Source organism: Prionailurus bengalensis, chromosome C1 (assembly GCF_016509475.1).
Source record: "Prionailurus bengalensis isolate Pbe53 chromosome C1, Fcat_Pben_1.1_paternal_pri, whole genome shotgun sequence".
In the NCBI taxonomy this organism is placed as follows: Eukaryota; Metazoa; Chordata; class Mammalia; order Carnivora; family Felidae; genus Prionailurus; species Prionailurus bengalensis.
In genome coordinates, this window is record NC_057345.1 from 204,313,504 (window position 1) to 204,378,191 (window position 64,688).

Sequence of the window (64,688 nt, forward strand, 5' to 3'; positions counted from 1 at the left end):
AAAAGACCCCAAGCTACCCCAGCCCGCCTTCCCCAAGATATCTACCCTCGTCCTCGCCGGTCCTTTCGCTCTTCTGGGAGCAAAACCGGCGCGCAAGATCCCCGCGCCGCGCGCGGCCACGCCCTCGCCTCACCCAGCAGGGAAGGGCGGAGCTCTCCTCTGCAAGGGCGCTCCTCCCGCCGCCCGGAGACTGCGCGGGACGTGCCCGCCCTGCGCGATGACGTCAGTGCGCCCGCGCGCGCCGGGGGAGGAGTGGGACCCCGCTGGTCGGGAAGGGCTCAGGCTCCGGTAACTCGGGCTGGGCGGGGGAGAGGAAAGGGCGGGGCTGGGAGCCCCCCAGAGTGCGGGGTCGTGGCCTGGACCCGGCGCGGGAGCCCTAGACACGATCAGCGCCGCTTCTTCGGCCAGCCGGCCCCGCCCGGTCCAGCGATGGAGTTTCCGGACCTCGGGGCTCACTGTTCCGAGCCGAGCTGTCAGCGCTTGGGTGAGGGGCGGAGCGCGCGGGGGGCGGGGCCGGGCCCGCGGGGCTTGGAGCTGAAGGTGGGGCGAAGGGTGGGCTCCGGGGCTGGAAGTGTCAGAGGAGGGCGGGGATCGAAGTTGGGGGCGGTGGCTAAGGGGGCGTGGCTAAGGAGATGGAGCCTAGGAACGGGTATAGTTTGCTGCAAACCCGGTGGCCGTTTTTCCTTACCGAGTGGAAGGCTTGAGTGAGTGGGAACGACGTCGAGGTCCCGCTGGGCCTGCAATCCGACCCACTTCTTGCAGATTTTCTGCCGCTGAAGTGCGACGCCTGCTCGGGCATCTTCTGCGCAGACCATGTGGCCTACGCCCAGCATCACTGTGGGTCTGCTTACCAAAAGGTGAGGGGGCGGTCTGAGGGTGAGAGGGGGCGGGTGGAGAAAGCATGCAGCATCTCCGGAATCCCTCTGCCTCTCTTTTCCTCTGCTTTATTGCTTTGAGGCTCAGCGGTGCAAACATTGTTTCCTTGTGCGTTATAGGGGGCATATCCAGGTTCTTTCAGGGAGGCTGTTTCAGGACCAGATATTTGGTTGGACTGGGAGCGGGCCACAGACTGAACCCTGCTCCTTAACTCTAGGATATCCAGGTACCTGTATGCCCACTCTGTAATGTGCCTGTACCTGTGGCCAGAGGGGAGCCCCCTGACCGTGCTGTGGGGGAGCATATTGACCGAGACTGTCGCTCAGATCCAGCACAGCAAAAACGTAAGGTAAGCATTGGAGGGGTTAGCCATGACCTAGCTGGGACCATGGATGCTTGCAAACTGGAACAGCTGTTATGATGGGGTTTGAGAAGTGGGGGTCAGAGTCTCAGCAGAGGCAAACCTTCCCACTCCACCTCAGATCTTCACCAATAAGTGTGAACGCTCTGGCTGCCGGCAGCGAGAAATGATGAAACTGACCTGTGAACGCTGTGGCCGAAACTTCTGCATCAAGCACCGTCACCCACTGGACCATGATTGCTCTGGGGAGGGTCACCCAACCAGCCGGGCAGGGTAATTGCAACCAAGTCCAGTACTTGTGCCTTTAGGATCTCCCCATCCTTTTGGAACTTACTCAGCCTCTTTCATTACAAGTTGGGGAGCTTCAAACCTGTTGCCTTTGGCTAGGGGAGTCTTTTAGCTTCGTTTTCAAGTGCCTATTTTTCTAGACTGTTTGGAGGAACTCCCCTCCTGACTTCCTGGGTAAGGCCTGGGAGGAGCCTGCAAGCTATCCTTGGAAGCATGCCAAGAGTGTCTCTTCTCTACAGACTTGCTGCTATCTCCAGAGCACAAGCTTCTTCTACAAGCACCATCCCCAGCCCGAGTCGGACATTGCCTTCATCTACCTCTCCCAGCAGGTAGGCCTGCCTGTTTCTCCTCTCCCTTTTTCCCCTTTGCATCTCTGACCTCAGCCTCTTGAATGTCTGCCGTAGAGCCACAACCCAGTCTCCATCCCGGACAGCCCCTCCGGTGATTGCTCTGCAGAATGGCTTGGTGAGTTGGGTGGAGGTTGGATGGACAGAAGGAAACCCACACGGAGAATAAAGTCCAAGGCAACTGGTCTCTCTCCTTTTTACAGAGTGAGGATGAGGCTCTGCAACGAGCCCTAGAACTGTCCCTGGCAGAGACCAAACCCCAGGTCCCAAGGTACCTACTCTGGTGAAAGACGATGGGATGCGGGCAAAAGCTCAGATTGGAGGGAGGTACGTGGGACCACTCCAACCCCATGTAGGATGATGGTTAGGCACTTGGGTTCAAAATGAAGCTTATTAACTATATGATCTCTGACAAGTTCTTTTAACCTATAAGGTTATAAGGTTCTTAGTTTCCTCTAAAATGGAACAGTACTAGTACCTACCTACTTATAGGGTTGTGTGGAGATTGAGATAATACTCAGAAGTGCTTAGCACGGCGATGCCTAACAGATAAGACACTCATGTTTCAGATATTATTGTCGTCTAGTTTAAGCTGTTCCTCCCTCTCAGTTCTCAGGAGGAAGAAGACTTAGCTTTAGCACAAGCACTATCAGCAAGTGAGGCAGAATACCAACGGCAGCAGGTATGAGGACTGGGTGGGGGGAGTTGAGGTCCTGCGTTGGGAGTTTGGGGGGCTTTCTTCAAGTGGTAGAGAGTGTGGAATGGTGGTTATCCTTTTGTTTTTGGTGTGACTCTAGCCCACGCTGGGCTCTGAAGTGAGGACTGTCCCTCATTTCCTTGACGCACCCTGTCTTCCTTCCCTTCCTTCCCTTCCTTCCCCCTTCCTTGCTCCAGGCGCAAAGTCGCACCTTGAAGCCGTCCAACTGCAGCCTGTGCTAGGGCCTTGGGCTTGGGGAGGGAGGCTCGGCTGAGGAGGACTGTGGCCCTCACACCTCTAGGGTACAGAGGGAGAGGAGGCTGGGAGCAGCCTGGAAGACTGAGGAGAAGGAGAAGAAACGGAGGCCCCCTCCAGGGAGCGTCAGGAAGAACAGCTGTGGAGCCCAGCCCACAGAAGGCCCCGCTGACCTCTCCAGCTGCATAGGAGAGAGCAGCTAGAACCATCCGGGGGCTGGGCCTCGGGGAATGCTGGCCAGGCCCCGTTCAGCTCCCTGCATCATGTAATCCCCCTTACACTGGGGCTGCCTCATGCCGAAGGGACAAGGAGGGGCCTGCAAAGAATAAAGGATCTTGGCAGTCAATAAGACCTCCAAGTGCTGTGTTTCTTTCTCCTCTACAACCGAAACCAGGGGGGTCCTGTCAAGAATGCTCTCCTGACTTAAGTGTAGAGGCCCACGGCAGTACCCCACATCAAAGTCACAAGGATCCTGGCATAGTCCACACTTTTATTTCCCCAAAAAGTGCTTTTCTGAAAGGTTCTTTGCTCTCACTATAGCTAGCACCATACCCCAACCCCAGCATGAAATATACTGGGAAAAGGGATACATCTTATTCCCTTCTGAGTTTTCCTCTTGGAGGGAAGTGGCCACAACTCTTGTCACTGTGTCTCAGTCTGGGATTTGGTGTCTTCAGAGACTTCTTCCTGTCCCCGCTGCTGCAGCTGCCACATCTCCGCATACACCCCACCTCGGGACAACAGAGCCTCGTGCCTGGGGCAAAGTGGAAAGTGTAGGTCCCAGCTATCAGTTCAACCCCAAGAGTCCTCACCAGCAGCCCACAGAGATGAGTGCGATTGGCAAGGGAGATCCCTTTCAGAAACTCCTGGGATTTCACCTTTTCCTGGGGCCCCCAATTCAGAGGCCCTGCCTTATTCATCCTGCTGTGTTCCTTACCGTCCTCTCTCCACAATGCAGCCATCCTTGAAGACGAGGATCTGGTCGGCATCAACCACAGTTGAGAGCCTGAGAAATCAGAACTGGGTTATGCACCACACAACACGAGTGGGCCCCCCGCCGCCTGCTGCCCCGGTCCTGTACCTGTGTGCTACTACGATGGTGGTGCGGTTGGCACAGACTTTGGCCAGAGAAGCCTGGATGGCCCTCTCATTAGACGTATCCAGCGCCGATGTTGCCTACAGAGAGGATCTGTGTAAACCTGCCCCTGCCACCCCAAATCCCCATGGAAGGAGGATGCCAGCTGCTAGCTGAGGGAGGCCTCGGGAATCAAAAAGAATCTGTCTGCACTTGAGAACCGTAAGGTGTTTTGATGAAGCCAGGATTCGTGATATCTATCCGTGAGGGAAAACTGCCCACCAGGAATGGCCTGGCCACAGGCAAAGGAGGAAGGAGGAGACTGGGCTGCCCAGGGTTCTCACCTCGTCCAGCAGAATGATGTCTGGAGCCTTGAGAATGGTGCGAGCAATGGCCACACGCTGCTTCTCCCCACCACTCAGCTTCAGTCCCCGCTCGCCCACCTGCGTCTCGTATCCTGTGAATATCGCCCACCTCCCTCAAGTCACACATAATAACCTTGGTTTCTGTGACCAGAGAGGCAGGAAGGGATGGAACAGAGGTCGGGGGATGGTGGGGACAGCAGGACTCAATCAGGCAGGGCACGGACTCTGCAGGGAAGCTCACCTTCAGGGAAAGCCAGAATGGTGTCATGGATGCCCGCAGCCTGAGCAGCAGCCACCACCTCCTCGTCCCCGGCTGTGATGCAGCCATAGCGGATATTGTTGGCGACGGTGTCATTGAAGAGGACGGTGTCCTGGGGCACGACTCCAATGTGAGACCGGAGGGAGATCTGGGTCACCTGGGGCCAAGAGACCATATGCCTCAGCCTGTGAGACTGCCCCAGGCCCGGGAGATAGGACGGACTGGAGGGAAGCACATGGGATGAGGTACAGGAACCCTGTCACCAGCCCCCCAAATAATTCTAGCTGTGGGGGCAAATCACTCGACCTTCCCGAGTCTGTTTCCCTGTCTACAAAGAGAAAATACGCTTTTTATGCTCATGACTACTTCACTTGGATAGGCCACGGAATGCCAAGAAGGCTGAGGTCTCTTGCTGCAGCTTTCTGCAGGGGTGACATCTCCTTCTCTCCCTGGAGAGTGGCCAGCACTTCACAGAACACTATTCTTTCACACACAGGCCCCTAAATCACAAACTCCTCCCGAGCAACCTTACCTGGGAAATGTCCTGCCCATCTATTCGGATGCAGCCAGAGCTGAGGTCATAGAAGCGGAACAGCAGGCGTAATACTGTGCTCTTCCCTGCTCCAGATGGGCCCACCTGTTGCATTGGAAACAGAAGGAAAATATTTTCAGGCCCACTGGCTTTTAAGGCTTGCTCTCCAAGAAGCCACCAATATCCGTGGAGGCTGCTACATTCAATCTTGTGGCCCACTGTGACAGGATTCTAACTCCACAGCCTGGGTCACAAATTTCCATGAGCACCGCAATAGGGAAACTCAAGGAGTCTGGGCCAAGGGGCTGGGTCTCCTCTCACCAGGGCCAGTGTCTGTCCAGGCATGACAGTGAAGGACACATCCTGTAGGGTTTCTCGCCTGCAAGGAAGGGTGGGCATGGTCAGCAGGCCTGCTGCACTCCCAGTGCCCCCTTCCATCAGCAGAGCTGCTACCGGGCCCTGCCCCTCCCCTGCTCAGGCTCTCTTTCTAGGCAGTGGTGGGCTGAGAAGCAGGGATGGCGTGGGGGTGGGGATGGGGAGGGTGGGGAATGGGGGCAAGATTGCATATGGACGGTGGGAAAGGGGGCTGTGAGATGGCAAAAGGGGGGCTCACCCACTGGTATAGCTGAAGTGCACATTCTCAAATTCTATCTGGCCCTTCTGGAAACGCAGGGGCCCTGCTCCAGGAAGGTCCTTCACCTGGGAGAGTGGGACCCAGGCATGTTGCCATTACAGGTCTGGTACTCTCCAGACACCAGGAACACCATGTGGGCTCCCACTTCCCCACACACACACCCCAACCCCCTCGCTTCACTCACTTCTGCCTTCTCTTTCAGCAGGTCGAACATGTTCTCCATGTCGATGAAGTTTGTCTGGATCATCCTGCAAAAACAGTGCTGGCTGGGGCTCCTCTGAGGAGTTGGGGAAAGAACTGTGCATCCTCGACAGGTGAGGGTGGGAGATCAGTTACCTGTAGTAGGTGCCAAACCAGTTGAGGGGCATGTACAGCTGGATGATGTAGGTGCCAAACAGCACAAAGTCCCCAACCTTGTGAAGATCCACAGAGAAGTGCAGAGTCACAGAAGGCCTTCAGGCTGTCACCTTCCCGCTTCCCACCCAGGAAGCTGGGGGCCCAGACATAGGCCCTCTGCCCTGTCCCCAGCACAATTCTCTGACCTGTAGCTTCTGCTCACTGACAAAGTACGCGCAAAGCAGGGAGCCAGCAAGGAGCCCAAGTCCAATCACCAGATTCTGGGTCTGATTTAGTAAAACCAGTGAAGCATTTGACTTCCACTCCAAATCCTGGGGCAATAATACGGGGCAGGGGTTAGCGGGGTGGGGGAGGATGTCACATATACACTCTCACCAAATCCAAACCTGGGCCCAGGCATCTTCAACCTCAAATTTTCAGCCAGAACCGTACTCCTCTTGGCCCTGGCAATTCCGCAAGGCTAGGCCATTGCTCTTGGCAGGCCTCAAACTAGCATCCTCACCTGATAGTTGATAATGGCCTCTTGATAGCGGTCCACTTCGTAACCTTCCGCATTATAATACTTCACCTGATGAATTCAAACCACGGTTGTAAGACGTGGCTGCAGCATTTACACCTGGGTTATTTCCTCCAGGTCCCCAATCCCCCCTCCCTCATTTTAAACAGCACCCCCCCCCCCCCAGCTCCCTAGCAGCCCCGCCGGTCCCAGACACGCTGCTCCACCAGCCACTGTGCCTCACGCTACTGCCACCGAGGCCTTCGTTACCGTCTCAAAGTTTAGTAAAGAGTCCACGGCTCGTGCCCGGGTGGCATTTTCCTGTAGGTTCATAGCACGTCGAAACTTTGTTCTCCACTCAGTGACCACAATGGTCAGGACTGCGAGGGACAGGAGGAGGAGGGAGAAGTGATCAAGACATCACCCCAAACCAGAGACCACAAGAGGATGTCTGCTATCTGCCACATACACGTGAACCCTGTACTACAGGCCAGGGACCCAGATTCCCAAAGGGAAAGAGCACTAAGCTCCCTGAGGGAAGGGGCTGTGACAGAGACACCTTTGGAGCCTGTGCAAAGCCTTGCGTGTGAAAATGCTTCATTGGTGGCCAAGTGAAGCCAAGCTGCATCTGGTTACACAAATGAGGTTTCTCCTTGCCCTGTACCCACAGCAGGCCCCTAATGTGACCAGGATGCCCTTCCCTGGCCCTCCATCCAGGCTGAGCTAAGGTTCCCCTGGCAGAGGAGGAGGCCAACCCATCATGTTGGGGAGCAGCAGGAGCTTATTCAAGTCCACTGATCTACAACCTCCCCGTGGTGGGCCACCTGAGTGGGGGCGGGACTCATGCCCAAGGGAGTCCCTGGCATAGTTCCGGGAGACGCCTTCACCAAGCAGCACTCACTGAGGTAAAGACTCATGCACAGGAACACAATGAGGCCAAACCAGGCGTTGAAGAACATGCTGAAGTAGATGATGCCAATGGTGATGTCAGCCAGGGTGGGGAGGACGTTGAACACCAGGTAGCTAGGAGGGCAAATCAAGTGACAAAGAAAGGTTTAGGGGCTTAGAGCCAGCAACTCTGCCTCCAGGAATTTCAGCGTGGTGTTTTCTTTTTCTTTTTTCTTTTAAACGTTTATTTATCTTCAAGACAGAGAGAGAGAGAGAGAGAGTGCACGCGCGCACATTCGTGCATGAGTCGGGACGGGGCAGAGGGAGAGGGAGACAGAGAATTCAAAGCAGGCTTCGCACTATCAGTGCAAAGTCTGACGTGGGGCTCAAACTCACGAACCGAGTTATCATGACCCGACCAAAGTCAGATGCTCAACCAACCGAGCCACCCAGGCACCCTAGTGTTTTGTTTTTCAATAGCAACAGACCAGAATCAAGCTAACTAACCCTCAAGAGGTGGGTGGCTAAGTAAACTGTACCTGCCCCAAGCACAGAATGCCGTGTCAATTAGAATGAATGAGAGGGAGCTTCATGCATAGTAAGAATATATCTCCCTAATGTCTTATTAATAAAGCAACTCTAAGAATGACACCTATGTCATGATACTGCTTGTTTTATGAGAACCCTCCCCAATATCATATTAGTGCTGTGAGTCTCCACATATACGTGCGAACACGTAAAAGCAGAACTCAACATAATAGATGGAGTGGGAACCTTTGGAGAAGTAAAATTTATAAGATATTACATAAGATATTTGCTCCATTTTATTTGTCTTATTATGAGAGCAGGTGCATGCTAATCTTGATGTTAAAAAAAGAAAAAGGATGGAGAGGCAGCTGAAGCTGGGTGCTTTCTCTGGACAGCCCCTTCATTCCTGTGTCTCCAGCCCCACCCTCCCACACTCCATTTCCACTGGCCTGGCACCTGAGCAGCCCTGTGACGCTGGACGTGCCCCGGTCTACAATCCGTAGCACTTCCCCCGTTCGGCGCCCCAGGTGCCAGCGCAGCGAGAGCTCATGCAGGTGGGAGAAGAGGCGCAGCTGCACCTGCCGCGATGTGAACTGCTGCACCCGGATCCACAGGAACGTGCGCAAGTTGCTCACAAAGCCTGGGGGGAGCCAGGGGAGGCCTCAGTAGAGCTTAGGGGCCAAATGACATCGGCCCAGTACCCAGACATGAAAAGTCTGAGAACCCCAAGGGGCCAGGGGAGGGATGCTTGGGGGAGGAAGGCAGGGAGGGACCAATGCCAGCCAGGGGGATAGCAGAATCCCTCATACCTGTGCTGCCAGTGCCACCGCCCTGGAGGAACTTGAGGAAGACATAGGTGATAACAGTCCAGGCCAGGGAACTCCAAGGTGCCTTCTCAGTCAACAAGTTCACTATGGTGGAGAAAATAGGTCAGAGACCACTTATGGCCCCCAGGACACTCTTCAGAAGAAACTGATCCGGGCACCAGCCACAGCCTCTTTCTGATTATCCAGCTCCTAACACTGTCCCACCTTCCTAGGTTTGGGCCCCCACCCCTCACCAGGCCGAATAAAGGACCAGAAAGAGCTGAGCTGGCACTCCTTCCCCCCTCACCTATGTTCCTGTAGAAGATGGGGACCAATACGTTCAGCCCCCGTTCCAATCCCATGAGTCCCAGGCAGATGAGCACAACAAGCTGCAGAGCTGGACTCCCTCGGGGCCACAGGTAGCCACTCAGTAGGCGGAGCTTCCTGCCAAGGTCTCGCCAGGTAGAGCCTGGTGCTTCCTCTGTTGACTGAACCTAGGAATGTAAAACACATAGGGGAGGAGAGCTCAGAAATCAGAGAGAAGTGCCCTAGAGGCACCTGAGTGGCTCAGTCGGTTAAGTGACTAGATTCTTGATTTCGGCTCAGGTCATGATCTCACAGTTCATAAGATCAAACCCCACATTGGGCTCTGTACTCACAGCACAGAGCCTGGAGCCTGCTTAGGATTCTCTCTCTCTCTCTCTCTCTCTCTCTCTCTCTCTCTCTGCTCCTTCCCCATTCGCACACACACTCTCTCAAAATAAATAAGTCAACATTAATAAAAAAAAAAAAAAAAAAAAAAAAAAAAGGAAGTGCCCTAGCCAAACCCCTCTAGGGAAAATGTATGGGACTTCAGCTTCCAGTTATCTTAGACCCCAAATGACTCCTGATGAGGTCAGAAAGCCTCGTGTGGCATAAACTGAGATTTGAGAAAGAAGTATTATGGTGGCAAAAAAGGATGACAGGCAATGAAATTAAGACAGGCCCTAAGGTTCAGAAATTCAGGTGTACCTGGGACCTCTCTACATCTTGATCTTCTTCATTAACCTTCAAGGCGTAGGACTGGGGACGAAGTCCAGGGGCCCAGAGTCCCAGGATAAAAAGCCCTCCAGAGACCACATACCGCAGCACCCATAGGCTAAATTGGACCTAGAATGAAACGCGTAGGGAGAGCATCAAGGAAGGCCAAAATGCCATTGTTACCACTTAGAACAGGGCTAGGGAATGGGGCAGGGCACACACCCAGCTCAGGGGCCCAGCATCAAACAGCCTTTAAAAAAATGTAGAGTGACTCAGCACAGACACACCCCACCAGCTGGCTATCAGCAACCTGCCAAGCAGGCCTCCTCCTTTTTCCCTTAGAGGCATCCCAAAGTGCGGAGCCAGTGTGACTAGACATTCTGTCTTTCTCCCCAGCCCTTGCCACTCATGATTCTCCATTCCCCACAAAGTCCCTTACCTTCTGGCTCAAGTCTGCCCTTGCCCACCACCACTGTGGGCTGTTCCAAGACACAAGGGCCAAGTTCTCAGCTGCAAACGCCACAGTCCAGAGGAGCAGGAGACCCAAGCTGTGCCTGAACTCGATCCAGATGCCCATTGCTAGCCTTTGCCAGGCCTGATTGCGTTCCACCACCAGCAGCCCCAGGCCACAGGCGCTGGCCAGAGTCCCAAATATGGAAGCCAGCAGTAGGTAGCCTGGCAGCGGGGCTCCCCCAGTAGTGCCCACCCGGCCAACGAGGGTAGCTAGGGGCAGCGTCACCTGGAGTGTAGCCAGAAGTAGCTGCAGCCCATAAGGAAGGACAAGGGGGCCGGCGCTCCAAGACAGCTCACGGGAGCCAGCTGGCCACTCCCGACGCTTGCAGGTAAGGGCTAGCACCAAGGCCAGAGCCCCCAGGGCCATCAGTATCGAGGGCACAACCGTGAAGAAGAAGCAGGGACTAAGGCCACCCTTCTCCCAGATCGGACCCACGGGCCCTTCGGCCTCGCAGTAATTGCCCACAGTCACCATGGTAATGCGTGGCCGCCGGCCGAGGCTTTGGGGACTGCGGGAAGGGAGAACGGGACCGGTTGCTCAGGGCGGGACGCGAATGCCAGGGTGTCTCGGGTCATGGAGACAAGGGGCGCCAAGCCGCGGGCCTCTCGGGCAGGGACACACGTGGGTCCGGCCACACTACCCACTCTCTTCGCGCACGCGCCGCCGACACGCACTCACGCAGGGCACGTACGCCGTCTTCGGCAGTCCGTCCGCCCCTCGCTCGCTCGCAGCCCAGGCAGGACCCTCCTGCCAAGTCCGGGCCCAAAGGAATGTTGAGCATCTGACTGGAGCCGCTCTGGCGCAGCAGCCCTGCCCACCGGGGGGCGGCCTCAGCCCCTACCTAGGGTCCCCATTGGCCAAGCTCCCTGAAGGGGCCGGGAGTTAAGGTGCACGCGGGAAAGGCAAAATACAGGGGGCGGAGTCGGGCTGGTCACGTGCGCAGGGCGCGAAATCTGACCACACGTCCAGCGGGAGACCTTGACCTCCGCGGAACCATGGCTAGGAAATGGCACTTTTGCTAGCACGCTGGCTCGGTTTAGCTGAGTGACGACATAGGCCCGCTTTCCTATAGGGCCCCAGCCACCTGGGGGATGAGACGCAACCCACTCGTTCTCAGAATCCTAGCTGCGCGAGAAAACAAGCCAAGACCTGGTCAAAGTCCCTTTTTTTTTTATTAAGGGTTATCAAGCTGTACACAGTTCCTACTCCTTCCGCTGCGAGCTCAGGCAGCGCGGTTCACCACACCCGCAGCGGACCAGACCTGGGCGAGGCGCGGGGCGGAGAGTAGGAGCTGAATCCCAGCATGCAACGCGGCAGCTCAAAGCCTAGGGCGAAGGCCTCCTGTCGCGCCTCCAACCCCCTCTAGGGGTCAGCGGGAGCCAGGCCAGAGCTCTCTTGCTGGGAGGTAGACAGCCAAGGGCACACTCCAGCCCAGTCCGTCCCAAGTGCAGGCGGTAAAGGGGTACAATAAGCAGCAATGGGGGCCAGGATGGCCTCAGTCTCCCAGGGGCCCATCCTAAAAGTGGGAGAGGGCAGCAAATAATTTCTATCCTGCTCCTGCAATTTAGAAACCTTCCTTCTTAGTGTCAAAAGATAGCATGAGGGGAGATGGGAGCTAGGGCCTCCACACCAGTGCAAAGCAAAAGCTGAACAGAACGGGAGCAAGCGAACAGAACGGGAGCAAGCGGCATACACGCCAGTAATGTGCGGGAAGCAGGAGAGAAGTGAGCAGGCTGCAGCACTGAGAGAGAAGTGGGGGTGAGGTAAGGGCCACAGCCTGAGCTGCTCATCTGTTCAGGGTGGAGGGAGGGAGGCTGCAGACGTTGAGGGTCCAGACCCAACCTCCCCACTCCACAGTTGGCACAGGTGCTCCCTGCTTGGCAGCTTCTGTGATGGGCAGTCCTCTGGAGACTTGCAGGGGCAGGTGCGAAGGTGGCAGTACTGGGGCTGGGCTGGGGACCAGTTTCTAGCACCACACTCTGAGCCAAGGGGGGGGGGGTCCTGGGAATGAGGCTAGAGTCCTGTGTGCCTTGGTTCCTAGGCCCCCAATTTCTCTCCTGGGGCTGTGGCAAGCCCAGCGTTGGCACCTCCCTTGGCCGGGCACGGACACACAAACACCACACACGTGGAGCCGGGCGACACTCAGAGAAGCCCTCCGTGGCGGGAGGATGGGATGGCAGGGCAACAGTGGCCTCCATCCTGGGACATAGGGACCTTCCTCAGCCTTGCCTACACCTGTGGAGAGAAAAGGGTTAGTAGTGGATATAGTCTTTAGCTAGCTGCTGACCCAAATAAAGCCTAGAGATAAAGGAAAAGGAAAGCTTGATTCCTTCAGAAATTGATTTCAGAGTAGGTGAGGGAAGAAAACGGGAGTGTATGTTGGAGGGGAGAAGCAGCATCTCTGTACAGGAGGGCTGCCTTCTCTCACATGGGACTTGGACCTCAGCCTGGAAGTTACTACTTCTGGTAGTTGTTCTCGGGTCCTGGAGCCCTTACCTTGTGCACCTGTGGGGGAAGCTCGTCCTCCGAGCCCTCCTCGGGCACAGGCTCTGGGTGCCTTGATGCTGACTGTCCATCTTCAGCCCACCCTCCAAGGGGCAGCCGAGAGAAGTGAGAGGGAGCCCGGGGTACTGTGCCAGGATCTAGAGACAAAAGTAAACACACCCTTAGAATTAACCCAAACAGAAATGTGGAGAAAGGTTCTATGCGGGGTGAAGGTGAGGGTTAGTCTCTTTGGGCCTGATTGCTCTGACCTCTTTCCTCCCCAAGAGGCTTCGGAAAGAGCCACCCTTCCCCCAAGGCTCTGTGTCCTCCTGAACCGCCATTGGATACCTGTGATGCCCCCGTAACGCCTCTGGAAGCCCCCCTGCAGGGCGGTGGTCTCAGGTGCTCCAGGCCGGGGTGTAGCACAGGGATAGCTGGCAGAGCGGGGGATAGGCTGGGGGGCCCGGGAGCCCTCTCCCCCCTCTTCAGGGGCACTCTCCCCACTCTCATCGCTCTCCCGGCGGTGCCACACGTGCCGCTCGGGTTCGGCCTGGGCCTGCTGCTTGTGGAGCTGAAAAGTGGGGGGGCTCATTAGTTGGGGACAGGATGTCTGAAACAGCTGCCCCCCACCATGGTATCCCCCAGTTCCCGTTTTTACCACCTCACCCAGAATCACTAACCCAGAGTAACCTCATGTTAACAGTGTGTTAACACACATATGACATCTTACAGGTTAAATTCTCCGCAGGTCCCTGGAACAAATCTGTGTGTAATGTAAGAGCTGTAATGACCCTCACTTTGTGTAGTCATGTAAGTCAAGAACAGATGGGTTGCGCATCTAAGTGCCAGGCACTTTTTTAGGTGCTGGGACTACAGCGGTGAACAAAATAGACAAAAATCCCAGCCCTGTATGGCTTATATACTGGGGAATGGGGTGGGGTTATAGACAACAAAATAAAGAGGGGGAAAAATACAATATGTCAGATAGAAGCTATGGAGAAAAACAGAGCAGGAAGATTTAGGAGGGTGGCCAAGGGAGGCTTTTAGTCAGGGTGGCCAGAGATGGTCTCACAGAGGAGGTAAGAACAGATACGTGAATAAAGAGGACGGGGGAGCCATATGCACATCTCAGGGAAGTGGATTCTTGGCAAGGGAAACAAACGGGTAAAGGCGCTGGATGAAAGTAAGCTTGGCTAAAAAGGAGAGTAAAAGGGTATATGTGGGAATGGAGATTACAGAGTGGGTAAAAGGCAGAGAAGGGTTCTGAGCCCAGGTCTTGCTTTTCCACACCCCAAACCCTCTCTTTTTCAGCGGCCACCTGGATCCCATGGCTCGGCCCCTTCCTGCCCACTCACCTGGTGCATATAGAGGGCATGCAGGCTCATCTCGGTGGACGCATATTCCGACAGCACCAGGCTCTGCAGCTGTCCTTCCCACACGCTGCTCCCGGAGCTGGCTGTCCTGGCATCCACCCTGTCCCTCCCAGCACAGACAGACAGCAGCCGTCAACATTTCTGACCCACAGAAGTTGCTGGCGTCTATTCCCAAGTCCTCCCATCGCGGCCCACCTCTACTCACCCAGAGCCTGTCATGGTGCTGGGGGCTCGGCCCGTGGGGACCTGACCCGGGTGCAGAGGGGAGAAGGAGCGCAGGGCAGAGGCGACCTCAGCCCTGTGCCTGGAGCCTTGAAGGTCTCTGGGCAGCGGGGGGCCCCGGCAGGAGGAGCCGGCTACCACATTTGCAATAAGGCTCAGTGGCTGTGAAAGAAAACGGGTGGGTAGACTTCCCAGGGCAGGAGGGAGGCTGCGGGGTCCCCCAGTATCCTGGGTGTCAGGACTCAGTGGAATAGACTTAACAGACAGAAGGAAACCGATAGGGTAGGTACGCCCTTCCACCCCACGTCCAGTCCTCAACTCCCAGCACCTGGAGCACACGCTGCCCGTCACCGCCCAGGCCCCAGGAACACACCTCAGACTCAGATTGTAAGGACTGGATGGACGTAAAGAGAGCATTTTCAGGGAGCAGACCCCCTTGGGCAAGGCCAGCCGCTGCTCCGTCCCGCTGAACCTGCTCTTTGAGGAAGCCGAGGAAGGCCGTGCTCTCACGTGGTGGCTGCCAGCCGGGGTTGGTGATGGCAAAGTGCATGAGGGACAACTCTGTCTTCCCATCCTCAGCTTGCTGGTACACTGAGGCCTCTGTCTGCCCGCCGGACAGCCACTGCACAAGGGAGGCTACAGTGAGCAGGACTGTCCTCTGGCGGGAACCCTTTTTGTACCTTTCCTGCTAGAGGGGAGGCTGTGCCCCTGGAGGACGGACCACAACGCGCTGCTGTATCTTGTCCAGGGGCCCCGGTGCCCCACCCCAGGAGTAGTCGCGTGCTGGACTAGTTGCTCGGTCTGTGCCTTTCTCAAGGGAACGTGGCCAAAGGTGCAAGTTGAAGGCTAAAATCCAGCCCTAGCTCCGGTTTACCAAGCAGTGTGCGCCCTGGCACGTGGCTGCCCAGAGGCAGGGCTGCCTTTTTGCGGTGATTTGTTGGCTCAGTTTGCCCAAAGACAATGCCGGCATCGCCTCTGGCCACCTGCCCGTCCTCTCCCGGTACCTGGGGATGCCCATGCTGGCGAACATCCATCTGAGCAAAGGAGCAGGTATCTCCAACACCAACGACCTCTACGGTGAAATTGCGGAAGAAGTCTATAATCTCCAGGGCCCGTGGACGCAGGCAGAAGATGAGGATCAGGGGTGTGACAATGGGGCTCAGTAATTCCTCCAAGATGAACACCTAAAAGGGAGGGGACCCAGATCATAAGAGAGGAGGAGGGATCCCAGCCCTTACCACCGAGCTATTAGCCAGTCTCTAGCAGGCCCTAACTCCAACTCCACTCACTGCCTTGTACTGGAAGAGCTGGGCAAACTCGTCCCGGGTCTGCGAGCGGTGGGCATTACCCTGCCAGTGGTCAGGCATGTAGTGGATGTGAGCGAGGATCACGCGGAGCAGCTGCTCAGGGCAGAACACCATGTGCTGGTCCGGGATAAAGGACCTAGGGGGATCAGGGTCCCCGTGAGAGGCAAGCCTTTCCCAGGAAGGCTAGCCTGCTTGCTCCCGCCTGCTGCCCCTGGCCCACCTGCACACGGTCACGGTGACCCCCAGGAGTGTGACGGTGGTGAGGACGTGTTCCACAGCCAGCACATCTTCGTCGTAGATGGTGAGGGCAATAAGCACGGCCAGGATGGAGCCAGCGAAGAAGGCGCCGTTCTTGGCCAGCAGCGTCAGCAGAGGTGACAAGAAGCAATTCATGTACTTGGAGGCGGGCTTGTAGCCTCGGTTGAGGCGGGACTGCAGCTCGTGCTCCAACTCGTTGAAGTGGCGGAGGTAGCAGCGGCCGTAGAGTGACCAGCAACGTGCTCCCAGGGCCCCGGGCTCCCGCTTCAGCACCTCGGCGTAGCTGAAGAAGGCGTACAGAATCTGCCAGATGAGGATAAGGGGGCACAGCAGGAAGTTGGCGATGCCGATCCACAGGATGCGGTTGCTGAGGCGCTGGGCCAGCTCTAGCCGTTGCCCCCCACGTTTGTACTCAGCCTTGAGGCTCCATTCATTGAGAAACAGAGAGCCGGGTCCCCAGAAGAGGATCAGCTCGAAGTTGTACTTGAGGCCACGGGTGAAGAAGACGGCCTCCCCAAGGCCGGGCAGGCGGAAGCGCAGAGGCAGGAGGGATTTGTTAACCAGCGCGACCATGTAGTTCTGGAAACGGAGGATGCGATGGTAGATGTCCAGCTCTGTCAGCTCGCGCTTGTGGATGCAGATCTGGTGCTCTTTCTGGGTCTGCACGATTCGGGCCTGCACTTCCTGCCACGTGCAGTATGGAAGGGCAGACTGTAGGGTGGGAGAGAGACAAGGCAGGGAAGGTGGGCTGTTGCCCCGACTCCTTCCCCGCATTAGCCGTGAGGTCCTATGCTTAGCTGCGCGGAGCTTTTAAGCAGACACTCCCTGACCTACCAGTGACGATGAGGATGCCCGAGGCCCAGGAATACACCCCACCCTTCCCTAGCCACAGAAGCTATCTTGGGCTGTGGTGCTAACCGCTCAACTTCCCAGTCTCACCATGGGGATACGCAGAGCATGCAGATAGAAGGAGTGGATCTCCCAGTAGCAGCAAATGTTATAGATGAACTTGATAAGCCGATGGATCCAGAATACAGCAGCGATGACCAGGATGGTGATAAGGGAGCCATTTTCCTGAATCCTAGTGGGGAGGAAAAAGGAAGGAAGGAGGGGTGGCCCTTGCGGAGTCTTGGGAGACACGATGCTATCCTGAAGGATGTGGCGAGGCCGAGTCTGTGTTCTAGGGGATGTGTGACTACCTCACATTCCATTCCATTCCCCACCTGTTAGCAGAACTCTGCAGCCCTTACCTTGCACTACAGACCTGGGCAGGCAAAAAGGCATCTGGCAGAGTGACCTTGACAGGCTCGGTAGGGTGAAGACTATGGTTCACCATCTTGTTGGCAAATAGGATGTCATAATCCACACAGCTAACCAGGAAGGTGGTGAAGGCAACCACAAAGAGGAACTGCCTGGGGAGTTGGGAAGAGGGGCCACAGTCCAGGAGTCAGAGAAGCACCAGTGAAACAGTGTGGGGAAAGAGAAGAGTCTGGAAGCAGCAGAAGGAGATTACAGACAACAGCCTCTAGGGACACGCAGGCACTGGAGAACTCCCAGGGGGCTCTCCTTACTGCTCAGCCCCAGGGACCTTCTAAGACCCAAACCAGCTACTACTTTTTCCTTTTAGCCTCAGGGCGTCACACAATCAGCCGGTTTTTCTCACCAGTAGTAATCTCTGCCACCACTTACTAGACTCTCAAAGATCTTCTGATTGTGGTTTCTTCTTCCCAATCCCTGATTTCCTTTTGAGATAGTATTTAGAAGCCCTTAGGGGGTTTACAGTCTTTTCTTATGGAAGGAAGGTTTCCCAATCCCATTCCCTTTGGCAAAACCATATGGCCCCTCCCTTTTAGAAAGCTCTTTGCCTTCTAAAGCTGTTAACCAAAGCATAACAACAGACTTTTCTTAAGTGGCAGGCATCTCTAAGACCTCCAGACTGAACTATGCCCATTCCATTGGAGCTCTAATGAAATGATCAAGTCTGAGTTCTCTTCATGGAAGAGATAGGACTTGGAAAGCATTCCTTATAGGGGAGATTTAAAAAAAAATGAGATTGGAAATTTTGGTGCCACACCCAGTCCCTGAATTCTGAGAGTCTGCAGAGTTTTGAGCCTAGGACTGAGCCGCCTTGGCAGGAATGGCTAGGGCTGAGCTCAAGGAAAGACTGACATGTAGTCCTTCACCACATCACCATCCCTTCTTAGACTTACATGAGCTCAAAGATCTCCCCGATGAGCATGCAAGTGAAGCCATTCTTCTGGTGTAGATTATAAACGTAGAATTGTCAAGAAAAATGTGGTTGATAGAGACAGCAGTTAAGAGCACAGACTTTGGTGTCACATACCTGAACTTAACTCCTGGCTCCGTGACTTTCAAGCTGTGTGACTTTGGCCAAAATTATTTACCCTCTCTAAACTTTTGTCTACGGTGGTACCTGTCTCATAGATAATAGCACCTGTCTTATAGCACCTGTCTCATAGAACTATTAGATATGAAACAGTATGCGTAAAGTATTTAACACAGAGCTGACACAGAGTAAGTCAAAAGATATTATTATAGTTATTAGCGTCCCATCAAAAAGAAAGATCACCTTTAAAGAGGTTCCTTATAAACTGACACCACAAAGTGAAAGGCACGTAGTTCTTGGTAAACCTGGGGTATCATTATCTATAACAATCGTTATTTCCTCAGCCTCTTTCAGTGTTAAGAAAACTTCCACCTCTCTTCCAGAGACTAGAATCAGACCCACCCCAACTTCCCATGAGGGGCCTGGCTTAGGGAGGGGATAAAGTTCCCAGAGCTCCAACACAGAGACACAAAGGATATTCGAGAGAAGAAGAGGTCAAGGTTTTCGATGTGGTGCCAAGGTGCTGTAGGCATAGGAGCAGAGATGTCAGAGCCCCGAAGGAACATGAGCCCCTTGTTCCCTCCGTGTTCCTCCACCAACTCTCTCCCCATGCCCTGGTGCCCTCGTTGTTTCCAAGCACTCACATTTACTCCCCTCAGGGACGTGCACCAATAGGTCCTCCTCCCCAGGGGGCGAATCACTGTAGGAGGCCTCAAGGCGCTGGTATTCAGTGTCAAACTGCGCCATCACCACCGCCCCCTGTCCACTTTGTCCACCTGCCGGTAATGAAAAGAGATCCAGGTTCAGACTTTGGTGCTGCTTGTCTCCTGTCCTGCCTAGTAGACCGGAAAGAGTGAGAAAGAATCCTTGGGCTTGGTCTCCACTACCAGTCTTCTTGGCTTAAAGGCAGAGGAGTAGTTACCAAAGGAGAGCAGCAAGCTCAGGGCCTGGGAGGTCAGTCATTCCCAGAGCCTCTACTGAGTGTCTACTGAGGTCTTGCCGGTCTGAAGCCAGGCTCTGCCCCTTTGCTGGAGGGCAGGGGCTGTTTCATCTTCTATTCAGTGGAGATAAGGGGACTTCCCTCTGCCCTCCAGGAGAAACCCGGGTCTCCCAAGAGACTAGAAGTTCGGAAGCATTTTGTAAACAAAGGTTGAGATAAGCACATGGCCCTACCAGCTCCATGGACAGCGTCTGCTCCAATCCAGCCCTTGATGCCCTGGCTCTGCAGCTGCTGGAGGAGAAGGTGTCAGGCCCCAGAGAGTGGGGATTGGGGACAGAAAGAAACCCAACCCCCCTGCCCACCCACCTTCAACTAAGAGGAGGCCAAGCATGGGGCAGGGAGGCTGCAGTGGGGAAGAGGCACTACGGCTATGTGCCCTTCCTCTGGTTGTACTATACAGGGCCACTCATCCAACTCATCCCAAGAAGTGGCTTGTTGAACCTGTAAAGACTGGATCAGTACAGACCTGAGGTCAGGCAGCCTCTCCAGACTGTTTTTCCATCGCCCCACCTCGGCCTCAGAATATTCTACAGGCCTCTCAGGGTCCTCAAAGCCCCAAATCCAAAACCCAAGAACAGGGTCTTTCTGAACAGGACCTTTCTGATCACCCCCTTCCCCTGGTTCCCTAGCAGCACCCAGCAGACAGGCATAGTTCCTGGAGAGGAAATCCTGACTGGGTCACTGTAGACACAGATCCTGGGCAAAGTGTGGGTTCCCTAGGTCCCTGGAGCCAGGCATGTTTAGATAGCACTCACCCAGTCGGTGCAGACCCTGGGGCCCTGGAACACGGCCCAGCCTGGCCCCAGTGGGATTCCCTGGGTTAGTGAGAGCCCTGGGTCAGAAGGAGCTGACCAAGCCCTCAGGGAACTCACCACTGACCAGGTCAGTGTGGACCCAGGGTCATGGAGCCCCGGCTGGCCGGGCCTGGGCTCAGAGGTTCCTGCGGATGTTGGAAGAATCGAGCCAGTCCGACAGCAGATCGCCCCAGTGGGCAGGGTTGCCTCCCCACACCCAGCCGCCAAGACCCGAGCCCAGTGCGCCCCAGGGTCGCCCGGCGCCAGGCCAAGGGCTCGGCTCCCAACAGCGGACAACCTCGCGCGCGGCCCCGCCGCCCGCGCGCGCCCCCGTCCGCGCGCCCCCGCCATCAAAACATTCCGGCTGCGCGCCTCCGCCCCGCCCGCGGAGCCCCTTCCCCCCGTTACCCGCTATGAGCTCACTTAGGGCTCCGCAGGCACCCTCGGTCAGGCCCAACCCGGGCCCCGAGATTCCAGTAACCGATCTCGCGTTTCACTTCAGGAACCGTGACCCGAGTGATTCCAGGGGCTCGGTCGGCTCCGCTGGGCTCCTCCGGACCCGGAGCTCTAGGCCCGGCACCTGTCACTCACTGTCACCCGCAGCCAATATGACCAATGAGCGTGGGGGGCGGAGGCATGACGGCCAATTCTCGGCTTCGCAGGCGGGACTAAAGGATCGAGGTGGGTCTTGGACAGTACAAAGACCAATAGTGCGCCCTATGTGGGGCGGGGCTGAGTTGCGGGCGACGCCATTTGTCCCCTTCGCTGCTCCGTAGTGACGAGATTGTTGTGATGTTGCAGAAATCCGGGCTTGGAATTGAAGACGAACATGCGGCTCGGTTCCCAGGACCTTTGGTGCAGCTGCTGAGGGCGGGGGCGAGTACACGCGGTTTAGTCATTGCTGGAGTTCATTGCACGGGTAACGAGGAGCGGTCGATTAGGGATTGTAGCTCTATTGGACTCGATTTGGGAGCTGCATGCTCCCCTTTCACTCTGTGTGGTTCGGGACTGGGGGGTTGAGAAAACGGGTTGGGGTCACGTATTAACCTGCAGAGCGGACTGCTGGTACCAGAGTGAGGCCCGAAGTGCCTTGCGGCGTTGGGGAGACCAAGTCAGGTAGGCAGGAGACGGGGCGGTAGGATCTCTCTCTCTCTCTCTGGGGAGCTCTGTTTCTGTTCCCCGCTTTCTGCTCCAAGAGCCGCTCCTAAATCATTTCTGCTCAGCTATGTCGCCAGTTTCAGCTGCAGCCCAGGTTCCTACGTTGGTCTCCCTGTTTGACCTCAACGCGGATGCTCCGGTCCTTCAGGGCCTGAACTTGGTGAGCCACCCTTCTGGGGAGGCTCTGGCCCAAGCTCTGCAGACTTCCTGTCCAGGTATCTGGGAAGGTTTGGGGAGGACCCATGAGGAACGTGACACGCTCTTTAGAGCTTATTGCTCCTCCAGGGAACACGTTCTTATTGATATTCCCCAGTTTAAGAGCCCTTGTTGACGTCTTTCTATGGATAAAATTTATCTTAGATTCACTCAATCTCTGGGTTGTTTCCAACACAGACGCCTGGATTGTCTCCAAACCAACCTCTTGCCATTGTTTGTATCAGGTCACGTTTACAAGCACTGCCTGCAAAATCACTTCAGAATTCCTAGATAGAGTTCAAATTTAACTGGATCCCAATTAAATTACTCGTTCTTGTTGAATATAGAGCAAAAAATTTTTAAATGTTTATTTCTGAGAGAGAGAGTGAATGGGGGAAGGGCAGAGAGATTGGGAGACAGAGACCCCCAAGCAGAGGTGGGGCTGGAAGCGCAGAGCCCAAGGCAGGGCTGCAACTCACCAACCTTGAGATCATGACCTGAGCCAAAATCAGGAGTCGGATTTTAACTGACTGAGCCACCCAGGCGCCCCAATGTAAAACTTTTTTTTTTTTTTTTTTTTTACAACATTAGTTTGTCTTTGGCTGTTTTTTCTTGAGCATGTTTTTTAAAAACCGGACTGTAATTGGAAACGTAAAGCTATTTAAAGGGCATTTGAGAAGTGGTTTTTGCAAACATGATTTTAATGTTGCCAAAAATTATTTTCTGCAGGATTCCTCTAGGTAATCCCTTTAGTTAATTTAGTGTTTGATATATATTCACCTTACATACTTCTTTTCAGAAACGTATTGTATCAGGTGATTACTGTGCCATTTATTTCATTATTACTAGATTATAAATTCTTTGGAGGAAAAGATGCTTTTCTTTTGTATCCCCCTTTGTATATTAGACAGTGAATGTGATTCCAGGTGCAGATTTGGGCTCCCTTTCCACCTCTAATTGCCCTCCCCTTATTTAGGTTCAGGGGAGAGCGCAAGCCCAGAAAGAAAACTCCAGGGTCTGCTGGATATTTCAGAAAAGTTATTTTGTTCAACTTGTGACCAGACCTTCCACAACCACCAGGAACAGGTAAGGCCAGGTGCAGAGGTAAATGGTGGAAGCAAAAGTATAATGGTGGGTGAGGAGAGGTAGACGTATGATTTATCTTTAATCAAGGTTTACGTTTTGAGTAAGGCTGTTGGTGTTATCCAACACACTTCCTGGAGTTCTGTTACTGGTGATGGGTACCATAAAGGGCCAGAGGGGGGCATATTTCCACATTCAGCCTCCCCCTTTGCTTCCTACCAGAGGGAACATTATAAGCTTGACTGGCATCGGTTTAACCTAAAGCAACGTCTCAAGGACAAGCCTCTCCTGTCTGCCCTGGACTTTGAAAAGCAGAGTTCCACAGGTGATGGCTGGTAGACCTGGGTTGAGTAGGACGTGGGGGTGGAGGAGGGCTCTAGTTTAGGAGCCTGTGGAAAGGTCAAAGATGGAACGCCAAACTTGTGCACCTCATGTTTTCAGGAGATCTTTCCAGCATCTCAGGATCAGAAGACTCAGACTCAGCCAGTGAAGAGGGCTTGCAGATTCTGGATGAGGAGAGGGCAGAGTATGAGAAGCCCACCAGAGCCCAAGGCTTCCGCCCCCATCGGGTTCTTTTCCAGAATGCCCGGGGCCAGTTCCTTGATGCCTACCGCTGTGTCCTGGGCCCTCGCCAGGCAAGTGGCAGCGCAGGTTGTGTGGTCAACTGCAGCCTTTTGGACACTCAGCCTAGATTTCCCCTGAACCCAGTCCATTTCTTACTTTTTTCTCTTTCTTCCTGTTGCATGTGGGGTCACAATTGACAGCACAGTCTTGGATTGAATTGGCCTGAATCTGGGGTCGGGTGTAAAGGAGTTAAGTTTGGAAACAGACCAATCTAGGTTTGAATTGTCATTCTGCCACTTGATCTTGACTACCTCTACAAGCTTCATATTTCCTGACTTGTAAAATGGAGACAAGCCTCAGGATGGTTATATGAAATGAGATAGTGCAGGTGAAACACTTAGCTCTGGCACTTAGTTTCTTACTCTCAGTGAATGCAACAGATAGGTTTGTGCTGTCCCTCTGTCATCCAGGTGTCCCCAGAAGAACCAGAACTGCTGCTACAGAACCTGCAAAACGGAGGTCCCGGATACTGTGTGGTGCTCATGGCTGCGGCTGGGCACTTTGCTGGTGCCATTTTTCAGGGGTGAGAGGGTGCTGCGTGGGTGTAAGGATGGAATGGACCCGGTTAGCCTGGGAGTACGGGCTAGTTTCCAGTACTGAGTCCGTGTTGTCTACAGAAGAGACGTGGTGACACACAAGACCTTTCACCGCTACACGGTGCGGGCCAAGCGGGGCACGGCCCAGGGAGTTCGGGATGCCCGGGGTGCGGCTTCTCGTTCTGCCGGAGCCAACCTGAGGCGCTATAATGAAGCCACGTTATATAAGGTGAGTTAGGCGTCCCAGATCTGGTGGTCCGCTGATCTACTGTTTAGCCCTCTCAACTTGGCAGATACTCCAAGGGACGGACTCCCGTATCCTCCCAGTCTTCGTTATTTCTGAGTAGGCGAGGGTAGACTAGGGATGGATCCCCAAGAACCTTAGCCTTCTCATTCTTCCTTACCCTGTGTTACCTTCTACTTCCCATCCCTTACACGTCATCTGTGGGCCATTTTTTGGTGGGAGATTTGAAAACAGCAAGTGAAGATACACTGGCCTGACTTACTCTTTTTTCTAGGATGTTCGTGACCTGCTGGCAGGGCCGGGCTGGGCTAAAGCACTGGGGGAGGCTGGGACAATACTGCTACGTGCCCCCCGCTCTGGCCGGTCCTTGTTCTTCGGAGGCCCTGGCGCACCCCTGCAACGGGGGGATCCCCGGCTTTGGGATATCCCCCTCGCTACCCGCAGACCCACCTTCCGGGAGCTACAGCGTGTGCTCCATAAGCTGACCACCTTGCATGTCCACGGTGAGCCTTTTTTCTAGATCCCCAGACTCCCTAGATCTTCCTGTACTTTCCAGCCCAAGCTTTGGTTCTCATTTGTACATCCAGACAGCATCTTCATTGAGAGAAACCTGGAATGGCTTCTCTTCAGCTAAACTTGAGTAACATCTTTTGTTTTATGGCAGAAGAAGACCCCCGGGAGACAGTCAGGTTGGACTCACCTCGGACACACTGGAAGACCATGAGAGAGAAGAAGGCTATCGAGGCAGAAAGAAAGGTCTCCAGTGATGAAAATGAGGCACTTGGGCAGGACGAGGAGTCTCCCAAACAGGGTTTGAGCACCATCTGGCAACTGTCCAATCTCTATCTGGGTGTCTATCCTGGAAATGCAGTCAGATCTCCTACTGTCACTTCCTTCTTTTTTTTTTTAAGTAGGCTCCGCGCCCAGTACAGAGCCCGATGCAGGGCTTGAACTCACCACCCTGAGATTAAGACCTGAGCTGATATCAAGAGTCGGATGCTTAACCGACTGAACAACCCAGGCGCCCCACTTCCTTCTTTGTAGATGAGCCCTTACACAACACACACACCGTTATACACACACACAAGTCTGTTATGATAAGGGGTATGTGGTAGCAGTTACAGAGACGTGTTTTGTGACCTTTCCAAATTTCCTGTTCTCTTTTGTTCATGGATGTATCCTCAGTACTTAGAAAACACGAAATAGTACATGAAATAGACGCTTGTGTTGCATAAACCTTACATAATTGACCTGTCTTACCGGATGGTGTGGTTTGGAGCTAAGGCCTGCTTTCCCGGCTGCAGACTCTTAGTCTGTGTGGCTGTCACTGCTCCCATGCTCTACTCTGTTATGTACCATCCTAAGGCTGCTCAAGGGGAGAGTCTAAGGACACTTGTTCCTGCATAGCTCCTGCTGGGTCTGTTCTTGTCTGAGCTGAGAGTTCCATTTCTGCATGTGATACTAACGGATTCAGCTTTTGATGTGCTACTTGGTCTTGGCTGACAAACTACAAATACTTAATTTAATTTCAAGATCATCTGAATTACCTTTTTATGTACACTTATAGCATCTGGGCCAGCCCACATACTTCCACCCTCTGTATCATCTCTTTGGACGGACCTCACATGTCATATTTTTCCCCAGGTTCAGGGTCGGAGGGAGAGGACAGCTTCCAGGTGGAGTTGGAGCTAGTAGAGTTGGCAGTGGGGACCCTGGATCTTCGGGAGTTTGAGGTATTGCCAAAGCGGAGGAGGAGGAAAAGGAATAAAAAGAAGGAGAGAAGCCGAGACCTGGAGGCTCTTCCTCAGCAAACTCAAGGAGATGAGGCCTTCTCACAGTCCACCCAGGGACGGGCAGCCCCTGTGGGGCCTTCTCTGGATGAGGCCAAGACCCCCGATCAGTCAGAGCTCTGGGACATGCTTCTAGCTGCTTGCCGAGCCGGAGATGTTGGGATGTTGAAACTCCAGCTAGCTGCCGGCCCCATAGACCCTGGAGTTCTGTCTCTGCTCAGTGCCCCCTTGGGCTCCAGCGGCTTCACGCTCCTGCATGCGGCAGCTGCAGCTGGGAGAGGCTCAGTGGTTCGCCTGCTGCTGGAGGCGGGTGCTGACCCTACTGTGCAGTAAGTAAGGGTCCCCAAGCCGAGCCCTTTAGGGTATAGAGAGGATCATCTGGAGGCTAATGGTGGTACTGGCTACTTCACAGTATCCCCTTCATCTGTCTGGGTGAGGTTGGGAGATGTAAGAAGCGAGCTGAACCCATTTTTTTTGTGGGGGCGGTTTGCACCTAGGGACTCCAGGGCCCGGCCGCCATATACAGTCGCAGCTGACAAGTCAACACGTAATGAGTTCCGAAGGTTCATGGAGAAGAATCCAGATGCTTATGATTACAGCAAGGCTCAGGTGAGCTGGAAAAGAAGCAGCAGCAGAGTAGGAAGCCATCACAGACCCTGGCTAGATCTTTTCCACGTTCTTCTAGTTTCCCCAAAGATAGCGTGTATGGGTCTTACCTTACCCCTCCCTGGAAATTCTCCAGGTGCCAGGGCCCCTGACGCCAGAAATGGAGGCACAGCAGGCTCTGCGGAAAAGGGAGCAGAAGGCTGCCCGGCGGCAACGGGAAAAACAGCAGCTGCAGCAGCGGGAGCAGGAGGCGCGGGAGCAAGAAGAGCGGCGGCGCTTTGCCGCCCTCAGCGATCGGGAGAAGGTGAGGCTGGTGGTTCTCTCTTCCACAGCTGAGACCTCCTGAGAGTTCCGACCCCTTCCCAGTGTGCCGCTGTCACTTCTGGAGCATCCCATCCACCACTGGGGCCTTGTCCTTAACAAGACTTCTCTTCCCCGCAGAGAGCCCTGGCTGCAGAGCGCAGGCTGGCTGCCCAGCTGGGAGCCCCCACCCCTCAGGCCCCAGGCTCTGCAGTCATCAGTGCTCAGTAAGTGCTCAGCCTGCAGGGGCAGGCGTGATGGGTGGGCTGTGTTGGGGCACGCAGAATGCGTGCTTGCAGAGAACTCAGGCTGTTGAGGGGACTTGAGATGTTCTGGGAACCCTCTGGAGCCAAACCAGAAATGGCAGGAGGGAATGGGGAGAGCTTGGATCGGAAAGTTTCTGGGGTACCTGGTCAGCCCTTTGTGTTCTTCTTGTCCAGACGCTGCTGGAGTTGTGGGACATCCCTCCAAGGCCTCATTCCCTTTCACTATCTCGACTTCTCTTTCTGCTCCACACGCTGCCTCCGGGATCATCGCTGCCAGGCTGGAAAGCCCTCTTCCTGATCTCTTAGGGCTGTGCCTGGGGCTGACTCTGGGCCTTGAGAGGGTGCATTCATGCTAGCCTTAGGCTTCTTCTTTCCCATGAAACCAGAGTGTTTGGAAGATTAGGGAGGACACTCAGGAACCAGGGCAAAGACAGGGCCACAGAGGTGTGTGGAGCTGGTACTGTCTCTGGAACTTTAATCATAATAAAGTCTGGCAAGGAAACTGCACTTGTACTCGCATTCAGGCCTTGTGACCTTTGGTTCCACGTGGTCACCGGGGCCAGCACCAAGGGATCCTACCCACTCCGTGTCCCAGGCCTAAGGGTTACCTTTCTTTCAGTGCCCACTTAACTCCATTGGTTCAGAGGGACTTTGTGTATCAGCTGAGAGGGAATAGATGTATGTCTTATGCAAGGTGCTATTGAGGATAGGCCTATCCAGAAACTGGATTTGGGGCTCAGAAGGCACGTTTTCTAGCTCTAGCAATGTGATTTTGTTGAGGGCTCCCCTAGAAAACAGCAGGGGTCTTGGCACGTAGAGGGTCTGTTGTGGCCCCTGCCTTGTCCAGTACCGGCCCAAGTTAAACCCATTGATCCAGACTTGGCCCTGGCAAAGAGAGAAGAAAATAAAGGGTCAGCTATCAAGGGCGTAGAATCATGCCCTTTGGGGTTTCTAATCAGAGGAATTTCTGCTGCCCCTTCTTCCATGATTTTCCTCTCATCACCTTGACCCCAACCCCACTGTCAGCAATACCTTGGTCCATCCAGGTAGAAAGAGGAAAGTGTCCCCGCCTTCTCCTAAAATTGAAAATGTTGTGGAGTAGAAGGTGGGGCCAGAGGGAGCTTGAGGGTGTGAACTTCTCAGCAACGGGAGGGGAAACCACCACTTTACAAGTTTATCAACTTTCAGAGGGAACATCAGCCACTGGGTAAGGGCTGTTTGTCCCAGAACTGGTGGCTCTAATAGGCCCTGTGAAGAAGACAAATGAAAATTCATCATTCGTTAAGCTCTTAAGGCCAAACTGTCCCTAATCAAGCCCTGGGATATAACTGTTGGCCATGTCTAGAGCCCCACAAGTGACTACTTTGCTGCCTAACTCCTAAGCACATGGCTCTTGTCTATCTTTCATTAGGCCCCTATCTTTCCAAGGGACTTTGGTCAGTAAGAGTATGGAGGAGAAGGGGGTGGGCAAAGCTAGCTCACCTTGAAGTCACTGCTGTTGGACCCAAAACTGAGCCTCCCCATGTTCTCCAGCAGGATGTCCAGTTTGGCCCCCATTTTCCCCATCAAAAATAGTTGGTGTTTCATGTTTCGTTCCAAGACACCCTGAAACACCTGTGGATAAAAAGATCTGTGAGCGGAAGGGCTCCACATCTAGCTCGTGGCCGTGACACAGGAAGCTACGTTAGCACCTGTATCTGGGGAGCAAAGAGAATGTGGCCTGTCAGTTACCCATCCATTCTGGAACCTTAGCCTCAGCCAAATTCTTCCTCATCCCAGCTTATCCCTGGGCCCCCTGCAAATGTGGGCAGACAAGGGGAAAAGGTAGATAAGGGGACCTTAAGGCTAAAGGTGCTGGGAAGGAGAGAGGAGATGGGCTCACAAGTTTCTTACCCCATCTACCATCACATAGGCACGGTCATGGACTCCATTGTTAGGCACCCACAACTGTGTTGGCTCAGAAACAGTATGGGTCAGATAGGTCCGGTACAACATAAAGCCGTGGTCCTGGGTGTGGAAGAGTTAAGTACTTAAGTACTTAAGATGAACTGAGAGGTAAGAGGGGACACTGTGGGGAAGATGTGCAGCTCAGAGAACCTTTGGCTACAGCTGTTGAGGAAGGTTGCCATTCCTACTAGATGTGGGATTATGCCTTACCTGTTTGACAGCCTCAAAGGTCATGGGCAAGATTGAACGGATGGGCCCGTGGGGACAAAGGATGTCCAGGAAAGACAGCAGATACCCATCCTATTAGAAAAAGGGAAAGGTATTAGAACAAAGGGGAAGTTTCAGAATAGAGGGCAGGATAGGCTAGGCCATTTATAGAGAATAAAGAGGTAGGATCAGAGAAAAGATGGGGAAGAGCTTACCAGGTGCAGGGTCAAAGGTCCGAGCATCATCTTAGGGCTGGGGGGAGGTAAAGGTCCCAAGGGAATTTCCTGGAACTGAGCCCAAATTCTCTCAGGAGCCATAGGAAAACCACACAACCCCTATTCCAAAACCCCGCACAGGGATCTTAACCTGGGGTCCAGGGAAGGGCTTCATGGGGTCATGAAGATCCTGTAATTTTGCACACACTTGTGTGTATCTTCCCAAATAGTCCCCATTTGGGTGGGTGGGAAATGCTTCTGTGAGGCTATGTGGCCCAGACAACAACCAGTGATTTATGGGATCCCATTACAAACAATTTAAGTACTCCCTTTCCCCAAATTAATAAAAGCCTTTGGCACTTAATGAAGTGGCAGGGCACCTTGCTGATGACATTTCGAAGAGCAAAAAGCTTAGGTGTAGGGTCCCCGGCTTCAGATATTGGTGCATCATAGTCATAGCTGGTAGTAATTGGAAGAAAGCGTCCCTTCTCATCAGCACCTGGGGTCAAATCAATTTCATTAATTCAATATCTCTCAAATAATAGGCACTAAGCAACGAAATTCATGCCGAGAAGTTTGCCATCAGAGGGGACAGGGGTGGCCATATCCAGCTTCTAGACCTCATAATCTAATTCCTTGATACGTCCCTGCTTCTACCCCAGGGACCATCTGGACTCACCATTCCAGTATCCGAAGTTGGTACCTCCATGGAACATGTACCTGAAGAGGGGGGGAAGGTGGGGGAAAGGCAAAAGCTGACCCACTGAATCTTCATTTTCATCCCCAATACCCAGTTACAGCTTCATGTTGGCCCGTGTCTCCAGTTACATGTTCACGCTGGCTCCCAACTTCAGCATGTTCTCTAGACCTTTGGTTACAGCTGAAATGGATCGTGTGGAGTGATTCTGGCCCCAGTAATCCAGCCAGCCTGTGTAGTATTCAGAGTTCACCTAGAAGGTGAAGTGGAAGATACCATAAATGAAATGGGAAACTGAGCTTGACCCATTCCAAACCCTGACTCTTGTTTTGACTGTCATCCCCTCCAGCTCCTCACCAATGGCCCATGGGGTTCGTATTTCCGAAGCAGGGCAAAGATTTCGGTCATGTTGTCAGCTGCAGAGAGGAGGCAAAAGGTGAACGATAAACACAGAAGAGGTGCCCCTTCCCCAGACTCCACTCCTAACCCTTGCTCAGGAGACCTGGGCCAAAATCTACAGTGGTATAGAGTCCCTGGAGGGAGCCACATTTGAGTCCTTCAGGCCCATCTGTGGTGAAGAGCAAGATCCTGTCTCCTAGCAGCGCACGGAAGAGCCCAGCCAAGTGTCTCATGTAGGTGAAGTCACAGGCTTTGTAGCTACCATATTCATTCTCCACCTGCCAAGGAAAAGGAAAAGTGGAACTTGGCCATGCGGTGAGGGTTAGGACCCCTGGCTCCTCCTTCCCCTTACCCAGACAGTTTGTACCCAGTCACTTGTACCTGAATGCTAATGATGTTGCCCCCATTGTGGTAGAGCCATGGATATAACTTGGGCAGCAAGACCTTGAACCAGGAGTCCACTGCGGCAAGAAAGTCTAAAGGAAGGAGCAGTGCTCTGCTCATTAGGACACCACCGCCTCCATAGCCCCCACCCTTAGTATCTATGCCAGCAACTTCAGTGATGCCCGAACCCTGGGCAGTTGGCATCCCACTTGTCTGCAAATAAATCTGAGAAGCAGTGAGTCTGAAACCCTCTTATGTACTTGTATGGCAAGGACATCTGGGCATAGGAACCCCTGAAGCAGTGTTTCTTGTAAATTTAGTTTTTAAACGTAAGAAAAATGTTAAATGCATCATATGGATGCAAGTGTATACTTGCGAGGGCTGTGAAGTAGCATGGGAATTCACAGAAATGCAGACTCTCTGACCTGCACCCTAATGTAACTGACGATCCAAGTGATTTGAGTCATTAATTGAAACATCGCTGTATTAGGTATCACGCCTTAGGTATCATCCTCAACTCCTGTTTGTGATTTTTGTTGATTCACCCTCAGGGTCTTCACTTCACTCTGCCTGACACTTTCTCCCCACCGTCCTTTATCCAGCTAACTCCAATGCAAGCTTAAGATCTTAACTTATTTCACTTCCTCAGGAAAACCTCGGATATCCCAGATGAGGGCAGATGTCTGTTACACACTCTCAGATCACCTCATACTTCTTTTTCAAGCATGTAACAAATTATAATTAAGCATTTACTTCTATAATTGTTTCCCGACAGTCTCTCTCCCCCACAGTGAGCAGGAACCTAGTCTGTCAGGTTCATTTGCTGCATCCTATCGCTGGGGACAATGCCTAGCAGGTAGCAGACTCTCAAAGGTGGAGTCAACAAAAGATGTGTTGGAGGATATTTTTGCATTAAGACACTGAACCCCTTTACATTTTGTTTCCTGTATAAAGGGTGCCCAGGTTTGACTGCCTCCTTTAATCCAAGCGTATATTAAATCTCATCCAACAAGTATTTATGGGTGCTTACCATACGCCAAATAATGCTCTAGGTGTTAGGGATACAGAGTACAACAAAATAGACCAAAATCTCTGCCCTTGTCGAATTTCCTTTCCAGTGAGGAAGGCAGACAATAAATAAATAGCCAAAATGTATAGTGTGTTAGTGCCAACAACAAAAAATATATATGGAAGAAGGATATATATGGAAGAAGGAAGAAAAATATATATGGAAGAAGGGGAGCTTAAATTTTAGAGCGTAGCCCAGGGAAGGCATCACGGAGAAGGTGATTCTGCAGGAAGACTGAGGGAGCACCAAGTGCAAAGGCCTCAAGGCAGGAATGTGCCTGGTGAGTCTGAAAAACAGCCAGTGAAGCCAGTGTGAACAATAAGGGAAAGAGTAGATGTCAGGTAGGTGACTGGGCCAATTAGGTAGGACCTAATAGGCCATTTTAAGGAGTCCATGGTTCATATTCTGAATGAGATGAGAACGTATTAGATTTAAGTAGAGAAATGACATGATCTGAGATATATGTTTAAACTTATATTTGCATTGAGAACAGACTATAAGGGGTGAGGGCAAAGAAGGGGAAGCAATAAGGAACCTATTCAAGTAGTCCAGGTGGGAGAGGCAGCTTGGACCAGTGGGGGTGATGAAAAGTAGTTGAAGTCAGTATATTCAATATATTTGCAGGACTTTCTGATAGGTTGAATATGAGAAAAAGGTGTAACAAATACCATGGTGTTTAGCCTGATCAGTTGCAAAATGGAGTTGTTATGAACTGAGGCGAGATGGTAGGAACAGCTCGTTGGAGAGGCCATACCGGAAGCTTAATTGTATCATTATGCCTTAGATCTCCAAACATGCAACCAGATATATGTTTTCAGAGGCCAAGGGAGAGTCCTGGAACTGGAGATACATATTTCAGAGTCATTAACTATTAGTTGGGATCAAAAGCCATGAGAATGGATGAGATTGTCTAAGGAAACACACAAAAGAGAAGCATCCCAGGACTGAGCCCTGAAACACCCCAGCATTTAGAGGAAACAGAAAGGGAGAAGAACCAGCAAGAGACTAAGAAGGAAGGGTCAGCAAGGCTGGGATGTGGGGGGAAGGGGGGGGGACCAGATAAAGGTGGTATTTTGGAAGCTGAGAGAAGAATGCATTTCAAAGAACGGAGGCCTAGAGAGGGACCGTGGATTCAGCAGTGAAGAGGTTGCTAGCTTTCTTGAGAACAATGGACATTGCATGTTGGTGTCCCATCACTACTTTGCCATTTCAAATGCATTTCATAGTCAGCTGAAGTCAGAGGAATTGCTAGAAGGGGCGTAAATCTCTTCAGCACCCTATGAAGTGAAGTGCCTGGAAGGTCCCCAGCAGATACGAAGCAATTTTACCAGAGTGATCCTTTTTTTTTTAATGTTTATTTTTGAGAGAGGGGGAGAGAGGGAGAGCATGAGCAGGGAAGGGGCAGAGAGAGGGAGACACAGAACCTGAAGAAGGCTCCAGGCTCTGAGCTGTTAGCACAGAGCCCGACACGGAGCTCAAACTCATGAACTCTGAGCCGAAGTCAGAAGCTTAACCAACTGAACCACTCGTGCTCCCAGAGTGATCTTTTTAAAAGATATAAATCAGATAAAATCACTCCCTTGCTCTGATGATGGAATTCCTATTTACACCTGAAAATCCAAACTCCTTGAAATAGTGGGCATTTCAGAGTTGATCATGAGTTCTTGTCTCTCCCTATGCTCTTTCCCCAGGCAATGGCCCAGTATCTGTGGATCTAAGTGCCATCTTTAGACTGGTGAATCCCAAATTTACCTCTAGCTCAGACCTCCTCATGAGCTCCACACTCACGCAGCCCGTGGCTTAACATCCTCACTTGAGTGTGATATGATAAAAATTTAACATGATCAGAAGAACTGCTTTTCCTCCAAAAAGGTGGTCCTTTGCCACCCCTAGTCTCTTCCATCTTTCCTATGTCAGTAATGGCACCGCCATCTTGACTAGCCAGAAAGCTGGATTCCTTTCTTTCCAGACCCTACCCCCTGCCCCTACTCTTCCCCTTCCCAACAAAATCTATCAATCAGTCCTGGTGATTTTCATCCCCAACTTGTATCTCAATTCTGCCCTCTTCCCATCTCCGCCACGGTCACCTGAGTCCAGGAGCCAACGCCTGCCTCCTCAACTACAGCCAGAGTCTCCCAATTAGTTTTTCCACCTCTATCCTTGTTCCCCTCCCTCCATTCTCCACACTCAGGCTCAAGTAATCTGAAAACAAATCAATATGTCTCTTTAAGAAGCTCTTTCAATGGTTTATGTCTCGTTAAGCTCTTTCAGTGGCTTTCTACTCTGCTTAGGATACAATGCAAACCCCTTACAATGGCCTACAAGGTCCTTTATTAACATTCCCTATCTATCTCCAATTTCACAGCACATTCCTCTCTCCCTATGCCCCAGCCAAGCTGGCCTCAACCATGCCATGTTCTTTCCCATCTCTGTGCATTTGAATATACTGTTTCTTCTACCTGGTCATTCTCACCTCACTCTTTATATGACCAGAGCTTTCCCTTCCCTGGAGTCAAGTGAAATGTCATCATTTCAGAAGAGCCTTCAGAACTTCAGACTTCCCTACCAAAAACAGGTGTTCTCGGTTTTTAATTTTTTTTTAATGTTTACTTTTGAGAGAGAGAGAAAGAGCATGAGCAGGGGAGGGGCAGAGAGAGAGAGAGGGAGACACAGAATCTGAAGCAGGTTCCAGGCTCTGAACTGTCAGCACAGAGCCTGACACGGGGCTTGAACTCACAAACTGTGAGATCATGACCTGAGCCGAAGTCGAAGTTTAACCAACTGAGCCCCCCAGGTGCCCCAACAGGCCTTCTCTGTTATTCACGATCGCAATTCCTTGTCTGTTTTCTTGTGTAGTATTTATACAGCTTGCAATAATCTTACAGGTTTTGGTTTTTTAACAATCTGTTTCTTTCACCATAAGCTCCATTGCACAGGGACTGGGTCTGTCTGGTTCCCCAGTTTCTAGCATCTTGTTGGGCATGAAGGGAACACTCAAATATCTGCATGAATGATCTCCAGTTTGGGGATGGTCTCTTCTGTTTTGGGCACCCAACGACCCGTTTTGTTGCTGTTGTTTGCTGTTTTCTGTGCTAAAAATCTTGTCTCAACTCACCTGGATCTGAGGTTCTCAGTTGGATTTCAGGCTTTCGAAGCAACCAGGCTGGGAGACCCCCCTGAGACAAACATAAAGACACCAGGTTTTGTTGTTTGGGAGTGAAGTAGCGGAGGTAAGAAGGGAGGATGTTGTGTATAGCGCCGCAGTGCGGGCAGATGGGAGGAGTCCGGGAAGAGCACGAGTGGCCCTTCTAACTCACCATCTCCCACTCTGCACAGATGTAAGGTCCTGGTCTGAGTATGACCAACAGGTCTGCTATAGATGCCTCATTCAGAAATGCAGTGAGGTCCCGGCTGCCATTAAAGTTATAGACCCCAGGCTCTGGCTCATGGTAGTTCCAGGGCACATAACTGAGAAAGAAAGAGGTTAACAGGGCCCGAGGCAGGGCGGTGCTGGAGAGGCTTAAGGGATCGGGCCTTGCACGGACTCTCCAGGAAGCGGTTGGTAGGAGGTCCTGGCCCACCCTTTCCCACCCTAGGCCTGGAAGCCCTGGAGCTCTCATACCCAGCCAGTCTATCTGTCCCAACACCCTTCTTAAGTGGGTGGTAGGAAGAATAAAATCCCACCCTCCATGGCTCTCCTGAGCACTTCTTACAACTGTACAGCGTTGAGGCCACTCATTCGCATCTTCAAGAGCCGGTCTGCCCAAAGCACCCGTGGTACCCGAAAGTAGTGCAGGCTGCCGGACACGTAGCGGAATGGGGCCCCATCCAGGAGGAATCTGTCATTTTCCCGATCCACTATGAACGACCGAGTGTCTGCCTGCAAAGGGAGAGATTATGCTCAGCAGAGGTCTGGAGTTGGCAGGGGGATCGGTGTCTGCGTTGGAGATGGAACTAGCCCTGCCCATTGTTGGGTTACTTTTCACTTTCTTTCTCTCCTGGGCTAGATCTGATCCCGTTTCACCGCACCCAGCCTGATTCAATCCTGTCATTCTACCTGGGGCAGCAGCACCCAGCCTGCTGATTCAATTCTGTCATTTTACCTGGGGCAGCAGCAGCGTCAGAAGTGGCAACAGCAGGGAAGGAAGGCAGGGCGGCTTCTTGGGAGCCATGGCGCTAACACGGCTCCTCTAGTCAGAGAGGGCGGTCCGACTGTCACGTGGCGGATTCCTGGGAGGGAACCTCAGCGAGCAAGGGGGCGGAGACCACCTCTAGTTGCCAGGCGATCAGCCTGGCCTTGTCCACCCGCTACTCTACTAGTTTGTAAAATCCTCTACATCTTGAATCAGCTTCATCAGCGTCACCTGGGAGCTTGTTAGAAATGCAGAGTCTCAGGTCCTACCTCAGACCTACAGAATCAGAATTTGTACTTTAACAAGATTCCCAGGCGATTCTAAAGACATCCAAGATTGAGAAGCACTGTTCTACTAAACTGAGCTCCCTGAGGGTGAAGAGTACCTTGTCCACCTTGAATCCTCAGCTTCTAGTACAAGGCCTGGCACATAGCAGGTTAAATCTAGATGAATGAATGTCAGAACCAGGGGGCAAAAACAGGTTCAGAACCAAGAGAAACCAGATCTTCCCAGTGGTGTGAAAGTGGGGAACAGGTTATAAGAGGGATCTTTTTTCCTGGTGGCCCCGTTTCAGTAAGAGACCATCTCGGTCATCCCGTCTTCTTTGGATGTGCACTGCTCTCCAATTTATCCCTGCCTGCCTGTGCAAGAGATGCCAAGGACAACTTGGGGCCAAGACTTGGGGATTTGTGAATTTCCAAGACTCCTGCCTTCACAGTCCCAAGCCTGGGATGTAAGGACCAGGATAAAATAAATAAAATGATAATAAAAATAATAGTAATTTCTGTTTACTGACACTAAGGGCTGTGTGTCAGATATTGTGCTCAGCACTTTACATCTCATTTAATCTTCAAAAAACTCTGCGCAGTAGATAAGTCTCATTTCCATTTTACAGATGAAGAAATTGAGAGAAAATTTAAATAGCCTGTTTAAGGTCACATAACTAGTTTAGCAGAGATGGGATTTGAACTAGGCATTCTGGCCCCACAGTACGTGCACTTAACTTTGGGTGCTATTATACCTTGTTACCATTTAGGGAAACCGAGGCTCTGAGAGGTTAAGTAAGTCGTCCGAGGTCACACAGCTAATAACTAAGCTGTTAAGACAAGATTTAGAACCTAGTCTGGTTCAAAAGCCCGAGCTCTTAACCACTGAAATTAGAGTGGTGGGATACAGGCCAGAGCCCCAAGGTTGTACTGATCAGAGACGTAGAGGTCCAGGCCGCCAGCACCCACCCCAGAACCGCCCCTCGCGGCTGGACTGTAGTCAGCCTCCTACCTCCGGCATTGGGAGATGGAAGTCCTGGGGGCCTCGGGCCGAGCCCGGCTTTGCTCCCGTTTGGCGTAAGTGCCTGCGTCTTGACCACTACTGAAGGCCAGGTGTGGAACCTTCACCCGGGTCCTGGGACCCGTCCTACCCCAGGCTTAGCCCGCCCCCGGCCTCTCTGCTTCTGGCCCCCACATCATCCATACGCCCAGCGGTTGCTAGGCTACCGCGGGCCGTTACGCCGGCGCGGAATGATGACGTACTCACTTCTTCCGGTCTCCCGCGTCTCTCTCCAGCCCGAGCCAGGTCAGTGGGGATCCGGGGCTGACTCTCCCCGGGCTCTGGGCGCCGAGGCCGGGGGTGGGCCCTTCTGGAGGTGGGCTGGGCCCTCGCACCCCCCGGAACTACCCTCTGCCCTGCCCTGGCGGCCCGATGGCTGTGGGAGCGGGGGCCTCTCCAAGGTGGGCTGGGGTTGGAAGAGGCGGCCTGGTAGTCGCTGTGTGGCCGGAGGCTTTAAGGCACCTGACTCCAACCTTCTTGGAGTTGGCGTCGCCAGGACCCGTTTTCTCTACGTTCCGGGACCTGGGCCCCAGCTCTCCTGGTACTTCAGGGGTCGTCTGGATTGTCCCTGACCCACAACTCTGCCGTTTTTTTCCTTCCAGCATGATCCGCTGGGCCCCCAGCGCATCCCCTGGAAGAGCCCACTCAACCTGGACGAAGCCTTCGGCAGCCTCAGACCGCCCTTGAGGAGGATGACTGAGACACTATGGGCCACGCGCTGTGTGTCTGCTCTCGGGGAACTGTCATCATTGACAATAAGCGCTACCTCTTCATCCAGAAACTGGGGGAGGGGTGAGTGTTTGGAAATCACTTAGCTAGTAGTCCCCAGCGTTATGGCGATTGAAGGACAGCAGTCTGCACAAGATAGGGGCATAGAAGTATCCTCTTAACATATCCTTTAGGTCACCTGTCAGAGCCTAGCGACACGATAGTCAAAACTGGATTCTGGAGCCAGGCCTCCTGGATCCGCCTTGTGTGACCTTGAAAACCCATGGTTTCTTCATCTGCGTAATGGAGATAATTTTTTTGTTTTTTTGGTCACTGATGGAGTTGTAAGAATTAAATGAGATGATGCATATAAAACATCTCACCCAGTGACTGGTTCACAGCACTTGATAAATGTTGAGTGTTACTCATTTAATATTTATGGAGCGTTTGTCATGTGCAGAGCACTGCCTTATGATCAAAGCACCTCAGAGATTACTGTGTTCCTGCTCTTGAGCCCAAAGTGTAAAATCATCACACTCCTCTTGAAGCCACATCTTGGGAGGGTTTTTGCCAACTGGGAAAGATACCCCCCCCCCACCTCTTCCCTCCAGGGAATCCCTAGCAGTATGGGAGATGACCGTGGTCCTTCACTGACCCCTTTGGCCCACAGTGGGTTCAGCTATGTGGACCTAGTGGAGGGGTTACATGATGGACACTTCTACGCCCTGAAGCGGATCCTGTGTCACGAGCAGCAGGATCGGGAGGAGGCCCAACGAGAAGCAGACATGCATCGCCTCTTCCATCACCCCAACATCCTTCGCCTTGTGGCTTATTGTCTGAGAGAGCGGGGCACCAAACATGAAGCCTGGCTGCTGCTACCCTTCTTCAAGGTCAGAAAGTCTCCTGGCAATGGAGGGGCTTGCAACAAAGCCATCTACCAAGGGCTGTGTGAGTAGTCAAGCATGTTAGGAAGCAGACGTCATGTCCTGGGTTTGACCACTTCAGATTTGGGGTTTAGGGGAACCCAGGTGGGAATGTGAGGTGTATAGTGCGTGCAGTGAAAGAGTTGATAGGCTGTGACACAGGGAAGGGATCAGGGTCCGGGATCAGAGGCTCAGAAAATATCTCCAACTGTGGGAAAACTTGTGTTGCAGAGGGGTACGCTGTGGAATGAGATAGAAAGGCTGAAGGACAAAGGCAACTTCTTGACTGAAGATCAAATCCTTCAGCTGCTGCTCGGTATCTGCAGAGGCCTTGAGGCCATTCATGCCAGAGGTTATGCCCACAGGTCAGTGGGAGGGCCGTGCGTATTTACGGGGCAGAAAGGAAGAGCCTCCCCAAGAGGATCAAGAGGTCTCTGCTCTCCTCCCAAGGAACAATCCCCATGATTCTTTTGCCCTCAGGGATTCCAGCCTCCCTGTCCAGGGATGCTCATGGGCCATTTCTACTTCCCTACAGGGACCTGAAGCCTACCAATATCTTGCTTGGAGATGAGGGGCAACCGGTTTTAATGGACTTGGGCTCCATGAATCAAGCTTGCATCCATGTGGAGGGCTCCCGCCAGGCTCTGGCCCTGCAGGTAACAGAGCGTGCGGCTCCTTTGCCCTCCTGTTCCCCATCCGCAACTTCTTCCGGTGTGTGCCCCAATTTGGTCACATGACTATGACCTGTGCCCCACTTTTGAGTTGTGGGGCCACTGTTCCAGGACTGGGCAGCCCAGAGATGCACCATCTCCTACCGGGCCCCGGAGCTCTTCTCTGTGCAGAGCCACTGTGTCATCGATGAGCGGACCGATGTCTGGGTGAGGAACATGTGGGCGGGAGTATGGCGGGGAGAGGAATGCTACTCTGTACCTGCTGTCACGTAGAGAGGCAGGTCTTTGTTTTCGAGTGCATGGGGCCCCAGGAACTGTATGTGTCCCCATCCCCCTCGACTTCCTTCCTGGGAGCTGTCACTGACACCGTACTCAGTTGCTCAGGAAGTGGTATAATCCCGCTCTTTGAACAGAGTGAGTACAGCTAAATGTCAGGCCTGAAGGCAGTGGCTAAACGAGGGGTACAGAAGCCTCCAGCTACCTGGTGATTTCTCTGGACCCTGGTTTGGTGTCATGTGGCTGAGGTCAGCATAATCTTTTTAGCTTATGCAGTCACATTTCACTACAGAATTAAGAGGAGAGGTATCCCTCCCATTGGTCCCCTGTCAAAGAATAACCACGTTGTGCTCAGTCCCTAGGCTGTGTGCTATATGCCATGATGTTTGGGGAGGGCCCATATGACATGGTGTTCCAGAAGGGTGACAGTGTGGCCCTTGCCGTGCAGAACCAACTAAGCATCCCACACAGTCCCAGGTAAGCAATAAAAGGGCCACCAAACATTTCAGACTGCTCCCAGACATTAGTGGAGTTGGAACCTTCGCACAGGGAACGAGGACTGTCTGGTCACCCTGTCCGCCTCCTTCCACAGGCATTCTTCAGCACTGCGGCAGCTCTTGGCCTCCATGATGACTGTAGACCCCCAGCAGCGTCCTCGCATTCATCTCCTTCTCAGTCAGCTGGAGGCACTGCAACCCCCGGCTTTGGGCCAGCACACCACCCAAATCTGAACAAACCAGTGGCCATGTTGAGGTGGCCCCCGGGCCTTGGAAGGAGGATCCCATCCCCTTATTAGAATCTCCACGTGTTCTCTCCAGGACTGCTGTCTTGCAGTTGGGGGCAGGTGGGTGGGGACAGTCAACTCAGTCTTCTGTCTCTGCTTCTGCTCGCTTATCTCAAAGAGCAACAACTGAACAGGGGGACAGACTGAGTTGCGGTGGACAGGGTTGGGGAGTGGGGAAAGGGAAACTGATAGAATCGAGACAGGTTCTGAGCAGGACTGCTGAGCTTACATCATGGTCTGCCTCCACATCTGGGAGCAAGAGAATGTATAAAAAGAAGAATAAAGTGAAAGCAGCTTGGTGTGGATCTTAGTCTCATTGTTCCTGGAGTGAGAAGAGGTGCCAGGGGCCCAAGGTCTGGCTGCCGTTTCCAAGGGAACAGACTGGGAAGAGACACTGGTGTAGCGAAGGGTGGTGGGACTTCGTCATTCCACGTGAGGAGGCAGGTATCCTTACCTTACATCTGGCTAGCCAGGAGCGGGCAGTTCTCTGAGCTTGCCTTGGTCAAACACTTAAACCTGTTCTGGATTGAGCTGGCCTCTGTGCTAAGAACTGGGACCAGGGCTCCCTAGAAGCACACTCAATTCTTTCCTTCATTCCCAGGAGTGGGTAGCTGAGTCAAAGCAGCCCAGCCGGTTTGCCAGGCAAGGGCTCCTGGGTGGAGACACCTGAGGAAGCTTTGGGACAACAACATAACAGGTCTCCCAGCCTCAGCCTGGGGGCAAGGGGAGTGGAGGTGGCAGCCTTGTGGCCCACAGTTTCTCCCAGATGGTTCTAGCTCACACATGGTTAATGATTAATGAGGCCACTTGGTGTGGCAGTATCCAGCTGCCACTTCCTGTCTACTCTGCTGAGTAAACAGGGGCCCTGCCTTTGCTAGGCTGAACTGTTCCCTAGGGAAGGGCACTGCGTCCCTGAATCACCAGGGAGGGGAAGGCAAGGGCAGGGCTGGCATCTCCTGCTCCTGAGATTGAAGCTTCTTTTCTCCCTCCCCCCCATGCTCACCCCCATGTGCTGACGTCGATGTGGGTCCTGGGGTGCCTATTAGCAATGCTGGAATTTTCTCCAGGCCCTGGCAGGAGGCTCCCCCCAGCTAGCATAGAGGCTGAGGCCAGAAAGAGAGCACAAACAGAGAAGAGATGACCTGACTTTTAATGGCACAGCCCTAGGCCCCAGCAATGCAGCAAGAGAGACACTCAGCTGTGCAAAGCTGCTCGGAGGTGCAGTGACACAACTCAAGGAGATCGCCCTTGTCCCCTCCCATCCCCCAAGCTTATGACTAGGCTCCGTGCCCAGGAATTGTGGGCCAGCCCAGCCCCGCTCCCAAGCCCTCATCACGCACAGAGGTGCCCGGGCCAAGCTTCCAGAGTCAGTGAATGCAGAAGCAGCAGGAAGAATAGGGTAGCAGTCTAACTCAAATACAGAAACTGCTGGACTTAAACTTCTACTTGGAAAGGAAGTGAGAACTCGTATCTTTTCAACAGCTTGTGGCTGGACAGACAGGTCCGGGATTCAGTCCTCCTTTCCTCTCTACTCTCCTGGGCGCCCCTGGGATCTTACATCAAGGTCCCTGAGGTCACGTTTCCTGGGCCTGGCAAGGACCCCTTGGCAGATCTCACCTTCAGCCATGGAAGGGAAAGGGGTCATGGGCAGCAAAGAATGAGGGCGGCAGCAGAAGCAGTGAAGCAGTGGCAGTGGCAGCAGCAGCAGCACAGAGAGGAAGGCAGCAGAAGCTCAAGCACTCACAGAGGGGACAAGAAACCGTGCAAGGAGACTGTTTATTTCGAAAGGATTTTGCAATAAACATAGTGAATGGGCTCCAGGCAGCTGTTCTATTCTTCTCCCTCATCCTCGTCCTCATAGGAGTCGATGCCCACCTCCTCGTAATCCTTCTCCAGGGCAGCCATATCCTCCCGGGCCTCAGAGAACTCCCCCTCCTCCATGCCCTCGCCCACGTACCAGTGCACAAAGGCCCTCTTGGCATACATCAGGTCGAACTTGTGGTCCAGGCGGGCCCAGGCCTCGGCGATGGCGGTCGTGTTGCTCAGCATGCACACGGCGCGCTGCACCTTGGCCAGGTCACCCCCGGGCACCACGGTGGGTGGCTGGTAGTTGATACCAACCTTGAAGCCCGTGGGGCACCAGTCCACGAACTGAATGCTGCGCTTGGTCTTGATGGCGGCGATGGCGGCGTTGACGTCCTTGGGCACCACGTCTCCGCGGTACAGCAGGCAGCAGGCCATGTACTTGCCGTGACGGGGATCGCACTTCACCATCTGGTTGGCAGGCTCGAAGCAGGCATTGGTGATCTCTGCCACGGACAGCTGCTCGTGGTAGGCCTTCTCTGCAGAGATGACCGGCGCATAGGTGGCCAGGGGGAAGTGGATGCGAGGGTAGGGCACCAGGTTGGTCTGGAACTCCGTCAGGTCCACGTTGAGGGCCCCGTCGAAGCGCAGGGAAGCCGTGATGGACGAGACGATCTGGCTGATGAGCCGGTTGAGGTTGGTGTAGGTGGGGCGCTCGATGTCCAGGTTGCGGCGGCAGATGTCATAGATGGCCTCGTTGTCCACCATGAAGGCACAGTCCGAGTGCTCCAGGGTGGTGTGGGTGGTCAGGATGGAGTTGTAGGGCTCCACCACGGCCGTGGACACCTGGGGGGCGGGGTAGATGGAGAACTCCAGCTTGGATTTCTTGCCGTAGTCAACCGAGAGCCGCTCCATCAGGAGTGAGGTGAAGCCCGAGCCGGTGCCCCCTCCGAAGCTGTGGAACACCAGGAAGCCCTGAAGTCCTGTGCACTGGTCAGACTGAAAGGCAGGAAAGAGAAACAGCAATGTAGGTGGGCGAGGGGCCTGAGAAACTCTACCTTCTGGCTCCACAAAAGCCTAAAATCTCTCAGGAGTCAGGGCAGAGACCCAGAGTCTGGAACATGCTCTGGAACACACACAATTAGAGACGACCCCCTGAAATGGATCCTGAAAAAAGACGTTCCTGACCATTAGCATCGTCTGAAAGCTCCCTCCCTTCCATCCCAAATTCTCACCAGCTTGCGGATCCGGTCCAGTACGGGGTCAATGATCTCCTTGCCAATGGTATAGTGACCACGGGCATAGTTGTTGGCGGCATCCTCCTTCCCAGTGATGAGCTGCTCTGGGTGGAAGAGCTGCCGGTATGGGCCATTTCGGATCTCATCTGGAAGGGCACAAACACATCGTTAGGGCACAAACCACAAGGCTGTGCTCAGCAGGGACCTCCCTCCCCCAGTGTGGTAGCTGCGGTCAGATGTATGGAAAAGCTCATCCTTCTGTAAGCCTGTGATACCAGCCTGTGAGAGAAACCCACACCCACCACCCAGCCTGGCCTGCAATCAGCCCACCTTCAGCTTGAGAGATGGCACAAAGAGTTTGCAGGGCCAGGAAAGCCAGGCCTAGACACCATCTCGCCAGAGAGAAGCTTAGAGTCCCTCTCTGCTCCCCTCAATTCCACCCCATCTTCCTCTCACCAATCACAGTGGGCTCCAGATCCACAAACACTGCCCGTGGCACATGCTTTCCAGCACCGGTTTCACAGAAGAAGGTGGTAAAGGAGTCGTCCCCTCCACCGATGGTCTTGTCACTGGGCATCTGCCCATCAGGCTGAATCCCATGTTCCAGGCAGTAGAGCTCCCAACAGGCATTGCCCATCTGGACACCTGCTTGCCCCACATGAACTGAGATGCATTCACGCTGAGGTATAAAGAGAGGGAACACAGCATAAGCCCCACATCTACAGCCCTCACCTCATGAGCTTCTCTCCCACCCTATCACCTACCAGCCAGGATGCTTCGGTTGGCCAAAGTGGACGCCTGGGGCTGGGCAGAGGTGGGAAGAGGCTGGCAGCCTGCCCAGGCTGCCCCACATAGGACTTAACAACTGGAGGCACCCAGTAGGGCAAACCAATCCCTTCAGTCTACTTCCCTGTGAGGACCTTGTCAAGTAAGAGCTGTGGCTCCACATGACCCTGCCACACTCAGAAGACCCTCAGGGAGGACAGAGAGGGTAAGTGCACACGAAAAGCAGGCAGATACTGCAATGACTCTGAGACAAGGACAAGCGACTTTTCAGCCATTTTCAGATTTATACTCCCAAAGCTACCTTTCTCAAGAGCCTGAGAAAGGACAGGTTTTCCAGGGCCATGAGTTTATAGCTAGAAGCCCCCCAACTTGACTAATTCTTTGAGGATGAGCAGCTGGAATTTCATATAACCCTCTCCCCCTTTCTTTCCTGTGGGCTGCAGAGGTGTCTCAGCCCTCGAGTCTGGCATCAACTGACCACACTGACCATCAGGGTGTCCTCTCCAACACCTTTAAATCCCATCTGGCTCTGGAGATCAATCCCAGCTGGCTCCTCTCCCCACCTCCACCCCCACACTCTGGGTGTCTTCACCACCTTCACCCACCGCGCAGCCCTCACGGAAATAGCAGAGGGTGCAGATGGCAGGCGCGGGCAAAAAGGGTTGTGGGCACTGGGGCACCGGCTGCCTTAGGCTCATCCCTGTCAGTCTGAAATTAACCCCTAAAGAGCCAAAGTGGTGCGGCGCAGGGCCCGCGCAGCCTCCCTTCCCAACACCGAAATGGCGGGGTGACGGTTTCCAAACACCCAGAAAAGGAAGCGGAACCTGCGGTGAGGCCCCAGAGGTAACCCGCCTTGCCCTGCGCAGGGTGAGCGCCATCCTGCACCCCCGGTCCCGCAATCGCCCCCCCCTTCTAGATTCTTTCCAGTTACATCCCAGCCGAAAGCGAAGATTGGATTTCGGCCCCCGTTCCCGGGCTATAAATACCACCCCCCTACACACACCTCTTTCCCCTCCCCCCAACCTGGCCTGGGCCCGCGCTCTCGCTCAGCGCCAGCTGTCTCTGCCCGTCCGTTCACTGGGCTCGGGCAGGAGAGGGGCCGACTCGCCTCATGAGGCTGAACCCCATTCCTGCCACCCCTCCTGGCTCAGAAGCGGGGTGCTGAGTCACGGGGGGGGGGAGGGCTGTGGGTAGGAGGGATGCACACACAGTCGGAGGAAAAGGGGATGCTGAACCAAGTAATCTGACCCCCTACCACCTTCTTGTGCTAAGCACGTGTTCGCTCAGTTCCGGGGAGCGGGGGTCGCGGTGGGGGGAGGCCAGGGGCGGAGGGCAGCCCAGGGGGCCTCTCTCATCCGCGGAAAGGACGGGGAGCGGGACTGCGACTCCCCCCCAGGAGGGTTAGGGCACAAATGCTTGGTGGAGCAGGAGGCGATTTCCAGAAGGGCTCCTCTCAGCCTCTCGGCTAGCGAAGAATCCCACTCCACTCCACCCCTCTTCCCCAGCCTCCAAAAGTGGACAGCACGACTCGGTCAAAGTCACCAAGACAGTGGGGGTGGGGGAATGCACGAACCCTCGCACCTCCTCGAGCCCCGGAACGCCGGATGGAGGGTCCGGAGCATTCCGGGAGGGAGGGCCCCCAAGGAGGAGAAGGGCAATAAGGGGACTGGCGCGATCCCGGCGGGGCCGCACTCACCATGGTGAGTCCGGGCGGTGGGTCTCACGTAGAGTCCGGGTGACGGGTCTCGGTGAGAACTGCGCTAGCTGCAGTGCCGCACCGCTCTTATAGGCGGGGGGCGGGGCCCGCGCACTGCGCTCACCCACTAGGGCTGTGCGGCCCGGAGGCCACGCCCCCGAAGGGTAGGCGGCCTCGAGGGGTGGGGCCAGGGAGGGTCCCCTCCCCCTTCCCCGTCTTGGTCTCACCTGTCTCGCATGGGTTAGGAGTGGCGACCCGGGCTTTAACCCTTCGCTCCAGGTCTTGAGCCGACACTCTGGGCTCCGGATCTCCGCTGCAGGGACGCAGGGCATGGTGCCAGGGCGCATCTCGCCAGCACCTGAGTCATGCGGGCGCCCATCGCCCAGGTGTCCTGACTTAGGCCGGGTGCTGTACAGGCTGTCCTTGCGAGGTGGCTGCAGCCAGACTTCGCCCGTGCCCTCCCCGCCCCGCCTCCCCGGAGGCTCCGGCCAGTCCCGGGGGAACCCTTTGCAGCTGCACACGGCCTGCTGGTCCTCGGCCTGGACGGCTGGCCTTCGCCAACGCCCGTGGGCGGCCGAGGACCAAGAGCTGCACAGCCTGAGCCCCAGGGTGCGGATCCCTTAGAGTACCCCACGGAGCCAACCCCCGCAGCCTGCCTGCGAGGGCCGACCCCAGGAATCTGCCGCGGCTCGCCGGCTGGCCGCCGGTCTGTGGCCCCGTCATCAGCGCCGTCACTATTAGTGAGCCCTCGCCACCGCCACCTGCCCGCTTCCCTGCGGCCAGAACCGCCGGAGCTCTGGACTGAAGCCTTCAGGACGTGGATTCCTGTCCTGACTGCCCTGTGTGACCTTGGGCAGGTGACCTCACCTCACCGAGTCCTTGGCGTATTCATCGGCGAAAAGGAGACGCTGATTCCGCACTGACGGCGTTATTGTGAGGAATCAAAATGTTTGTTGACTCTGAAGAGGAAAAAAGAAAATGGAGATTTTGATATCGCGCCTGATTTCGACTTTCCCATCTTCTCCTGTTCCTAGGCCATGGCCAGGATCTGTGACTTGCGTCTTAACGCCTTTAACGCTCAGGCAGAGGCCTCCACGGAAGCTATTCCTTCTTCCCCCATTCCATCTCCATTTCTTGCGGGAAGGGGCTTTGCGATCTACTTCTGCTTTCCCTTACATGCCATACGTTCTCTAGCTGTCTCCCTTCACTGGGGAAATCATCAGGAAATGTCCCCTGTGCCCATTGGAATGTCCAGAAGGAACCTGCCTCTCAGGCTAGTCGTTTGGAAGAGGTTGCCCTGCCTCACCTACCACAGTGTTTCCTTAGGGCCAGAGCTGTCTGACGGGACAGCACAGCAGGATGAAAAACTAGCAATGGCAACTTCCTACCTACAAAATAGCTAATTGGCACCTTACTTAGGAAAAGCATGGACGGGAACACAGTGAAGTATGACCAGGTCTCTTTTCCCAATAGACTTGCCACCAAGACTCATTCATAAAAGTGAAAAGTGGCAAGGGCATATAGTGAGGCTGCTTTGAGAAACCGGCTCATTGTCTCTACGGAGACCCTTGGTGATTACAGAACGTATGGTCTCCTTCAGACCTTCCCTGACCCTCCTTTACTCTTTTGCACCCCCACCCCAGCAGAGTGAGTATTGTAAAAGACCTGAGCTCTCTTAGGCAACACCCTAAACTTCTTTGACCTTCACGTTCCGGTTCTTCCTTTGTGAAACAGGGATAACAACCTCAGATCGTGAGGACCGACCAGATGAATTTAGGGATGTGTACATACACAGCAAAGTGCAGTGGAAACAGCTGTCTGGATTCTTAGAGCATCTTATTCATTTACTTTAGTGCGCATAGCATATCGTGCTGCAGTTATTTGTGTACATGTCTTCCAGGTTGTAAACTCATTCCAGGTAAGGATTGTATCTTCTTTATTCATCTTTGTGTCCCTGGTGCCTAGGATGTCATGGGGGTAAGCATTTGTTAAATGTGTGTCAGAGGAGTTGCTTCACTTCAGAGATGGGAGTGAAACTAGGGTAGAATTCTTAAGAAGCCAGAAGTTTCAAACTGGCAGTCTGGAGGCCAAGTTCCCTCTCAGAATTGTTTTGTCTGGTCCTCACGGTGTTAATCCGCGCAGCATTTAGCATATGAGAAAAATCAGGAATTGTCTTTGTGTTGGAGCATCCCCAAGACCACCCCCATGTCAGAAGATTTACTAGAAGGACTCACAGGACTCAGGACATCAAGTTGTACTCCCAGCTAAGGTCAACGACAGTGATGTAGGAAGGCTACACAGCTGGATTAGGAGGGGAAAAGACACAAGTGGAATCTGAAGGAACCTATACCCTCTCCCTCCCAGGAGGGCTCACGCAGCATGCTTTTTCTCCAAGATGAAAACGGAGCAACATTTTCCTGCAGTGTTTCTGCCCAAGGAAGCCTGTTAGAGACTCAGCAATCAAGGTTTATGGTGAGGGCTGGTCACAGAGACGCCTCTGCTTTGCACGTACCCAAATTCCAGACTCCTAGAAGGAAAGCAGTTGTTCAGTATCAGCCATGTTCTTTACACACTGTCTAGGCTCAGCGAACCATCCTGATCAGTTCATCATCGACTGGGAGCACTCTAAAGAGCCAAGTTGCCAGACACCAGCCAAAGCCAAGTTTACAAGTTACTTATTTGTTTATTACTTACTTACTGGGGCGGGGAGTGTGCAGAGAGAGAGAGGGAAAGCAAGAATCCCAAGCAGGCTCCTTGCTGACGCAGGGCTCGAACTCATGAACCATGAAATCATGACCTGATGACCTGAGCCAAAATTGAGAGTAGGTGGCTTAACCCACTGAGCCACTCAGATGCCCCACAAGCAGACCTTGCTAAGGAGCAGTCTCAACCTGCTGTGTTAACTCTTTCTGCACAGTCATATAAAAATCCAGATGTCTAGCTTATCTTGAAAAAAATTGGAAGATCTGGCTGTATCAGGCCTGCATTCCTATATAGCAACTGAGATAGGCAGAATAATAGTCCCCCAAAGATGTCCACATTGTAATACCTGGAACCTGTGACTATATTACCTTATGTAGCAAAGGACTGCAAATGTGATGAAGGTAAAGATCTTGAGATTATTCTAGATTTTCTGGGTGGGCCCAATATAATCACAAAGATCTTAAAAAAATTTTTTTTAATGTTTATTCATTTTTGAGAGACAGAGAGAGGCAGAGAATGAGTGGGGGAGGGGCAGAGAGAGAGGGAGAGATAGAATCAGAGGCAGGCTCCAGAACTGAGCTGTCAGCACAGAGCCCCGTGCAGGGCTTGAACTCACAGACTGTGACATCATGACCTGAGCTGAAGTCAGACACTTAACCAACTGAGCCACCCAGACGCCCTGTCACAAAGCTCTTTATAAGTGGAAGAGGGGGGTCAGAGTCAGGGAAGGAGAGGTCAGGATCACAGGTCAAAGTGATGTGATTATTGGCTTTCAAGATGGAAGGAAGCCATGAGTCAAGGAATATGGGCAGCCTCTGGAACAAGGAAAAAGCAAGGAACAGATTCTCCTCTAGAATCTCTAGAAGGAGGGCAACTCTGCCAACACCTTTTTATACCTAAATAGGTTCTGGTATTAATTCCTGTGGGGGTGGGGATGGGGAGGGCTTCCCCATACAGCACCAAACAATTCTCAGACACCAGCAGGGTGCCTTAAGAATTCAACTCATTCTGGCACCATCTACCCAGAGATAGCATCTGATTCTACATGTAGAGGGTTTGGTCCTACACGACTGCACCTCCAATACCCTTGCTGTTAGCTGGGCTTCTGACCCACTGGCTATAAATTAGAGGTTTCCATGAGCTCCTCTTGGGTTCAATTAATTTTCTAGAATGGCTAACAGAGCTCAGAGAGACATTTCACTTACTGTATCATTCGTCTGTTATAAAAGGATATAAATCAGGAATGGCCAAATGAAGGAGATGCATAAGGCAAGGTATGGGGAAAAGACCAGGAGTTTCCATGCCCTTTCCAGGCATGCCACTCTCCCAGGACTTCCATGTGTTCACCAACCTGGAAGCTCTCCAAACCCCATCCCTTTGGATTTGTATGGAGGCTTCATTACATAAGCATGGTTGATGGAATCATTGACCATTGGTGTTTGCACTCAGTCTCCAGCCCCTCTCTCCTCTGGGGAGGTGGAAAGGGGACTGAAAGTTCCAACTCTTTAACAAGTGGTTGGATCCCTGGCAACCAGCCCCCAACCTTAGGTGCTTTCCCCCAAAGTCGTCTCATTAGCATAGCAAAAGACACCTTTATCCCTCTGAACACTTAAGAAATTCCAAGGGTTTTAGGAGCTGTGAGTCAGGAATCCTAGACAAAGACCAAACATACATGAGGAATATATTTTGGTCATCTGAATAACCAGATATATATTTTTATAAATCACAATATTGCAATCCCCATAAGACCTATTTTGGACTTCTGATCTCCAGAACTGTAAGATAATACATTTGTATTATGTTAAGCTACTAAGTTTGTAGCAATTTGTTACAACAGCAGTAGGAAACAAGTAGGGCAACAAATGGAGCTGGGCGGGGCCACCTTCTTAGGATGAACAGCAAGCTGCTTCAAATCACCCAGTCCACCGTTTCCCATCATATACTCAACTGTAGCATATTTATGTTATCCTGGCTCTTGTAGCAAGGAGTTTAAAACCCCTGAGTAGACCTTGTGGCAGGGAAAATGGAGAAGACAAGGCTGCCGGGAGAAATGTCCAAGGCATGTTAGTGGAATATAGATTCTGCTTCTGACTCTGTGTGTGTGTGTGTGTGTGTGTGTGTGTGTACACGTTCATGCACGTGTGCACCTGACTGTGAGTATGTATGTATCTCCTGAATTAGGGCCATAATGTCTGGGTGAGTGTACAGGTAATAATCCGTATTACTAGATTGAAAACTTAGACATTCACATACATGTACAGAATCCAACAGATGATACCAGGCACTTCATTTTTCCAGTTGAATCACCGCTTTGTCCATCTACCCTACAAAGGTGTCCAGCAGGCCACTCTCTCTTTGGATCTCTCTTCCTCTTCCCCTGCCCATTGTTAGGCCCATCTTTTCTAACCCCTTCCCAGAGTCTCACCTCCATCTTGGAGCAGTGCAGCAAGGTCCTCAAAGTTTAAAATATCTCTGCCAATTCCATCTGGAAAAGATGGAACTGAGCCTTAGTGCACATCCTTCCATTTTCTTCACACTGGAGCACCTATTGGCTGCCCACAGCACAATCTTTCCAAAGGGGATATCTCCATGTCTTCTCTCCTTTTCACTGTCCACTGGTTCACGTGCTTTACTGAGATGTTCTTGCCAAAATCCCTAGTAACTTCCAACTGACCAAAGCCAAAGGTCATGTTTCTACATCTTTCTCAGCCTCTCACCAGCGTTCAAGACCGTCGATCCTTCCTTTCTCCTTGAAGCACTTTCTTCTTGGCTTCAGTGACGTGCCCCTCTCCTGGTTTTTCCCTGGCCTGTCCTTCTTGATGGCCTCTGATGGCTTACCCCTAATGGGTGTTTCCCACAGCTCAGTCCCAGGCTGTCTCTTTTCTTCATTTGTTTTTCTTCCTGAAGGAGCAATTATTGAAGGTAGATGATGAGTATATGGGCTTTTATTATATTATCTCAACTTTCAGGTGTATTCGGGTGTCCTTAATAAAAAGTTACTGTAATATTTTAAGGCTATTGAAAAAGGAATAGAACTAGAGTATATACATTCCCAAACCATAGAGAAAGAATAGAATAGAAAAAATACCACCCATGAGCTGATAATTCTCAAATTTATACATTCATTTCAGACTCTAAATTTCAGACTCAGGTGCTTATTTTATTTATTTATTTATTTATTTATTTATTTATTTATTTTTTACATTACCACTTGAAAGCCTGTTAGACATCTCCAACGTAACTTACGTTGAATTTCAGACTCAGGTGCTTATTTGTTTTATTTTATTATTATTATTTTTTTTTTACATTACCACTTGAAAGCCTGTTAGACATCTCCAACGGAACACATTCAAAGTAGAACTCTCGATGTCCTACCCTCACCCTGCTCCCTGCCAAACCTGCTTCTGTCCTAGGTTTTCAAGTCTTCTACCCACATGCTTAAGTTAAAAACCTAAATACTTGTTGAAGAAATTAAGATAGGGATTGCTTCTCATTTTATAACTCAGATACCTTAGTATAATTACAAATCTCAGTCTCTTCAGTCTGTTGTACCTAAGACCCTTTTCCCCGGCCTACCTTTAGGACAGTTTTCTTTCCAGGGTTGGTGACACTTATGTTGACTCTTGAGATGCCCAACTTTGAAAGCCAGTTGGGAAGTTGAAGTGCTCGACAAGAGAATTTGGGGCCCAGTGGGCCCTCTGGGCCCCAAGTGCCTCCTTCTGGATAATAATTCCTGAGGTCTATGGCTTCATGGATCAACCCAGAGTAGGCAGAGCTTGCTTACATTTGCAGTGTTGGCCGGCTGCGTCTTCTCTCTGGGGAGCTCGGCCTATTAATTCCAGGTGGCAGAGAGAAGACTGCAGTCCACAGCCAAAACCAGAGTTAGCTATCTTGATATTGTGTCACTCCCTGGCATACGGTGGTGAGAAGGACTCTGAAAAAGCCCCCACCTCAAAATAACTCCCCCACCGTTTGCCACAGTGACTGAAATTTCACACTGGCAACTGCTTCGTGGATAAAGTTGCAAGATAAAATTCTTTAATTCGCGAAATCTGGCATTCCTATTCTTGGCCATGGTTGCTAATTGAAAGAAAGACTGCAGAAACACAGTGTGGTTTCCAGGCAGCATTAGAGTCCATTTGAGGTTAGTGGTCATACATTTGAAGTCTGGCTCTGGGTTTTTCTGCAGCCGCTGTTTAGCTGGGTCAGTACAGGCACAGAGTCGGTGAAGAACCAGGGTTGTGGTTTAGTCCAACGAGGATGCTGAAGCTGGGGGAGGTAAGGGAGCGCTCCTGCCTGACTGTGGAATTTAAGACGGAAAGGAAGGCAATAAAGACACAGGAGGGGGATGAGGGACAGTGAAAACTCTGCCTTGTGGAAAGGGAAGAAGCACTGAGCCTGAGTCACAGATGAATTTTAATTCCACCACTAATTAACCCCCATGTGACCTTGGGCAAGAGGGAAGAGGCTTCGATTTCCTTTTCTTCATCAGGGGAATGGCCCCCCCCCCTCCCTTACCTCGTAGAGCTGTGGAGGGACTCAAAGGAGATAAGGGGTGAAGCTACCTTAAGAGCCACAAAGCAGCATACAAAGGTGAGAGATTAGCATGTGTATTTCGTAAGTTCTGCCTGAGGCCATAGGGAGACTGGGGGGGGGGGGCGGAGTGGAAATGAGGCCAGGCAAGGCCTGCAGCAACTTGTCTGGAATAGGAAGAGAGCCTGACAAGTAGCCCTGAGCCCCTGCTCCTCCTTTTGCTTTCCCTGGGGAGAACAACAGCATTTCTAAACCAAGCACTTAAGAAAGTTTGTCTTGTTTCATCCTTACAACACTACCTCTCCCCATTCTACAGATGGGAAAACTGAGGCGGAAGAAGATGTTAAATGCTAGAGATGGCCCTAAGACTGAGCTCTCCTTCCCTATGTCCTAAAACATTCCAAGTTTCCACCAGAAGGCCCTGAGGCTTGACCTCTGGCCCTAGGACTCATTATTCCTGGTTCAGTGCACTCTTTTTAGCCCCACCCACATTCCACTTCCTGCCTTCACCCACCCCAGGGGTGGCAGTGCTGCTAGAGCTCAGGGGGGTTGATTTCCTTATCCTCTCCCACCTGTGCCAGCCAGCTGAGCCACCAGGAAATGGGATTGTGTGACTGAGCAGCAGTCTCTGTGTACCCAGGGGCCTGGGTACCTGTGTGGGGTGACCACCTGAACCCCTCCTCTGCTCACCCCCTCACCTTGCTGCCCTGTTTGAGCCCATGCCCAGCGCTTGGTAACCAAGTCAACAGACCTGCCCTCCTGGGGCCGTTTGTAACATACCCCCTGAGAGCCGACCAGAGACCATAAAGAAGCCGGTGCGTCTGGCAGTGGATCTCTCACAGACCCACGTCTGCTTCCTATCAAGCAGCAGACAGACAGACAACCCTAGCCAGCTCCCAGCCAGGCAGCATGGTGAGCAGGGGTAGGGGGCTGGGCATGCAAGTGAGGGTCCTAGTGGACCCAGGTGGGTGATGTGAGGTTCCCTTGGGAGTCTAAGTGTTTGCCTGGCCACAGTGTGGGGGCAGGTGAGGTGGAGAGAGGGAAAGAGACTTCCAGGTGTGAGTGTGGTCCCCCAGGTGTGTCGGTATGTGAGAGCACATGAAGGGTGGAGGACATGTCTCTAAGCCTCTCTTCAGGAGCTGGGCTGCTGCGGGGCCCCAAATTTAGGGGTAGGGAGTGTGAGGTAAGCAAGACTGGAGCAGAAAGTGTAGGCACTTTTCCAGAAACCTGAAGCATCACAGCAGATTCACTGTTGGCCTCTAATCCCACCTCGCAGCTCTTGGGACACATCCTCATGGCCCTGTTCATCTGATGCATCTGACCTGACCCCTCATTTCAGTAGAGAGAGTGAGGAGGAGGGGGGAAAGGGAGGGTGCTCCCACTTACGGAGAGCTGGCTGTACATGGGGCTTATTTGATATCTTTTGCCAGGGTCCCCAGCAGGAAGGGTAGAAGAAGAGTTAAGAGCATGGTTGGAGCCAAACTGTCCCCACTCTGAATGTTAGGGGTTTTGCTCATGACCTAGAGCTAGTCGCTTAACCTCCCTGAGAGTCAGTTTCCTTATGCGCAAAATGGCATAAAGATAGTACCTACCTACAGCGGTTGTTGTGCAAATTAAATGAGATAGTGTATGTTGAGCGCTTAGCACAGTGCCTGGCACATAATTAATGCTTAGCGTAGGGGGACTAAATGACATAATGAAAAGGCTGCCGGGTAAGAGGTCGTACTATTTTTACATTCAAGGAAAGGGCTTAGAGCAGCTGAAGAGAAGTAACTTGTCTGAGCTCATAGAGGGAAGGGGGTTTGACGCAAAGTCTATGGGATTCCAGGGATTGAGTTCTTTGTCCCAAACCTGTTGCCCCACAGTAAGGGGCGTCGTTCCCAGCATCTCAAGTAAAGGTCAGAGTTGCCTTGCGTGGGCCAGCAGTCAAGGGAGACAAGACGGTGTCTGACTTTGTAGACAGAGCCTGGGCAGGCTCAAAGTTGCAGCAGCCGGTGCTGGCCTTGCCAGGGGACTGGTAAACCCTGTCAGCACCCCCTCCTGGATGTGCGGATTTCTGTGAGTCCTGTGTCCCTAAATCCCTACATCCCAGCTTAATTCATTACCTTCTCAGGGATTGGAGGATGGGAGTTGGTAGGGGACCCAACATGTATGGCGCCCCCCCCCCCCGTATGTGTCATGCAATGAGCCAGCGACTTGTACGCACATTCTTTCATTTAATCCCCATAGTAATTCTAGGAGGGGGCTCTTATTACTGTCCCAATTCATGAGATAGGGGGACACCCACAGAGAGGTGAAGCTTCTTGCTCAAGGCAAGTAGAGAAGTAGTGATGATGTTTGGATTAATCCCAGTCATCTTAAAAATCATCAAAAGTTAAATCATATTTAAAAAGTCAGAGAACGGGCACCTGGGTGGCTCAGTCGGTTAAATGTCCGACTTCGGCTCAGGTCATGATCTCATAGTTTGTGAATTCAAGCCCCGCGTCAGGCTCTGTGCTGACAGCTCAGCGCCTGGAGCCTGCTTCAGATTCCGTGTCTCCCTCTCTCTCTGCCCCTCCCCTGCTCACGCTGTCTCTCTCAAAAATGAATTTCTTAAAAAAGTCAGAGAAGTATTAAATTTATGGATAAAGCATCCTCATTAAAAATTATGAAATATTCCAGATACTCAGGACGGTAGAAAAAATAATAAATACCTGTAACCCGGCCTAAGAAATAGAATCTCTCTCTAAACTGCATTCACCTCCCTCTTCTAGCAGAGAGAACCATTATTCCAAATTTAGTGTTAATATTTCCTCTTGCTTTCTTTATTTTTGTAATACACACACACTACGAGAATATACAGCAAAGTGTACACTTATCTGTAAATGATGCACGGTATTGTTTTACGCATTAAAGGTTTTTATCAATAGTATCCGCTTGTATGATTCTTCCTTACTTTGCTTTTCTTTTCCGGTAAGAAATTTTTTGATAAGATTCTTTCTCCAAATTTTTCTCCAAAAGAGATGTGGCACGTTAGGCTTCTACCAACAGTTTAAGGGTTCCCATTTCTCCACATCCTCCATATGGTTCGGCCTTAAAGCTTGGGTGAATCTGATGGATGTGCTCATTTTGTTTTTTGTTTTTGTTTGTTTGTTTGTTTGTTTTTTTTTTTTTTTTACAGAGAGAGACAGAGCATGAACGGGGGAGGGTCAGAGAGAGGGAGACACAGAATCTGAAACAGGCTCCAGGCTCCGAGCCGTCAGCACAGAGCCCGACGCAGGGCTCGAACTCACAGACCGCAAGATCATGACCTGAGCCGAAGTCGGCCGCCCAACCTACTGAGCCACCCAGGCACCCCCTCATTTTGTTTTTAAGGCCTGTGGTAATTACTTCTCAAGCAGAGCATGAAGGTATACTCTGGTATCCCACCTGCCACACTGTTATGTATCTGTTAGTGTATGAAACTCTCCCTTCCCTGGACAGTGGGCTACTGAGGGCCAGTGTATTAGATGCCATGCGTCTCCAGTGTCAGCCTAGCGTCAGGAACATACTAGAGGCCCAAATGTTTGATGGAGTGAGAGGGTCAAACCTTCTTGATTCTCATGAGGCTCCCCAGGAAGGGCAGTGACCTTTTGGATTTCTGGGACCAAGCACCTTATCCCAGTCCTGCTTTGGGGGCCAAGAGTTCTTTGACCACCAGCCTAGAATCATGTGGGAAAGAGCTTTTCCCCAGCCCCACTCCACTCCAGAACTGCGCACACCCAAGAGAGGAAAGGACAGCACACCCCCTTCCGTTTCAGGACCACTTTTCCCTTCCTTGCTGGCCTTTCTAGCTGTAACACGATTCTAGAGTTCTTCCTGCTTTCAACACCTCCCCCTGGCCTCTGATCCCTGAAACCTCTGATCTTGTTTCTCTCACCAAGGGTCCTTAATTTCTTTCTGAACATGGGTGGATTGACTATCATGCTCTGCCAGACTCATCTGACCCCCCTCAACACTCCTCACGATGCTTAGTCACTGAGCAAGAAAGACTATATAATCTTGGAACTGCCCACATCTGCTTCCTTTGTGGGTTTTGGCCCCCAGCCCCCTGAGCCACTGCCTGTTGATCCTCAAAGCCATCAGTAAAGGCTTAGACACGGGAGGTGGGGCAAGGAGAGCAGAGTCCAGGAACCTTTGTTCTCAGCCAGAGAACCACTCAAGAAAGGATTGCAGGTGGGAACTGTATCCAGGCATGGCAGGTTTCTCTCTGCTAAGAGTGTTCTCTGCCCTTTGCCCGTTCAGCATGAGTGCATTTCAGTCCATGTGGGGGCAGGCTGGCGTGCAGATTGGCAATGCCTGCTGGGAGCTCTACTGCCTGGAGCATGGGATCCAACCAGATGGGCAGACGCCCAGTGACAAGACCATCGGTGGAGGGGCTGACTCCTTCAACGCCTTCTTTAGTGAAACTGGGGCTGGAAAGCACGTGCCCCAGGGAAGTGTTCATGGATCTGGAGCCCACTGTGATTGGTGAGTGATGATCAGTCCCTGCCACATATGTCACCTTGTCCTGGGTACCACAGCGAGTCCTCCGAAACTGGAGCACTAGAATTTGTAGTTCCCAGCTGCGGCAGCCAATTAAACTACAGATCTGTTGCCACTCAGCTCCAGAGTCTCAAGGTCACTCCACATCCCTCACATCCCTTTCCTTTTTATTGAAGAATACTAAAAGTCAAGGGCAATAGCAGCAGCCTGAATGGGGCTCCTCTAGGGTAGGCCTTGGGGCCTAGTGACCCGGCCCCTTCTGGGAACTTTGGGGAGCCAGGTTGCAAGGGAAGGAGGGGTGTCTAAAACTCTGCCCATTACAGACGAGGTTCAGATGGGCACATACCGCCAGCTCTTCCATCCAGAGCAGCTCATCACCGGCAAGGAAAACGCTGCCAATAGCTATGCCCGAGGTCACTAACATCACTGGAAAAGAGCTCACTGACCTGGTACCGGACCGAATTCGGAAGCCAGTGAGTGAAGGGCTTAGGGCTGGATTTCTGTAGTGAAGGGATCTGAACACCAGACAGGAGAGGAGCTTCAGCCCTTGAGAGAGCTTCCTCCATGAGTTTTAAAGATGCAGGATCAGGACCAGTGAGGAGGGGCATTCCACTCTGATCAGGGGAAACAGGGTGTAGGCTCCAGACTAAAGCCAGATGTCCTCTTTACCTCCTATGGCAACTGGTCCAGGCTGGGCAGAGTGGCCACCAAAGGCAAACATGTCCACGGGCTGCCTGGCCAAGCTATGGAGGTCCACGGGCATTCCCAGAATATCACCTTGTATGGCAGGGATGTGGGCAGAAGGCCCTGTGAAAAACAGGGATCCAAATATTCCTGGCCCAAGGCTCTGAGAATGACTTTCGCCTCCACTGAGGATGGGGATCAGGTTCCTAGATTATTGATCTCAGTAAGGAAGCCCTCCAGAAACATGTGAAATTAAATCAGGGGTAAACAGGTATGAAGCTGGGCGGGGTTGGCAAGTTATGATCACAAAAGTGACTATGTCATGAGATTCAAGAGAGCTGTGTGCGGGCACCTCGGGAGGTTGTAGAAAGGAAGAAGAACAAGAGAGAGAGGGGGCCCTCCTTATGAGGATCTATTTTGTGCATTTGGAAAAGTCTTCCAAGGATTTAATGCATTTTGGGGGGGAATTTGAAACAGCATGACTTGGCTCTTTCCTTTCCATCAGCTTCCTGGCCCACATTTCTCTTCCCCTTCCCCTTTCAGTCTGACCAGTGCATAGGACTTCAGGGCTTCCTGGTGTTCCACAGCTTCGGAGGGGGCACCGGCTCAGGCTTCACCTCACTCCTGATGGAGCGGCTCTCGGTTGACTACGGCAAGAAATCCAAGCTGGAGTTCTCCATCTACCCCGCCCCCCAGGTGTCCACGGCCGTGGTGGAGCCCTACAACTCCATCCTGACCACCCACACCACCCTGGAGCACTCGGACTGTGCCTTCATGGTGGACAACGAGGCCATCTATGACATCTGCCGCCGCAACCTGGACATCGAGCGCCCCACCTACACCAACCTCAACCGGCTCATCAGCCAGATCGTCTCGTCCATCACGGCTTCCCTGCGCTTCGACGGGGCCCTCAACGTGGACCTGACGGAGTTCCAGACCAACCTGGTGCCCTACCCTCGCATCCACTTCCCCCTGGCCACCTATGCGCCGGTCATCTCTGCAGAGAAGGCCTACCACGAGCAGCTGTCCGTGGCAGAGATCACCAATGCCTGCTTCGAGCCTGCCAACCAGATGGTGAAGTACGATCCTCGTCACGGCAAGTACATGGCCTGCTGCCTGCTGTACCGTGGAGACGTGGTGCCCAAGGACGTCAACGCCGCCATCGCCGCCATCAAGACCAAGCGCAGCATTCAGTTCGTGGACTGGTGCCCCACGGGCTTCAAGGTTGGTATCAACTACCAGCCACCCACCGTGGTGCCCGGGGGTGACCTGGCCAAGGTGCAGCGCGCCGTGTGCATGCTGAGCAACACGACCGCCATCGCCGAGGCCTGGGCCCGCCTGGACCACAAGTTCGACCTGATGTATGCCAAGAGGGCCTTTGTGCACTGGTACGTGGGCGAGGGCATGGAGGAGGGGGAGTTCTCTGAGGCCCGGGAGGATATGGCTGCCCTGGAGAAGGATTACGTGGAGGTGGGCATGATAGTGTTGAAGGGGAGGGAGGGGAAGAGGGGCATGAATACTAGGGGATTCCTGTGTGTCTGCCGTAATTAAAGGACCGTGGGCTTACTGTCGCACAGGGTCTTTTTTCTCTCGGGGGAAAAAAGGGAGAGGTAAGAAGGCTGGGATCTCTGCCTGGGTTCCCCAGAAAGCAGACCTGATTCCAGATTTTATTAAAGAGGCAATTCCAGGAAGCAGATTGGGGGCCAAGGAGAATAAAGCAGAAAAGGGGGCAGAATTCATCCTAGAGAAGATGCAGCCGAATAAATGGCATCTCAGAATCATTCCTTGGGTGGGTGGGGGGGGGCAGGAGAGGGGGTGTAGGTGGGGAAATTCATGCACCTGCTCCCTTCCTCCATTGGTCAAGCCTTCACCCCATCAAGCATGAACTCCCCTGCACTTGTGAGGTTGCACACACTTGGTCTGTAGCATCACCAGGGAAACCCTGGTCAGGAGGTAATTGAAGTTGGTCCCAGGCACACAGGGCTGCAACCAGAGCCTGGTGAGACCAGGAGGGTCCGAAGTGGTGACTTAGAGGAGTCTGACACAGCTGGGGCTCACTAAGCCTCCCTGCATATTGAAGGTTTGCTCTTTCAGGCAGGAGGTTTGGGTTCAGAAGATCCAGAAGGTGGCATTAAGGCCGAACAGTGGCATGTTGGCAGCAACAGTGGGGAAATGATTGTGTGTGTGTGTGTGTGTGTGTGTGTGTGTGTGTTGGCGGGGGGCGGAGGGGCTGACCTCCCTGTAATCTCCGTCAATACTCACCACTTTTTGATAACGACAGGTGAACTTTATTTCAATCCCATGCCTCGTGCTAGGCAAGCCCGCACTTCCAACCAGATGGCTGGCTGTAAAATCTTTATATATGGATTTTCTGTAGCCTCTGCTGGGCTAGAGAAATGATTGAACCATTGGAGGGATTGAAACTAGGGCAATCCCCACCCCCCATCCCCACCCCCACCCCCAAGAGATTCACTGCTTAGCATTGCCCTCAGCTCTGTCCTTCCTGCAGCCTCCCTTTCCCAGGATTGGATGCTGGGAAGGCAACTGAAAGATCAGTAGCCCCAGGAAACTGCTAGCAATCCTAGGGCTGGAGGAGCCAGGGGATAAGATGATGGTGTCAGAGCCTTGGAGCTGGGATGCCAGGTGGGAGCTAGAGCCACGGCAGGGCTGCCCAGACGTGGCAGGAGGGACCAAGGAGGGAGGGACATTTGGACCAGAGCCATGGAGGAGACACAACCACTGCCTGGGGTGCCCCCTGATTTAGAGAGAGGGGGAGAAATACCCTGGCTTCTCCTTCCTCCCGCCCTCAATTTCTGGCTAGAAATCTCCCCCTGTCTGAAACTAGACAGGAGCTAGTTGGCAAGGGGGCCTGGGTCCAAGGGGGTACAGCCTGTGAGGTACAGAGGAGGGCCGGGAAGGTGGGGGAAGTGCATTTCAGAGAAGACAGGCAAACCATGCCCATACCCACCCCAGGTCCAGCATTCAGGGCCTGTGGTGGATTAAAATGGAGTGACTCCTGGCACCCCTCACCTGTCCTTGTCACTCTTGTCCCGATGACTGCTCTGTAGTGAGTGGAGGATGGAGTGAAAGCAACAGGGTGGGGAGGAGTTTAGAGAAGCCAAGGGGCATGCCCAGGGCAGCAGTGTTTTCCTTCCATTTTACGATGATTTGCCCAGGGAGAGCATGTATTCTCAATTCCTCTCTGAGGATTTAAGCATATAGGGGCAGCTCTGTCCTGGGAAGAAAGAGACCTAAAGGTGTGTGTGTGTGTGTGTGTGTGTTAGTCGTGGTGGGAGTAATTTAATTCAGTGGGAGCACTTAGAAGCCCATTTTGGCTGAGTAGCTCAGCTATACCCTCAAATCCACTTTCTTTTTCTTTTTCTTTAAGTCCACTTTTTTCCCTAAGAGGGCTGACTTCAAATCTCTACCTGACTCCCGTGTCTTTCCTTCTCTCAGCTGGTTTCAAACCTGGGAAGAGAAGAGGGGTTATTTCGGGAGCCCTTCAAATCCCAAGAAACATTTGTCAGTTATCGAGCACCTACCATGTACCAGACCCCGTACCCATATTACCTTGTTTAATACTGAGGTAAATACAGTTATATACACTGGACTGGATGCTTCATGAGAACAAGGCTTGTTCTATTCTCAGCATCCAGAATATTTCTGGGTCAACATATTAGGTGACATATGTGTTGAATTGACTTGCTAAGTGAATGTCTGTTTTACAGATGTGGAGACTGAGGCTCAGAGAGGTTATGGGACCTGCCCGAGGGTACTCAGCTGTAAATGGAGGAGTTGGGATTCGAATCCAGGTCAGCCTGGACAGAAGCTTATGCTGCTGTCCTCTCCTTCCTCGGGTGCCCTCCCCGCTCCTCTCCACAGGAGTTCCAGGCACCTCCCCAGAAGCCACCTCTTCTGGGCTTGCCAGGCCTCTAATGCCCAGACAGTGACTCAGGCACCTCAAAGGCAAGGAGGGGGTGACGCTTGACACTCCCTTGCCCAGGCGCTGTGGTGGAGGGCATGGGGGGGGGGGCGCGGCAGAGACACAGCTTCTGGGACTGAACAAGGGCAGAAGCAACTTCGGAGCCAGGTTTGGGGGCTGTCGGTGCCATCTGGAAAGGGCCCCTGCTTCCAACATTTCGTAGGGTGTGAGGTGAGGGCTTGGGAGAGGCCAGAAGGATGTGAGGTGTTCACCAGCCAGGATTGCTGGGCATCCAGAGAAGGGGCCAGGCGCCCCTCTTGTCTGCTGTAGCAGCCCGCCCGCCCTGGGCAGCTGTGTGGCCGTCTCCTCTCAAACCCTGCAAGGCCTCCCAGCTAGTAACTCTGCTGGCAGACACCGGCAGGCCTAGGTTGGACTGGGCGTGGGTGCGGGGAGGTGGCAACCCAGACCTCCATGGGGCAGCTGGGAGCGCCACCCAGGCTCCTGGGGACTCCCTCAGTACAGGGAATGCTTTCATCCCTGATGCTTCTAAAGGCAGGGTGCAATTACCTCCTGCAGGCAGACACAAAGACAGATTCCCAACTTGGATTCCACCCAACGCATTTATTCCTTCATCTCTGGTGTGTCAGGAATATGCCTGCCTCCAAAGCTGCTTTCTCACCATCCCCTCCTTTTGGAACGCCACCTCCCCCTGCTTGTCTCTGTGTTGCCATTCCTTCCAGCTTAGGTCACGGTCACCCAGAACCAGCCAGCCCTGGGAAGCTCCCCCTTGTCTAGATTCTCCCAGCACCTACTGTCTGTCTCTATCACTCATCTGGCACTTGGCATGGACTGCCTTGTATGGTGGCACCCAGCTTCTTGCCAATATCCTACTTCTCCTAGATTAAAAAGAAATATGTGTATATTTGAACGGTTATTATGTGACCATGCTTCTAAATTGAAAAGGTTCAAAAAAGATTTACAAACAGCAACAATAGGGGCACCTGGGCGGCCCCTCCCCTGCTCGTGCTCTCTCTGTCTCTCTCTCTCTCTTTCACTCAAGAATAAACATTAAAAAATAATAATAAACCAAACAAACAGCAAGAATAAGTCTCTAAGTGGAAATAAGTCCTCTTCTTTTGTCCCTCTTGACAGCCTCCACTATTAACTTTTTTGTTAGTGTTTCCTTCCAGAGACATCTCTCTCTCTCTCTCTATATATATATATATATATAGTTTATATTATATATATATATTATATATATATATTGTTTATATTATATATATATATTGTTTTTCATGTTTATTTATTTCTGAGAGAGAGAGTCAGAGTGAGTGGGGGAGGGCAGAGAGAGAGGGAGACACAGAATCTGAAGCAGGCTCCAGGCTCCGAGCTGTCAGCACAGAGCCCTATGCAAGGCTTGAACCCACGAACCATAAGGTCATGACTTAGCCAAAGTCGGACACTCAACGGATTGAGCCACCCAGTCACCCCTATTAATGTGTATATAGTAGCCCCCCTTTATCCATGGGGGACATGCTTAAGACCCCAACGGATGCCTGAAACCATGGATAGTACCAGACCCCATATATATTATGTCTTTTGCTCTACATGCATCCCTATGATAAAGTTTAATTTAGAAATTAGGCACAGGAAGAGATTAAAAATAATAATAAAATAAAACACGTATAACAATATACTCTAATGAAAGTTATGTGAATATGGTCTCTTTCAAAATATCTTGTACTTAGCCTCCTTGTGATGATGTGAGATGATAAAATGCCTACAGGATGAGATAAAGTGAGGTGAATAGCGTAGGTATTATAATGTAGTGTTGGCTAATTTTGACTTCTGATGATGTATCAGGAGGAGCATCTGCTTCCAGACTGCAGTTGACCGTGAGTAACTGAAACCACAGAAAGTGAAACCGTGGATAAGGGGGACTAATGTACGCACACTTAGACACGCTTTGTTTTACCCTTGTTTTTTCATTTAACAAAAAACCTGGAAGATGGCCCATTTCAGTACATACAGATATGCCTCATTCTTTTTGGTAACAACATAGTATTCACTGTAGAGTGTACCATTGCTTATTTTTATTATTATTATTATTTTTAATGTTTATTTATTTTTGAGACAGAGGGCGAGACAGAGTGCAAGCAGGGGGAGGGGCAGAGAGAGAGGGAGACACAGAATCTG

At 52.6% G+C, this 64,688-nt stretch overlaps 8 protein-coding genes and 1 long non-coding RNA gene across 31 annotated transcripts; 5 read left to right on the top strand and 4 right to left on the bottom strand.

Moving 5' to 3' along the window:
* Positions 1 to 221: 221 nt before the first annotated feature.
* On the top strand, positions 222 to 3,175 carry ZFAND2B (zinc finger AN1-type containing 2B). 4 transcript variants are annotated; one of them, XM_043577896.1, is made up of 9 exons: positions 222 to 484; positions 763 to 857; positions 1,094 to 1,225; positions 1,359 to 1,510; positions 1,765 to 1,854; positions 1,930 to 1,990; positions 2,076 to 2,143; positions 2,482 to 2,554; positions 2,767 to 3,175. In XM_043577896.1, exons 1-9 carry the CDS (start codon positions 430 to 432, stop codon positions 2,809 to 2,811), a joined length of 771 nt encoding a protein of 256 aa, XP_043433831.1. In that variant the 5' UTR covers positions 222 to 429; the 3' UTR covers positions 2,812 to 3,175. The 4 variants fall into 4 exon arrangements, with proteins under 4 accessions (XP_043433831.1, XP_043433829.1, XP_043433830.1 ...); XM_043577894.1 differs by having other exon boundaries at positions 225 to 484; positions 1,909 to 1,990; XM_043577895.1 differs by having other exon boundaries at positions 225 to 484; positions 1,909 to 1,990; positions 2,871 to 3,175.
* A 119-nt stretch (positions 3,176 to 3,294) lies between these two features.
* On the bottom strand, positions 3,295 to 11,119 carry ABCB6 (ATP binding cassette subfamily B member 6 (Langereis blood group)). The gene is made up of 19 exons (XM_043577874.1): positions 10,224 to 11,119; positions 9,776 to 9,913; positions 9,072 to 9,258; positions 8,768 to 8,869; positions 8,415 to 8,598; positions 7,444 to 7,565; positions 6,813 to 6,922; positions 6,549 to 6,614; positions 6,232 to 6,357; positions 6,026 to 6,102; positions 5,874 to 5,937; positions 5,669 to 5,754; positions 5,377 to 5,434; positions 5,056 to 5,160; positions 4,506 to 4,680; positions 4,244 to 4,356; positions 3,906 to 4,000; positions 3,762 to 3,830; positions 3,295 to 3,578 (listed from the first exon to the last, which is right to left on the bottom strand). Exons 1-19 carry the CDS (start codon positions 10,770 to 10,772, stop codon positions 3,467 to 3,469), a joined length of 2,538 nt encoding a protein of 845 aa, XP_043433809.1. The 5' UTR covers positions 10,773 to 11,119; the 3' UTR covers positions 3,295 to 3,466.
* LOC122481803 lies at positions 5,895 to 8,079 on the top strand. Its single transcript, XR_006296938.1, has 2 exons — positions 5,895 to 6,003; positions 6,905 to 8,079. It is a non-coding gene; the product is annotated as an uncharacterized LOC122481803 (long non-coding RNA).
* A 332-nt stretch (positions 11,120 to 11,451) lies between the features above and the next one.
* Positions 11,452 to 20,666, bottom strand: ATG9A (autophagy related 9A). 7 transcript variants are annotated; one of them, XM_043577871.1, is made up of 16 exons: positions 20,507 to 20,666; positions 19,463 to 19,517; positions 18,934 to 19,065; positions 18,769 to 18,812; positions 18,153 to 18,217; positions 17,193 to 17,354; positions 16,882 to 17,023; positions 15,905 to 16,653; positions 15,667 to 15,820; positions 15,382 to 15,561; positions 14,751 to 14,999; positions 14,361 to 14,539; positions 14,138 to 14,255; positions 13,131 to 13,353; positions 12,795 to 12,940; positions 11,452 to 12,533 (listed from the first exon to the last, which is right to left on the bottom strand). In XM_043577871.1, exons 3-16 carry the CDS (start codon positions 19,034 to 19,036, stop codon positions 12,528 to 12,530), a joined length of 2,520 nt encoding a protein of 839 aa, XP_043433806.1. In that variant the 5' UTR covers positions 19,037 to 19,065; positions 19,463 to 19,517; positions 20,507 to 20,666; the 3' UTR covers positions 11,452 to 12,527. The 7 variants fall into 7 exon arrangements, with proteins under 7 accessions (XP_043433806.1, XP_043433805.1, XP_043433807.1 ...); XM_043577870.1 differs by having other exon boundaries at positions 19,463 to 19,520; XM_043577872.1 differs by having other exon boundaries at positions 19,463 to 19,520; positions 20,492 to 20,666.
* Positions 20,667 to 20,866: 200 nt separating this feature from the next.
* Positions 20,867 to 27,392, top strand: ANKZF1 (ankyrin repeat and zinc finger peptidyl tRNA hydrolase 1). Of its 2 annotated transcripts, XM_043577875.1 has the most exons (14): positions 20,881 to 21,199; positions 21,307 to 21,456; positions 22,413 to 22,522; positions 22,742 to 22,844; positions 22,961 to 23,154; positions 23,554 to 23,666; positions 23,761 to 23,908; positions 24,198 to 24,426; positions 24,588 to 24,734; positions 25,568 to 26,042; positions 26,211 to 26,322; positions 26,456 to 26,623; positions 26,761 to 26,846; positions 27,060 to 27,392. In XM_043577875.1, the coding sequence occupies exons 2-14, from the start codon at positions 21,309 to 21,311 to the stop codon at positions 27,181 to 27,183; spliced, it is 2,157 nt and encodes a 718-aa protein (XP_043433810.1). In that variant the 5' UTR covers positions 20,881 to 21,199; positions 21,307 to 21,308; the 3' UTR covers positions 27,184 to 27,392. The 2 variants fall into 2 exon arrangements, with proteins under 2 accessions (XP_043433811.1, XP_043433810.1); XM_043577876.1 differs by lacking the exon at positions 21,307 to 21,456 and having other exon boundaries at positions 20,867 to 21,002.
* On the bottom strand, positions 27,335 to 37,389 carry GLB1L (galactosidase beta 1 like). Of its 7 annotated transcripts, none has more exons than XM_043577879.1 (17): positions 37,215 to 37,378; positions 35,907 to 36,033; positions 35,517 to 35,683; positions 35,121 to 35,271; positions 34,919 to 34,979; positions 30,732 to 30,826; positions 30,454 to 30,628; positions 30,309 to 30,367; positions 30,083 to 30,204; positions 29,934 to 29,974; positions 29,635 to 29,753; positions 29,255 to 29,329; positions 29,043 to 29,132; positions 28,779 to 28,892; positions 28,368 to 28,499; positions 27,918 to 28,133; positions 27,335 to 27,770 (listed from the first exon to the last, which is right to left on the bottom strand). In XM_043577879.1, the coding sequence occupies exons 2-17, from the start codon at positions 35,973 to 35,975 to the stop codon at positions 27,501 to 27,503; spliced, it is 1,956 nt and encodes a 651-aa protein (XP_043433814.1). In that variant the 5' UTR covers positions 35,976 to 36,033; positions 37,215 to 37,378; the 3' UTR covers positions 27,335 to 27,500. The 7 variants fall into 7 exon arrangements, with proteins under 7 accessions (XP_043433814.1, XP_043433816.1, XP_043433813.1 ...); XM_043577881.1 differs by having other exon boundaries at positions 35,907 to 36,045; XM_043577878.1 differs by having other exon boundaries at positions 35,907 to 36,174.
* A 39-nt stretch (positions 37,390 to 37,428) lies between these two features.
* Positions 37,429 to 40,929, top strand: STK16 (serine/threonine kinase 16). Of its 7 annotated transcripts, none has more exons than XM_043577886.1 (8): positions 37,429 to 37,508; positions 37,865 to 38,054; positions 38,641 to 38,860; positions 39,125 to 39,258; positions 39,429 to 39,549; positions 39,676 to 39,771; positions 40,196 to 40,317; positions 40,433 to 40,929. In XM_043577886.1, exons 2-8 carry the CDS (start codon positions 37,969 to 37,971, stop codon positions 40,569 to 40,571), a joined length of 918 nt encoding a protein of 305 aa, XP_043433821.1. In that variant the 5' UTR covers positions 37,429 to 37,508; positions 37,865 to 37,968; the 3' UTR covers positions 40,572 to 40,929. The 7 variants fall into 7 exon arrangements, with proteins under 7 accessions (XP_043433821.1, XP_043433827.1, XP_043433828.1 ...); XM_043577888.1 differs by having other exon boundaries at positions 37,502 to 37,663; XM_043577887.1 differs by having other exon boundaries at positions 37,505 to 37,578.
* Positions 40,930 to 42,381: 1,452 nt separating this feature from the next.
* On the bottom strand, positions 42,382 to 46,264 carry TUBA4A (tubulin alpha 4a). The gene is made up of 4 exons (XM_043577885.1): positions 46,148 to 46,264; positions 44,122 to 44,344; positions 43,663 to 43,811; positions 42,382 to 43,426 (listed from the first exon to the last, which is right to left on the bottom strand). The coding sequence occupies exons 1-4, from the start codon at positions 46,148 to 46,150 to the stop codon at positions 42,455 to 42,457; spliced, it is 1,347 nt and encodes a 448-aa protein (XP_043433820.1). The 5' UTR covers positions 46,151 to 46,264; the 3' UTR covers positions 42,382 to 42,454.
* Positions 46,265 to 57,456: 11,192 nt separating this feature from the next.
* On the top strand, positions 57,457 to 60,144 carry LOC122481804 (tubulin alpha-1B chain-like). The gene is made up of 2 exons (XM_043577898.1): positions 57,457 to 57,871; positions 59,114 to 60,144. The coding sequence occupies exon 2, from the start codon at positions 59,198 to 59,200 to the stop codon at positions 60,119 to 60,121; it is 924 nt and encodes a 307-aa protein (XP_043433833.1). The 5' UTR covers positions 57,457 to 57,871; positions 59,114 to 59,197; the 3' UTR covers positions 60,122 to 60,144.
* Positions 60,145 to 64,688: the final 4,544 nt, after the last annotated feature.

Bases quoted from the DNA above. Each gene is read 5' to 3' on its own strand.
- ZFAND2B (XM_043577894.1), top strand. From the start codon at position 430: ATGGAGTTTCCGGACCTCGGGGCTCACTGTTCCGAGCCGAGCTGTCAG. The intron at 485-762 runs GTGAGGGGCGGA...CACTTCTTGCAG, and splicing joins GCCGAGCTGTCAGCGCTTGG to ATTTTCTGCCGCTGAAGTGC. The intron at 858-1,093 runs GTGAGGGGGCGG...CCTTAACTCTAG, and splicing joins GTGGGTCTGCTTACCAAAAG to GATATCCAGGTACCTGTATG.
- ABCB6 (XM_043577874.1), bottom strand. From the start codon at position 10,772: ATGGTGACTGTGGGCAATTACTGCGAGGCCGAAGGGCCCGTGGGTCCG. The intron at 8,870-9,071 runs GTGAGGGGGGAA...TCTCCACCATAG, and splicing joins CATCTTCTACAGGAACATAG to TGAACTTGTTGACTGAGAAG. The intron at 5,435-5,668 runs GTGAGCCCCCCT...CCTTCCTTGCAG, and splicing joins CACTTCAGCTATACCAGTGG to GCGAGAAACCCTACAGGATG.
- ATG9A (XM_043577868.1), bottom strand. From the start codon at position 20,434: ATGGCGGGGGCGCGCGGACGGGGGCGCGCGCGGGCGGCGGGGCCGCGC. The intron at 18,813-18,933 runs GTGAGTGCTTGG...CTATGCCTACAG, and splicing joins CGTCCCTGAGGGGAGTAAAT to CACCTTGGCACCACATCGAA. The intron at 17,355-18,152 runs GTAAGTCTAAGA...CCAACTCCCCAG, and splicing joins GGGGAGATCTTTGAGCTCAT to GCAGTTCCTCTTTGTGGTTG.
- ANKZF1 (XM_043577875.1), top strand. From the start codon at position 21,309: ATGTCGCCAGTTTCAGCTGCAGCCCAGGTTCCTACGTTGGTCTCCCTG. The intron at 24,735-25,567 runs GTTTGAGCACCA...ATTTTTCCCCAG, and splicing joins CGAGGAGTCTCCCAAACAGG to GTTCAGGGTCGGAGGGAGAG. The intron at 26,043-26,210 runs GTAAGTAAGGGT...GTTTGCACCTAG, and splicing joins GGTGCTGACCCTACTGTGCA to GGACTCCAGGGCCCGGCCGC.
- GLB1L (XM_043577879.1), bottom strand. From the start codon at position 35,975: ATGGCTCCCAAGAAGCCGCCCTGCCTTCCTTCCCTGCTGTTGCCACTT. The intron at 29,975-30,082 runs GTAACTGGAGAC...CCCCCTCTTCAG, and splicing joins TTGGGAGCCAGCGTGAACAT to GTACATGTTCCATGGAGGTA. The intron at 27,771-27,917 runs GTATTGCTGACA...TCTCTTTGCCAG, and splicing joins TTCTACCTGGATGGACCAAG to GGCCAAGTCTGGATCAATGG.
- STK16 (XM_043577889.1), top strand. From the start codon at position 38,423: ATGTGCAGAGCACTGCCTTATGATCAAAGCACCTCAGAGATTACTGTG. The intron at 39,550-39,675 runs GTAACAGAGCGT...CCACTGTTCCAG, and splicing joins GCCAGGCTCTGGCCCTGCAG to GACTGGGCAGCCCAGAGATG. The intron at 39,772-40,195 runs GTGAGGAACATG...CGTTGTGCTCAG, and splicing joins ATGAGCGGACCGATGTCTGG to TCCCTAGGCTGTGTGCTATA.
- TUBA4A (XM_043577885.1), bottom strand. The intron at 43,812-44,121 runs GTGAGAGGAAGA...GTGCCCTTCCAG, and splicing joins TCTGGAGCCCACTGTGATTG to ATGAGATCCGAAATGGCCCA. The intron at 43,427-43,662 runs GTGAGAATTTGG...CCTGCCTTTCAG, and splicing joins TGGACCGGATCCGCAAGCTG to TCTGACCAGTGCACAGGACT.
- LOC122481804 (XM_043577898.1), top strand. From the start codon at position 59,198: ATGGAGCGGCTCTCGGTTGACTACGGCAAGAAATCCAAGCTGGAGTTC.